General features: G+C 38.5%; 1 protein-coding gene across 1 annotated transcript; it reads right to left on the reverse strand.

Annotated features, from left to right (window-relative positions):
- Nucleotides 1-10,755: 10,755 nt before the first annotated feature.
- Nucleotides 10,756-44,544, reverse strand: LOC122791071 (sonic hedgehog protein-like). The gene is made up of 2 exons (XM_044058847.1): nucleotides 44,243-44,544; nucleotides 10,756-12,076 (listed from the first exon to the last, which is right to left on the reverse strand). Exon 2 carries the CDS (start codon nucleotides 11,890-11,892, stop codon nucleotides 11,212-11,214), a length of 681 nt encoding a protein of 226 aa, XP_043914782.1. The 5' UTR covers nucleotides 11,893-12,076; nucleotides 44,243-44,544; the 3' UTR covers nucleotides 10,756-11,211.
- Nucleotides 44,545-72,089: the final 27,545 nt, after the last annotated feature.

Here is a 72,089-nt window from a genome sequence, read left to right on the forward strand (position 1 = left end):
TGTCTTGCTTTGTATGTAAGTATATCTTAGATTTGTGTTTTCTCTTAGAAATAGCTAGAAACTAGAAAGATTCGACTGTTTTTCTGTGATGTCAGAACTGTACTACTGAATTATACGTATTTTTTCTGTGATCTCTGAACTCTTGACTAGCACTGTGTAGTAAAAATTATTGTCTTGTGTTTTGAATATTTGTTATTAAATATTTTTAAATCCTTTCAACTGTGGCTGTTTTTGTAGAGATAATTTAAGGTCTTTAGAGTACTTGCATGCATTTGGTAAAATTGTACAAAGCCATTCCAATAGCTTTAGCCCTGGGCTATACTACCAATTGGATAATAATATTTCACAGTAATAATTGGACACCCTTTTAAGGGCCTTTGAGTAGCTGATAAATATTAGTGGGTGGTGGCAGCTGGTACTACCGTATAGTCAGAGAAAAAGGGGCACAGCTGGAGAACCTTTGCCAGCCTTTCCCAGGAGTGTCTGTGTAGTTCTCAGCTCTCAGACCCTACATTGCAAGGCCTGAGGCAGGTAGCTAGACACCTGATTCTCAAGGAAAGGGGGAATCTGTATACTGGGGCAAAGGGTTACTATACAGACAGTGGACCCCTGAAGGACGTGAGAGTGAATGTGAGAGAGCACAGCAGTTGGTAGGGCCTAGAGCCTACCATCTGGTGCTTCTAGCCACAGCTCACGATATTCCCTTTGCAGGTCATATGGGCATAAAACATACAAAGAGGCATTTTATGCAGAACTTCAATTGGCCTGGAATTTCCAGAGATGTAACAGGATACCGCAGGACCTGTGAGCAGTGCCAAAAGGTAGGCAAGGCAGGGGTCAAGGTGAGAGTTCCTTTGATGCCTTTGCCTGTGATTGAGGAGCCATTTCAGAGGATATCTATTGATATTGTGGGTCCTCTGAGTACCCCAAGTTCCACAGGGGAAAAAATATATCCTAGTGGTAGTGGATTATGCTACACAATACCCTGAGGCAGTGGCTTTGTCCTCCATTGAGGCAGAGAAGTTGGCAAATGCTTTGTTAGAAATTTTCAGCAGGGTAAGTTTCCCAAAATAAATACTGACTGACAGAGGTGCCAATTTTATGTCAGATCTGCTGGCTTGTCTGTGGATGTCCTGTGAGGTGAAGCACATGAAGACCACCCCTACCATCCCCAGACCAATGGTCTTGTTGAGAGGTTAAACTCTACAATCAAGTTCATGTTATGGGCCTTTGCAGATCAGTTTAAGAGGGAGTGGGACAAATATTTGCCCTATCTGTTGTTTTCATACATTGAAGTTCCCCAGGAATCCACAGGTTTTTCACCCTTTGAGTTGCTGTATGGGCATAGGGTGAGAGGACCTCTAGATTTAATTTGAGATTAGTGGGAAGGTGAGTGTGAGTCTCACAAGGGGTCTGTTGTGGCATACATCCTAAACCTCCGGACAAAGCTCACTGAACTCATGGGCTTGGCCCAGGAGAACCTGGCAGAAGCCCAACAACAGAAAAGGTGTGGTATGACAGGAATGCTCACGCTAGAGAGCATGCTGTGGGGCAGCAGGTAATGGTTCTCATTCCTGTCAGACACAACAAACTGCAAGCAGCTTGGGAGGGACCCTACAAGGTGATAAGAAAGGTAAGTGATGTTAACTACATGGTGGAACTGCTAGGCAGATGGCAGGAGCACAAATTGTAATATGTTAACAAGATGAAACCTAACCCAGATAGGGAGGCCCTTGTGCTGAGCATTTGCAGTGGATTGCAGGAGTCATCTGAGGCAGATCTGGGGACTGATCTCCTCAGTGAGGTTCAGGCTGACACCTCAGTGGAAGGGGTAGCAATGTCCAAGCAGCTATCTCCTACCCAGGTTCAAGAAATCTGAGCAGTGTTGCAGGAATTTGGGGACATGGTTCACTGGGAAACCAGGTTGCACCCACTTGGGGCAGCACCAGGTGGACACAGGACCCCAAAGGCCTATTAGGCAGGCCCCTTATAGAGTGCCCGAGAGAGTCAAACAGACTCTGAGGGAGGAGATACATGAGATGTTGGACCTTGGGGCAATTCAAGAGTCCAACAGTCCCTGGGCCTCCCCAGTGGTGCTGGTGCCAAAGAAAGATGACAACACCAGGTTCTGTGTGGACTGCAGGAAATTAAATAGTCACACAGAGTCGGATGCTTACCCCATGCCTAGGACAGATGATGCCCTAGAGCAGCTGGGTGGGGCTAAGTATCTTACAACCATTGATCTTACCAAGGGTTACTGGCAGGTGCCCTTGACTCCCATTGCTAGAGAGAAGTCAGCCTTTGTGACTCCCTTTGGCTTGTATGAGTTCACAAAAATGCCCTTTGGGATGAAGAATGCCCCAGTGACTTTCCAGAGCCTGGTAGATCATATCCTAGCAGGAACAGGATGGTTTCCCCTTGCTTACCTAGATCATATTGCCATCTACAGTCATTCCTGGCCAGAATACTTTCGGCATGTCAGGGGGGTGCTGGGCAGACTACAGAGGGCAGGGTTGACCATTAAGCTGAGCAAATGTCAGGTGAGTATGGCAGAGGTCTCCTACTTAGGACATAGAGTGGGGAGTGGTAAGCTAAGGCCAGAACCTTCCAAAGTGGAAGCCATTCAGGCATGGCCTGCATCTGTTACTAAAAAGCAGGTGATGGCATTTTTAGGGACAGCAGGGTACTACAGAAAATTTGCCCCCAGTTATAGTACCATAGCTGCTCCCCTCACGGACTTGACAAGGAAGAACAGGCCAGATAAGGTAGTATAGACCCCAGCATGTGAGCAGTCATTCCAGATGCTTAAAGAAGCTATGGAAGGACCCCCCATGTTAGCCAGTCCAGATTACAACAAAGAATAGGTTGTGCAGGTGGATGCTTTGAACCATGGGGTGGGGGCTGTACTTAGCCAGATTTCTTCAGAGGGGGAAGAGCACCCAGTGGTTTATCTCAGTCATAGGCTCTAACCCAGGGAGGAATGCTAGGCAGCTGTAGAAAAGGAATGGCTAGCCATAGTGTGGGCACTGCAGAAACTTCAGCCTTATCTGTATGGAAGGAAATTCACTGTTATGACAGATCACAGCCCCCTAACATGGCTAAACAGAACCAGCCAGCAAAATGCCAAGTTGCTAAGATGGAGCCTGGGGTTGCAAGCATATGATATGTCTGTGCAGCACTGCAGTGGGATTAGCAATGCCAGTGCAGATGGGCTCTCAAGACAGGGACCAGAATAAGGTATACTCAGACGTAACTCCCTCAAGCAGAGTTTCTCAAGGGTCACTTGAAAAACTGACTTGAGTTCTCTGGGGGGGGGGGGTATGTGAAGATTGGGTGAAGATGGGTGAAGGCTGCCAGACTAGTCAGACAGAATTTTAGAGATAATTCTGTCATCTGTAAATATTAATGCAAACCACAGGCTGTTGTCTTAAATGGTAAAAATAGTGTTAGATGTGGAACTGGAAAATAACGTAACAACAGTGCACTCTACTGACCAAGTAAAGCATGTGTGACCCTTTGATGTTAAAACTCAGAGCCAGTAAGTCTAGAGTGAGGCATCCTGCCTATTGTTTTAAGTTAATGGCCAGAATTTGCATGCATAAATGTCCTTTATTGCTCTGGTTTCTGCCCAGACATGAAGAATGTAAATGTAGTTTCTGTTAGCCTGAGAACTCAAGGAAGAATGATGTAATGTGAACCAGGAATGTGATTTTAAAAACAGAGAGAATCAGAGAGCATTAAGCATTTTTGTCTTGACCATCCAGCTCACCAGCACTGTCTTGCTCTATATGTAAGTTTATCTTAGATTTGTGTTTCTCTTAGAAATAGCTAGAAACTAGAAAGATTAGACTGTTTTTCTGTGATGTCAGAACTGTACTACTGAATTATTTTAAGTATTTCTCTGTGATCTCTGAACGCTTGACTAGCACTGTGTAGTAAAAAGTATTGTTTTGTGTTTTGACTATTTGTTATTAAATATTTTTAAACGATTTCAACTGTGGCTGCTTTTGCAGAGATAATTTAAGGTCTTTAGAGTACTTGCATGCCTTTGGTAAAATTGTACAAAGCCATTCCAATAGCTTTAGCCCTGGGCTATACTACCAATTGGATAATAATATTGCACAGTAATAATTGGACACCCTTTTAAGGGCCTTTGAGTAGCTGATAAATATTAGTGGGTGGTGGCAGCTGGTACTACCGTATAGTCAGGGGAAAAGGGGCACAGCTGGAGAACCTTTGCCAGCCTTTCCCAGGAGTGTCTGTGTAGTTGTATAAACTCTTCTCGATGTGTGAGTGTGTGTGTGTGTGTGTGTGTGTGTGTGTGTGTGTGTGTGCGCGCGCGCGTCAGCTATCTAGGCAGGGATACGAAGCACTGGTTGGACAGAGAGTGTGCTGGAGGTTTTATCCTGACCACTAGCCTGAGATCTGGACCCTATAGCTGTGCCAGTGGGGAGTCTTATTGGGGACCTGGAGAGTGAGGGAGTGACCAGCCCCGGACTGACTGTGAACTCTGTGTACTCTTAAGCGAAATTGCACTTTACTGTGTGTATTTGTTATCCTGTCCTCCTATATGAGACGCCCCTCACTGGTGTTAGCGGTTAGGATTGAGGCTCTTTGATTGCTGGGCATGGGCATGGGCGTCACATCTTGTATCTTATCAAACCCATTACTGAATATAACACAAATGATTTGTCTAAATACATCAGGCAACTTGACAGATCTCAGAGATTCCTAACTAAAAAGATCATCAGCATCAAACATATTACTTCTCAGGAGAGAATGGCAGCCCTCTCTCTGTACTTGCTCTCTTATGGACTCCCTTGTACTGTTCTGTGTCTAGTCTTTTGGCCTATGAAAGATCCAACCCTCTTTAACCTCCTGTTCCTTCACAGAACAAATGGTTCCTCAAATACCTGTTTAAAGAAACTAAACCTTTTTCAACAAATAAGGCCCAGTGGAATGGTAGATTTATATTGCAGTGAATCCCCCACCTCTGGAATAGTTCCTCTATATGTCAAGCAGAGTAGCACCCCTGCCCCCTTCAAAGCCTAGAGAGTTGGATAGGCAGTTTTAAATTCTCCCCCATCTAGTATCTTGCGCTTCCCTCCTTGAGACTGGATGGAACTTTTGAATGTGATTTATTGGTTAGACTTGTGTAAAATATAAATGGTCAAAGCATGTGTTCAAAGGAGACTGAGTATGTAAGAACCTGTATGTACTGATTTAAACTATGAACTATTAAGCAAACTGTAAATAGTGAAAAAGTACTGAAAAACAAGAGCCTGTCAGATGGCAAAAAATGTGCCTTATATAAAAGTGTATCCGATTTTCTTTCTCTGCCTAAAAATGTAGGAATGTAAACTGCTTCAAGCCTATGAGTAAACCATTGATTGGTTAATTGTCTTTTGTACAATTGTAATTGGTCTAGTTTATATTGTTGTACTGTCAGCAATATCTCCAGCATATAAGCTTATGTATTCCTTTGTTTGGGGAGTCTCTCTGGTACTTTCCTGTAGGCTCCCACATGTGTGTAATAAATACCACTGAAAGAGAGGAAAAAGTGTCTTGTCTTCATTTAAGGTAAAAATGCAAACACAACACTTGTAATGGTCTATAGACTGATTGCCTTGTACTTACCTATAAACCTGCCCATCTTGCCACATTTGTGATGGTTACCATGACACATTTTAGAAAATGGGGGGATGGACAAACTATGCTTCTTAAAATTTAAATCAGGCAGACCAATGCTGTCAGACTCTTGTTGGGTCATATTATCCTGTGGACTACATTATTATGTAGCCTTAGCTCTGTTTCTGGGTTAATGTAACTCACGGTACTTTTTTGTTACTGCAAATTGAAAGAAACATAAGATTAGCACATTTATCTGAAAGGGGTAATTCTGTAAACAAAAAATAGACTATTTGAAATTCTGTTGCATAAATAAATACTTGTTTTGCTAACTCAAATAATAAATCGACAGAAGTGAGTTTAGCTAATGCAGATTTTCCTAAACTGGGTATGGCATGCAACTGTTTTATTCATCTGTAATCTTAACTGGGGATTACTTGATGTAACTGAGGAACTCCAGATTTGTATGATAGGATCCAGCAACCTAGGAATGCAGCAGCTGTGGTACTCTCCAAAGGTCATATCCAGTGGAGAAGGTAGTGTGCTCACCATAAACATGAAAAAACTTTCAAATGGCCTAAAAGATGTTTTGACAAACCATCACGTGATTTAGGAAGGTAATGCAGGATTTCATGTAGTCTGTCCTCAGCACACGTGCAGAATCCCTGACCTCATCTGGGGAAACATTTGAGAAGTGGAAGAAACACACACAGAACTCGAGTCCAGTGCACCTGGCCCACTTTGGGCAGATGGTACAATAAGAAGAGGGTGGGACTGAATTAAGCATTTCTGCTACACAAGCTTGTGAACACAGCTTAGATTTGGGTGGAAATATTGAATGTGCTGACCATTGTTAAATTTCAAAGAGAACATATCTTTTTGGCGAGGAAGGATGAAATAGTAACTTTGGACTGTTAAAATGGTGTGCTGCTCCTCAGTTTCAAGAAAGGGCAGGAGGATGTGTTCCTATATTAGATAAATAACACTTCTCAGCCTCCCTAAAAATTATATTACAGAGTGCTAGAAAGGAGACTCCATCTAAAAGTTAAGCCTCTGATTCAGTAGGATTAATGCAGACTCCTTCCAGTCTGTGTAATGGTGTATCAATTCTTTGTCATTGTACATCCACTGGTGGGGGGGTCATGTGAGTTTGCCAGCTCTACAACTGCATTTTGGGAAGTGTAACAACATGACAAGGGTCCCAGGTCTGTAGATGCATGCCACTCAGCAAGCATTAGTGGACTGAGAGTTCTATCTGTATTGTCAGCATTAAGCTAAATGTATTCAGTGTGGCTGTAGGACTTTGTTCCTGTTTATACTTTTCATAAAAAGAACAACAAGATGCAGTCAAGGATTGGACAGTATCCATTTTGGAGATGTGAAGGCTGCAGCATTGTTACACACAGATCATGTTCCTTTCTTGAAGATCTGAAGACTGCAGCATTATTACATGCAGATCATGTTCCTTTCTTGGGTCTATGAAGGCTGCAGCATTGTTACATGCAGATCATGTTCCTTTCTTGGAGTTGTGAAGACTGCAGCATTGTTACACGCAGATCATGTTCCTTTCTTGGAGATGTGAAGGCTGCAGCATTGTTACACGCAGATCATGTTCCTTTCTTGAAGATGTGAAGGCTGCAGCATTATTACATACAGATCATGTTCCTTTCTTGGGTCTGTGAAGGCTGCAGCATTGTTACATGCAGACCATGTTCCTTTCTTGGAGATGTGAAGGCTGCACCATTGTTACATGCAGAGCATGTTCCTTTCTTTGCCCCATGTACACTGAAGCATTTCTTGCTTAAAGTAAAAGCACCTAGGATAAAAATCAGCAACAAATTAGAAGTCATTGTTTTTTCCCAGAAAAGAGGACATCATGGGGACAGAAGCTACTTTAGGCTAAGGGATAGCTTTATCTCCCAGCAACTGTCATGTCTTTGGAACAGGCTACCAATTCATGTGAAACAGAGCACCTTTATGACACTATTCAAGAGGAACCTGGACGAGTGCATGAGGCACCATAAATTCTTACCGGGGATAGTGCCCACAACCCCTCCTGGACATGGGCAGTCATTATTAAATGCAATATTGGGTACTGACTAGTACTTCTACGGTATTACATTGGATTGAAATGGCTAGACTTAAAATGACCTGCGGGTCAATAGCCTAATAATCTCCTGCGATCCTATGATCTTGGAACTTTGTTCATGAGCAAACGCAGATAGGGATTAGGAGAATGACCATCACATGGGTGCAGGGATAATTATGTGAATCAGAATGTCTTTAAAGTCACTACATAACTTTCACCAAGTTGCAGAAATCTGAGTTTGTTACATTAACTACATCAGGAAGTTCCCAACTATTTTACGCAAACTACTGTTTCATACTGTATCATTTTTAAAGTACTTATTAATAAGTTAACAATATCACAAGCAGATTATCAGTAAGTATAAGTGAATGTTACCAAAAGGAAGTAAAGGGCAGAAAGAAATGAGAGTTTGAAAAGACTGATAGAGCTAAGAAGAGATTTGTTTGTGTCTTTCGGCTTTTCCCGGTTAGGGGTAGCCACAGCGGAACTCCGGTCTGCTAATGATTGTCAGTAGATTTTTACATGTCGAGTTGCCAGCTCTGATGCACAACCTTCAATGAAGGTACGCCCATTCACACATGTCTCCACACAGAAGACGCTCTAGCTGAGAATCGAACAGGACAATGTCATACTGTGAGGCAACAACACTACTGCAGCACCACCACTGATATTAATTAAAAAAAAAAAAACAAGCTAAGAGAGCACACAATGGCAAAGAACAAGGCATCCGAGACTCTCTATAACTGCATTTGGAACGTTATTCAGCAAGTAGTACAAAAAAGCAAAATCAGGTTATAAGGTAATGGCAGAAAAACAGAGTCAGCAGGCACCATTCAAAAGGCAACCCAGCAACAATCTGCTCATCAGTCTAGATGACATCACGAGCAGATATAAAGGGTACTTCCAGAATATTCTGAATGAGGAGCTGGGAGAAGTGAGGTGAGAAAATGGGAGTGAGAGGCACACTGCTGACCCATTCTGGTGGAGGGAAGCGGCATGGCTCACTGAATGAGAAACACTCACTTGGAGCTCTTGGTGGTATATCTCATAGATTTTAGCCTAGATAGATATAGTGTTGTGATATAGTCATGTAGGTCAAAGGGCAGTCACACAGACAAGATAGTGTGCTCCTCCCTCCAAGGATTGGCAGTGCTAACATCCCTCAGAAGCTGCCAAAGGAATGTTAGGAGTTCCTAGGGGCAGAGGGAGACACTGACGCCTGCCTGGATGATTGCCCGACAATTGGCTTTCTCCTCATAAGGCACTGAATAGGCTCTCACCACTGTGCAGAGTAAATGGGTCAGATAGATTGTGAGGGCTCGTGCTCAGCAGGAAGAGGGGTTTATAAAATATGCATTTTGAATGAAAAACGTACTACTGCATACATGGCCTCAAATAAGATATATATAGTGCACTAAAGAAAATGAAGTCCTGGATAGTGGCAGGCTCAGATGAGGTCACAGCAGATATGATCAAGATGCCAGGTGCATTAAAGTAGAAAGTGCGCCAGGCTACACTCATCATGGCATAGACAGAGCAGCATACCCAGATGGCTGATGAATAAGCATTCTAGTGCCAGGGTACAAAAACAAAGGGGATATTCACAACTACAAGTAATACTGCAATATCAGACTCTCATCACTCTGTTTAAAACTGGAAGGTTACTTTTAAACAAATACACAGAAGATGGGAGATGAGCAGTCTGAATACATAGCAGGATGCAACACAAATGACCCAATGTTTGCAGTAACTGGGCATTCCTATACATGAAGAAAGCACATGATAAGGTCACAAAAAAGATTATTTGGGCAGTTATGTGATGATTCAAAGTTCCACATATATCAAAAGAATCAGTGTAGGCTATGTACAAGGACCCAATGAGTCGCATACAAAGAACATTCAGGCTCACACAGGGTTTCTCAGTTGGAAGAGGTATGCATCAGGGTTCAGCTGTAAGCCCACTGCTGTTCATACTGGTACTGGACTACATTAGCAAACAGGTGATATGGAACAGATCAACAAAGCATCTGTATACAAATGACAGGAGACTGGAAAACAAAAGTAAAGACACATGGGATAAGACTGAATGCAGACAAAATAACGGTAATGTCAGCGAATGAGGAAATCAAAACAAGTTAAAAACTAAGACATAAGGGAAAATAGTAGAATAGGTTCACATCTTCGGGTATGTGGGAGATGAAATTGAGAAGGAAAATATGAATAAGGGAGACCCAATCTAGAATCAGAAGCACTGATGTTAAATGGTACAGTCAGGTGCAGTATGCAGCAAAAATAATAAACGGAAGCTGAAAAGTACAATGCACAAAAACAGCGGTGCGACCAATACTTCTGTATGGCACAGTGAAGACAGAGCACCTGAAGCTTGAAGTGATGGAGATGATGTACCTGTGATGGGTAGCATGATGCACACTGAGTGACAAAAAGAAATGAGGACATCAGAGCTGAAGTCAAAGTATCCCCAGTTGCAGAGAAGATTAAGTGCAGATTATACTGGTTGATCACTTGTGCTGGAAAGGAGAAGAAGATTTGATGATGCTGATTTGAAATAGACAGGAAGACAACATGAAAATAAGGATATCCATTCAAGAAATTGATGGATTGTGTAAAATAAGAGCTGTAAAAAACAGGCATGACTGTCAAAGAAGGTAGGAAAGTAGCACTGAATTGAGAGAGTTTGCAACGATCGCTGCAATGCCACAGCACCTTGTAAAATGAGAAAAGGAGGTGTTGATGATTATGATGATATGAGGACTACTTATAGAGGAATCAGGAATTAAACCATGATGATAATTCAACTCCAGCTTATCTGTAACAAACAAGAAAATATAATCTGTTATATAAAGATGTAATAAACATAGCAACAAGGCATTTCTGTACTACTAACATTAGACATTTAAATTCAGATGCAAATTTAAAACTTTCACAATTTTATCACATTATGTGTTACTGCAAGAGTATATAAAATGCTGTTTACATTAAAATAGAAATCCATCTTCCAAAAGAAAAGTCAGACCATATTATTGTCAATTATCTGTATTATATGCAATTACAACACAAACATGCCATTCAGAATGCACATAATTATGCAAGGATTACAGCCAAAAAATAAGAAATACTCTGTAATAATGTACACTTCCACTTTCTGATGTTCATTTCCTAAATTACCATTTAAATAATAAACATGCAAAATTTAAAATTCAAACAGCCACAAATACAGTATTGACAAGTACTTTGTAAATGTACAGTCCTGTAAATGTGTCACATATATGTGAAAAACAAAACACATTTCAAGTGCTTTCTGTTTTTTGTTTTGTTCTGATGCATGAAGCAAACAATATATATGGATTTATCAACTAGGCATTCATTTTCTGATGTTTTCTGTGTTCCTATCTAAATTAAAATGATTAATGGAATAGCTGTGCTACATTAATTCTTACCACTTTTTGGTAAACTATCCATGATAGTGTAATCCTTTATACAATATAAAGGGCTTTAGCAATTTGATAGAGAATTCTGGGATACCAGGCTATTCCATGTTTAGTATCTTGGCCAAGATTTACTGAAGCAGAAGTGAAACACTCCAGTACTTTGTTCATACTGTTTAACCAGCGGAATGGGGCAAGAGACCAATGCGCTATGCTGGGATTGCTGAAAACTGCATAGCAGGATGCCAGGATGTTATCTACAACAACTGTTCCCTCTTCTGTAAGGGGGGCATAGGCACCATAACCTTGAACCCTGTAAACCTTCTCAACTCTAACAGGCTCTACATCTTTATTGCCAGGTTTTACGACAAACACAAACTGTCCTTCTTTAACCTGCCCAGCAAAAATAGATACTGGATCAAATGACAAAGACTTGTTAGTGTCTGCAACAAACAAAACATGAGCTGGTGTGAGCTGCAAATGTCCACCACCTGCTACAATACCAACAAATTCACCCACATAATCAGAGACCACATCCATTAATAGTATAACTTCGCTGAACAATAGTTTTCCTTGTCTATCTACTGCTAGAATTCTGTCCTTGTTTTTCACATCTTTAATTTGCTTGAACGAGCCATCTTCAAGTTGCACGGTAGAGCTTGCTGGGAAACAACCAGTTGAGGGTGGATCTGTTGGTTGTGGTGGACGCTCTAGTCTCCCAGATGCCATAGTACAGTATTTGAAGAAAAGAGAAGGTATAGATTCTGGTACAGTTGTGCTGTGTAGAGTTATAGAATTAGGCTTGATAGTTATTGTGAATTCAGTTCTTGGTGTAGCTACAGTGCTCAGTTCATAAAAAGGAGGAAATTTAGATGAAATAACTATGTTGCAGTTGTTGTTGTTGTCTTAGATCCTGAAAAATATGAAAATATAATGTTTTAAAATGACATTGCATAAAGAACACAGTACTCTAATAAAACACAGCCTGCTTTTTAATAAATGATACCAGCAGGGAAAGAGATTCTGTGTACATTAATGTCATCACTTACTCATGACAGGATTCATAACAAACACCTATTCTACTAGTTTGCTTTGTCCACATAATAGTTAAGGAAACAGAAGCAATGCAAGCAGAAGAAGGTGTGGTGAAGAAGGCCTTACTAGCAGCACAAAAACAGTTGCAGAGTAAAGCCAAAGGTTCTTTACTAACCAGTTCTTATTAGCACCCGAAGGGCACCTTCTGTTCTAGCAAATAAGATCAGGCTAGGACACCGCTATGATTTACCCCAGTATGGCTGAGATTGGTATTAGAAGACTGCGTGAATAAGTACATACAATCATACAAGTATTTCAAGCACGGGTATTAATGCCCTTCTAGCTTGCCAATATACCAAAACACGTGTTCCCATAATAAGTATCCAGACCGTTTTAAAAATATCTAAACTAGTACTTGCTTTAATGCAATTTGCTAGTCTGTTCCATGCATCAACCACTCTGTCAGAGAACCAATTAGTATACATTTTATTCCTATAGAATCTTCTACATAGGTTATCTGATGATTCTCTAGTACTTTTTGATAACCCCAAACATTCCCAGAGGTAGTTGTCACTAAATGCACTATATACCTGAATAAGATCTCCTCTTAGATATCTGTAAGAGACACTGTACAAGTTCAGATATTTTAGTCTTTCATAACTTAAATGTTCACATCCATGGATACCCTTGGTATATTTCCACTGTACTCTTTCCAGTTTACTCGTAGGGTTTGCATATTGGTATTCCATATTCAAGTTTGGGTCTAATGTAACTAACAAATAATGACTTCATTATTTTTGATTTCCTAGACTTTATAAATCTTTTTATATAACCTATAGATTTAGAACTATCATTAACCAATTGGTTGATATGATTATAAAAACTCATAGCTGAATCTACCCATATACCAGATCCTTAAATGAGTCTACAGTTTCAATCACTGTGTGCTGTATTAAATATCCACCTTTTAGTTTATGTCTCTCAAATCTCATATGCTTATTTTTTTATGTATTTATCAGCATATTATTCTCCTGTGCCCAAATGGTCAATTTAGTCAAGTTATTTTGCAGGCATGCCTTATCTGTAACACGTGTAATCAGTTTACCCAATTTCAGGTCATCTGCATATGGACTGTAGAACACCTCAGATGAAAAAGTTAGGTCTGAAAGATACAATCTAAACAAGTAAGGGCCTAGGACCAAGACCCTGACCCTAACCAAGGATTTTGCTTGTCCAGTTGCTATATGATACTTGCCATGTCCTATTTGTAAGCCATGCAGCTATCGATCTTATCAAGTGTACATCAATACCAAGTTGTACCAATTTATTGATCAGTGTTGTATGTATGACCCTGTCAAATGCTGAAGTTAAATTTATATAAATTACATTACAGCACAATTTTTCATTTATGGCTGTTATTATGAATGGAGGAAGCAGGCTGCCAGTTACTGAAAAAAGACAAAGAAAGTTTAGGAAGTAAAGCATCAGGAAGAAAAGCTAGATAAGGCACAGACAGAATCATTAAAGGAAGTCAAACAAGATGAGCAATGGGTAACAAAGCAGAAGAAAACAGAGGAAGAGTTAAAGGATGAAACAGACAGTGAAGGAGTAGATGTGCAGAGTCACAGAGAGGAAGGGCCACATTAAACAAACAAGCATTAAGCAGAACAGGAAGCCAGAGCATTTAAACAGGAGTTGGGGAAGATGTGACAAAAAAGATTAACAGAAAATGGAGAAAGGAAAGGGAAGAAGCAAACTGTACACAACAGGCTCACAAGTAAAACATGATAGAGACTGTAACAGCAGTACCATGATACAGAATAAAGCCAGACAGGAGTTATGACATAAAAAAGGTCCTGAAGGAAGGGTGACATTGTAGCTGGACTATACATTCAAGGTGCAAGAGAATACTGTGATTTAGGGACTTGTAGGAAGATGGACTTTGTAGTTTCCACAGACAGAGTTACAAACGTGAGGAAGCAACTGTGGGAGCACAAAAAAGGAGTTCAGTAGGACTTGTGAGCATAGGGATACGGGCACAGAACAGGAAGCATAGGGCATGGAAGGGTACGAGACACAGCAGGGAATACAACTATAGAGGTGGTGTAATGGAATGCAGGATAATGGATACTGAATATCCATAGTTGGGATTAAAAGGTGGAAACAACGTGTTTGCAGGTAGGGGTAGTACCAGGAAAGTGCTGATTGTCCCATACTTCTTACAACAAGTGAAACATTTATGTTTTACCAGATGAACAATTGGTGAGGTGGGTGAAGGAAATCTGTCACACATTTACCTGGAGGAGGATGAGAGTTAGGATAAGAAAAGGATGTGAGTTGGGCCATGAATGGGGGCTGAGTGCCCCAGACTTTAGAATTTATGTGGCAGCATTAATGAGGTACAAATGGAAAAGCAAAGGAGTGACATGCAGAAAGCCAATTAAATGGGCTTACAAGTAAGAGGGCTGTTAAGAGAAGGCTATGTGTGGACAACAGAGCAGAAAATGGAGAAGTGTGTGTGAAAAACAGGAGGAAAAATAATTAATGAGAATCCATGTGGAACAATAAGCTGAAAGTGAATGAAAGGATGTTAGAGGGAGAAGTGAGGAAACAAAAAGCTAGAAAATGTGTGGAGTAGAAGGGATAGAAACATGAAAAGGAGTAAGGAGCTGGAGAAGTTAAAAGTTACATTTTAGATGAGCTGTGCATGTTTGTATGGTTAGACTGGCAGGTCTGGCAATATTAAAGCATCTTATGGTGAAAGGTGAGGGAAGGAATAAAATGAGTAGTAATACTGCGGGTGGTACTGCATGGGCAGAGTTGTGTGTGGGGGGGGCAGATAGTTTGTATAGAATGCATACATCTGACTTACAGGGACAGGAATGGCAAATATAGCAGGGCAAGGTTGGACTAAAGTGTGCCCATATCAGGGATATTTACTGATGAGATGACATGACAAGGATGTGCCAAGCCTGGACAGCACTAACATCATTGCATGATCTCTAAGCAAAGCTCATACAGAGGTGATCTAAGGCATCAGCAAAGATGACAAGGGAATGAATTATGTAGCAAGACTGATGATGAAGGGTCAAGAAATTGGTGGGGGTAGAGACATTTATAAGTGCTGTGAGAATATAGGGATTGTAAGACTTTATGGAATGTGATCAGTAGATGAGGCTTTATGGGGAGAGAATGATGAGTGGGAAGTGGTGATTATTTTGGAAGAGTGACAGAAAAAGAAAAATATAGGCAACAAGGATCATGTTAAAATTTATAATCGAGTATGACAGGGTGAATTATAGAAAGAACTGTAATGGGCTAGAAGGATGTGGAGTTGAGATGGGAGAACAGACATGATGAATGAAAATATGAGGTCATTAAGTAAGCTCAGGAACAGAGTAAAAAGTAGATGGCTGATGGAGAAAGTAATCAGTTATTGGGAAAACATGATGGAAGGATGAAGCAAAACATAAGAGTATTAGGCACATTGGCTGGAGCACCTTCTGTGTGGAGTCTGCATGTCCTCCCTTTGGTCGAGTGGCATTCGAAAGACATGCGTGAATGGGCGTGCCTTCGTTGAAGGTTGGGCATTGAGCCGGTACCTCAGCACTGTAAAAATCTACTGCCAATCATTAGCAGACTGGAGTTCCGCTGTGGCAACCTCTAACCAGGAAAAGCCGAAAGAAGAAGAAGAAGAAGAAGTTAAAAAAAGAATAGTAGAAGAAAATGAAGGGTGATTAGAAAGCAGGTAGAAAGGTTAGGGAATTTGGTTAGTCAGGGAATTGAAGAGTGTACAAGGTACTGCATTCAGAGGGACAGGGATATGAGGAAAGCACTGAAAACAAGATGCAAAAATGGATTCCATAACAGATAACTATGTTAAGGTGCAGCAAATTTGCTTTGTATAAAGGTTTCATGTATTCAGGTGTGGTGTGCATTTGGTAAGACTTTGTATGGTGGTTTGTACTCTGTGGATATAGTAAATAATAAAATATCATACAAAAGAGAAACAGCACAACAAGCAATCAGATGGAAAGTCCGGTTGAACCATGTCTGGAGCCTAGCTAATAAAATGGTGGAGCTGTAATTAGTCATAGCAGCAGGAAAGGCTGACATAATAGGATGGCAAGACATCTGGAAAAATAAAAATAAAAAAAGACAGACATAATCATTCTGGGGTTTATGACTTTACACATTTCAGGAAATTGAAGGATATGTTAATATACACAGCAGAAAGAGAACTGCATCAAAGAGACTGGAAAAAGAAAAGAAAAAAAGACAGGAAGGATAAAAAGATTTCTAATCTTAATGGGTTAGTAATCCGGAAAGAAAGGAAGCAGAGGACAACCATCTGGCTGTTATGCTTTACAAACCATGTACAAATCAAAATATCATGGGCACGAAAAGAAAAAAAATGAAAAGTTTTAATATGCCAGAGAGAGACTAGAATATACAGCTTCTATGGTATGGGGAGAAAAGTGATGTAACAGACTAGGACAGATAAGTAAGGACATCACCAAGAACAGCAGGATGCTGGACACTGTAGTGTGCCAATCAGAGGGAATAAAATGTGTGGTCACCATTAGGTGAATGGAGATATTAGTCCTGTATGATGCATGATAAAATGATAAAGAAAAAAATGATAAATTTCAACAATTGGCTAAGCTTCTGGTGTCATTCAAAGGGGATCCAGTGTCTGTCAGCCTGGGATGACATGCTCGACAAGCCGCGTTGCTTCGCAAGAGACAGCTTGCACCTGCCACCCCTTGGCTTTCGAATACTGGCCAAGGCTCTTGCTGCCCCCATAGTGCCTTTTTTAGGCAAGGCTCAAAATTCAAACCCACCTCCGTAAACAGCACAAGTAAAAAATTGAGGTTTATGCTACTCAACGCCAGGAGTTTAAATCTCAAAATGCATGCGCTCGACGCACTCCTAAGTATGGAGAACGTCGACATCTGTGCAGTAACTGAAACCTGGTTCAAGGCTCCAGAGAGCACTCCAACACTACTGGCTTACAACTCATACCACACATTTCAGTCACAGAACATGGACTGAAACACAAAAGGAGGGGGTGTATCCATATTCATCAAGGATACCCACACCTCCAGGTTAGTGGTGCAGCATGATACCTCTGAGATCATCCATGTGCAACTAACATCAGGCAAATCTGCAATGCAAATTGTGGCCTGCTACAGATCACCCTCCGTGACCCAGGACCACCACTCCACCTTTCTGGAGACACTGGAAAACATGAAGGTCCTACCAAACACCCTGATCTTGGGAGATTTCAATTACCCTACCATTAACTGGGAAAACTACTTGAGTACAAACTCCCAGGCTCAGCGCTTCCTGGAATTTATCAACTCAAATGCCCTGGATCAGCTGGTAAACTCCCCTACCAGAGGCCACAACATATTGGACCTGGTCATCACCAACACGGGCGACAGGTGCTCCGTACCGGAGGTCAACCCGTCACTGGTTAGATCAGACCATAAACTAATCACTCTGGATGTCCACACCCCACCACCACCCCCAACCAAGGAAACCACAGTGAAAAACTTTTCTAAAGCAAACTTCACCTTACTTAAGTCAGAGGTGGTAAGTTTCACAGCCCCCACGCTAAAGTATAACACTGCCCAAGATGCAGAATCCTTTACAATTGCACTCTATGAGCACCTACAAGGATGCATGGATCATGCCATCCCTAGCAAAACCAAGATTCACTCCCCTAAGAGAAGGAAACCAGTCTGGTGGACCCCTGCCATAAACAGGTTATACAACAAAAGGAGGAAACTAGTTCAGAAAAAAGCAAATCCCAAGAAGAAAAGATATCCCTGATCAGTATCAGTAAGAAACTAAGGTCCCTCATAAAATCTTCCAAGGCTAACTTCAAAAGAAAAATAGCCAAGGACTCGAAAGATAACCACAAAGCCTTCTTTAGCTATATCAAAAATCTAAGTGGCAACGCGCAGATATGCTCTGAGAAAGTGCAAAATAGCACAAAATATACTGACAGATTCAGTGCAAACTTCACCTCCCTCTCACCTTCAAAAGGGCCCACAACAATACCGTAAAAGTGTAGTGTCCCAGAAATCACAGAAGCACAGGTGAAAACAGCCCTTTCAAAAGCCAAAAACACAGCATCAATGGGGCCAGATGGTGTCCCAGGCTGCGTCTTGCACTAACTACAGAACGAACTAACCCCCCCCACCTAAACACGCTGTTCAACCTCAGCCTCTCCACAGGCTACATGCCCATAGAATGGTGCACAGCAATGGTTATTCCACTCCACAAAAGAGGAGGCACAACTGACCCTGGTAACTATCACCCCATAAGCCTGACTAGCCTGGTCTGCAAGGCTATGGAACGCATCATTATGGAACTCATTAACAAAGACATTGGGAACCTCCAAACACTTGACCCGACCCAGTTTGGCTTTGTTAAGGGCAGATCATGCCTACTAAACCTGGTTGACTTCCTCGAGACAGTTACCAAGGCCATAGATGAGGGAAAGATGGTTCACACAGCCTACCTTGATCTCGCCAAGGAGTTCGACACCATTCCTCACTCAGGTATTATAGAAAAACTCACCAGCCTGAACATAAACCCCTATGTCACAAGATGGGTTGCCAACTGGCTTACAGACAGAACTCACACGGTAAGAATAGCGAGCTCCAGGTCTGACTCTAAACCAGTCACAAGTGGTGTCCCGCAAGGCTGAGTTCTGGGACCCCTACTGTTCGGCATATATTTCTCAGAAAACCACCGGAGAAGGATCAAAGAAGTCCGGTGACAAGCGCACTGCAAACTAACTCACAATGCTGCTGATGTGAGTACTGTTCCGATTGAACCGACCTTCAAAATCAGTTAGACTTGGAACTCCGTATAAAGGCTCTGCAAACAGTTCAAAAACTAAAACTTTTATTCCAACGAACAACAAGAAAGAAACTGATTTAGTCACAAGCGCTTTCGCCTGGTCATACCAGGCTTTTTCAAGTGTAACTAAATTAAAATACAACAAGCTTTTATACTAAAAGCACATTGCCCTTGTTACAATTAAATTGTTTCATCACACCAATTATGCAAAATACCTAATTAATTGTGAATCATGAATTTTATCCCTACAGGGTTCTTTGTGCAAAAAATGCTTGATTAAACAACACATATAGTTGATATTGAATGCTCTTTGGAAACTGTTGAATAAAAATAAAAAATATGTATATATATATTTTTAAAATTCTTCATCATAAATATTATTACTCCTTCAAATGCTATTAAAAATATAAGTTGAAAAATGCTCACAATGACTTTGATTAAATAAAATGACTATGAATGAGCTTGACTGCAATTACATTCCAATATATTGTGAACTGATAAAATATTGGTTAGACTTGGGTAAGCTCAATGGTGTGCTACCTAATGCACCCCTGTATACCAAAAACTGCTCACCCTTCACATTTAATTGTGGTGAGTACCTTAAAAACAATAATACTGCCTTAAAGAATTATTTAAACAAATGACGTGCCTACCAAAATAAAAAGAAACATAAAAAGCAAAAATATAACCAACAATAAAAAACTGCTTTAAACAAAAAAATTGAGACCAAGTTGTGGGGCATTATAATATGCTCCTTTTCTTTTTCAAAACTGGTGCCAAACTTGTAGCCTCATTTAACCCAGGATGTTTGGTAGCATTTAACTGCAACTGCCACGTGAGTTCCCTGATAGCTAGTAGGGTTTCCCAATCCCCCCCCTTAGGTCTTGTTGTATGTTATCAATCACAAAGAACTTAATGCTCATCTGTGGACAAGTTAAGAAGTGTCTGTAAAAGGCATTTGTATCCTTACCCTTGGTGATGTCGTATTGGTGTTCGTATATTCTGCGCCTAAAGACCCTGTCAGTTTTTCCGACATAAAATGCCGGACAGGCCTGGCATAGACCAATATAAACTACCCCTGTGGCATTACATGTAAAATGTCCCTTTGCATGTAAAGTAGTATGCCTTGCCTTAATGTGCACCTTGGTCCCTTTTAAAATGTGTTGACATTGATTACATTTTCCACAGGGAAATATATTTCTCAGAAGTACAAGCAAACACAGGAGGACTATGGCTAACCAAGTTCGCCAATGACTGCAAACTGGGAGCCATAACTGACTCTCCGGCTGACACGGACATCCTCCAAAAAGGCCTTACTGAGACAGACACCTGGTGTCAAAGTCATGGCCTCAAGCTAAATGCCAAAAAATGCACAGTCATCCCATTTGGGAAAAAAAAAAACACCCACGAATTACCACATAGGTGGCAGCCCCCTTAATACAGAAGAGGTAATAAGAGATCTGGGGACCCAGGTAGATAGTAATCTCTCCTTTGACAATCATATTGCCAAAGTAGTTAGGAAATCCTTCTATGTGGCCCATCTAATTACTAAGGGGTTCGCATCTAGAAATAAAGAGGTTATAGTGCCCCTCTACTCATCACTCATTAGACCCATCATAGAGTACAATGCCCCATTTGGGATGTACATCACAAGACACTTCCAACAGCTTGAAAGACCACAAAAGCACCTCACCAAGGGGATTACTGGCCTCAAACATATGTCCTATGCAGCCCGACTGAAAAAACTCCAGCTGTACTCAGTGGCATATCGCTTACTCAGAGGTGATCTCTGCCTGACTTACAAAGCCATGTCCAACTCAGAATTGATGGACATGCTCCACCTAAAGAAATACAAGTCACTGTGAGCCACGCGCTCTAGTGAGCTAAACCTCGCCACAACAATAAATAGAACATGCTGGAGGGATAGATTCCTGTCACAGAGACTCCCTATGCTTTGGAACAAAATTCCTAACTACATTAGGCAGAGCCCCTCACTAACACTCTTCAAGAGAAGCCTTGACGAGTGGATGGGTAACAGAAAGTACACCCCTGGGAACACTTCATTGGCTCTGCTTGACAGAGGCTCAGTTAATTAATCAATGGGGCGGCGAAAGCTGACACACTCTGGCTAGGCTTATAAATGCCCTTGGGCAGATAGCCTAGTACTTACCTATGAACCTATAAAAATGCCAGATGCAATACTAAAACATTTATTTATTTTATCTATCTATCCTATCTATCTCGCTACCTAGCAGGATAGAGCTCTGATCCACATTTTTCAGATTCATGGAGCAATTCCTGGATAAGTCACTTGCTTAGACTCACCCAGTAGGGAAATGGAGACTAAAAGAATCAAACCTTGGATGACACAAATCAGCACAGTAACATCTCATTGCAGTATTCTTCTTTGCTAGCTGCTAGACTATCAGTACTGGTATGGGGCTACAGGAGGTGGATTATATTAAAACTGCAAGAAAATAAGGATTGGAAAGAGAAAGCGGAGCTCACTAAAGAAGTGAAAAAATACAGGGAAGTCATTAAAAGGGACATATACAATGGAATGAAGAATGTCCAGAAGGAAAAAGGGGATCAAAAGTACAACAAAGGCACTTAAAGAAAAGGGTGAATGGAAGGGGTGTAGCACAACCAAATGTACAAAGAAACTGAGAAGAAGGGTAGTCAAAAAGATAAATCAAGGCCAAAATGGAAAAGTACCTTTGCAAAGGAGTAAAAATTAAGAGGATGAGCTTTGACAGGTGTCAGGTGGAAGGAAGCAGAATGGGACAGAAAAAAGTTTGTAAGGAAGGCCATAGATGCATGTGGGAAGGAAAACAGGCAGCAATTCAAAACAAATGGTGTGCTTATATTTACATGATGGAGGGCAGATCGAGACACGTAAGGAAACAGGAGAAATTAGCGGGTTAAGTGGAGGAAGTACGGTCATCATCAAGATGAACTTTTAAATGCATTATCTCATGCATGGGTACCCTCAAATTATCTCTGGTATGATCCCAGTTATCCTTATTAGGAGAAATATAAAATTACTGAACATGGTTTGGGTAAGGCCGCTCTATAACCAAATGGGATAGGATATTTCGAGCACAAAAAAGGGAAAGTGGCTAGGCTAAAAATGGCCTGCAAGGGCAGCTAACCTACTATTTACCTATGAACCCATGCAATGGTCTTTTTTTAACAAGAAACAACTTTATTAATTATTACTTATGACACAAGCAATCATACATTTATATAAATGAATACAACCATATCAACAAAATCCCAGCTGCAAGCATGTTACATCACAAACCATACTGACACAATTTTAGTTGCAAACATTATGCATCACTTATAATCTACTCATTGTCAGCCCAGCCTTCTTTTAAACCTCACTCCTCCCTTGTATGTATTATTCCCACAGTTACCTATTTTTCCTATGTACTTTGCTCCTGCCCTTTTCTAAAGATCCCAATTACAGATGGTTTATCTTTGTTATTATATTCACTGCTTCTAGTGCAATTTACTTAGACTTTGATTTCCATTTTCTAGTAATCATTTTTTTTTGTTTGTTTTTATTTGGCAGCCACCATAATTAGACTCAGCAAGACCTTACTATGTCTAGGCAATTCCGATTCTGTTGTGTAGCTCAGAAAAATCATTTCCCTGGTTAAAACAATTTGTTCACTCAGTATCGCTGATAGAGTCGTCTGCAGGGAATCTTTAAAGTCTGCCAACTCATTACACATCCAGAAAATATGTTCCAAATTACCTCTTTCCTCCCCATCACACCTCCAACATTTGCTGTCTACCTGAGGAAAAATTCTCTAGAGTCTACTTGGGGTATAAAAGTATCTATGTAAACACTTCCAAACAAAAATCCTAAATTTCTAGATTTTGTTGCATATATGGGACACAAACATATATCCTACAATTGTTTCTTTGTGAATCGCTTATCTAATCTCTTCTCCCATTCCTTTCTAACCTCCAGTGATTTATTTATAGTTGTCATGCAATATTTTATATTCCTTTTTAACAACAGCTTTTGTTCTAGATTCTACTAAAAACTCTACCAGTGCTGGACCTTCGTTTATAACCCCCATTTCTTTCTCTTTGCCTACACTCAAACATCAATCCTTGATAGGGAAGGCAATCTCTATCCTGCAGTCCAAATAAATTCTTGGCATCTTCCCATTCTATTACCTTTCCCTCTATAGTTATTTGCTCCCAAAACCTTAGATCCTTTGCCAGTTTTCTCCAATTTCAGCCCCCTCTTGCCTGCTATATGTAACCCTAACTGCAATCATCCCTATCAGCAGAATTTCCTTTCACCAGCCCTGTGCTAGCTTAGTTCATGGAATACTTTCTGCTATTTTATGAATATAATATTCTGTATGATTATTGGTATTCTCCATAAAGGTCTGCATCCAAAATCCCAGTCTCTCCTTGTTTCTTGAGCTTCCCCCCATTTCATCATCATCCCTTTCCACTTTGAATTATAGGTTTCTACGTGTGCTATGTATGGGAGCCTTAAATGTGTAGCCCTGAAATACCCCCTTCAAATCGGGTAATCCTAATCCACCTTGTTCTTTTGGAAGAATCAGCTTATCCCACTTGACTCTTGCCATCTTTCCCTCCCAGATAAAATCCTTCAGCTCTTCATTAATTGCTGTCCACAACTTCTCCTCTGGTTGATACAAATATGCCTGACCTGCGTATGAGACTAAAGGGACTAGAAACATTGTAACTGCTTGTGTCTTGGCATCCATACCCATATAACAGAGCTTTCAAAGTCTCAGTTTTTGCATTATCTTTTGTTTAGTCTCTTTCACATATCCTTAGCTGCCACACTGGAAGCATTTTAATCCATACTCCTAAATACTTAATTTTATCATGTCCCTATAAATATGGATATTGCTGAACCAATCTGTGGGTGGGTAGATAATTTACTGCTATTGCCTTTGTTTTAGCTTCATTAATTTTGCATCCCGAGGAGATACGAAGCTGTCTCAAAATGTTCCATAATACTGTTAATCTCGTTTTCTGGTTTTATCTGATATAAAATAATATCATCCACAAATAGAACCAACTTTTCTTGCCTACCATACCAATTATATCCTTGAATATCTGAGTCCCTTACTTTCTTTGTCAGTGGTTCTAAATATAATGCAAATAGCAAAGGGGAAAGATGACACCCCTACCTGGATCCTATGCAAATAACAAAGGGGAAAGATGACATCCCTACCTGGATCCTCAGTTCATGCAGAAATTATCAGAGAGGAATCCATCCACTTTAATTTTCACCTCCGATCCTTCATATATCCTCCTAATCAACCTTATAATTTCATCAGGGAATGCAAATACTTCCAGTGCCCTGCTCATAAATTCCCAGCTTACCCTGTCCAATGCTTTCTCCGCATCAAGATCCACCAACAACAGTGATATTTTCTTACATTCTGCTTCCCTCTGGATCATTAATGTTCTGTTAATGTTGTCAAATGTTTGCCTCCCCTCCACAAAACCACACTGATCCATATCTATCACTTCTAGCAGTCCTTTTGCTATTCTTGTAACCAATATAGACTTTATAATCATGGTTTAGTATTGAAATGGGCCTGTATGAAGATAGATCTGACAGATCTTTACCCTCTTTAGGTATTACAGCAACCACCACTTTCTTCCAGGGTGCTGGCACTTCTCCTCTTAAAATACTGTTAAACAAAACCTTCCAGATCTTTCTCAGTTTCTTCCCTCCTAGCTTCCAAACTTCCATGGGAATACTGTCTGTTCCTGGGGACTTTCCTGTAGATTGGTTATACATCACCATTTGTATCTAATCTCCTCCTGTCCTGTTTAATTGAGCCTTATCTACCTCTAACCTTGGCATATTTAATTCTTCCATACATATTTCCATCTGCACATTTTTATGACTTCCATATTTCTCTGCTTTATACAGACTCTCATAGAACTTCTGAAATATTTCTAACACTTCTACAGGATCTCTTGCTATATTTCTTGTTACAGGCTCCCTAAGCTTGCTGACAGCCCTTTCTACTTTCTGTTGCCTGAGTCATTGTGCTAAAAGTCTATGTGCTCCAGAATTATTATCAAAAAAGAGTTGCTTAACAGCAATTTTTCTAAACTCATGCATATTATCAAAGTAATCCCTCATTTTCTGTTTAGCATTCGGTAGTTGCTCCTGTTCATGTTCTGTGACATTCCCCTTATTTTGCAATACTGTAATACTTATCAGTCCCCCTAAATAATTCTGGTTACTTATTAACCATATCTCACTTTCTTTTCTTTCCACCTTACTTTTAAACCCCACTTTAATGTTATCCCACTCCCTAGCTATATTTTCAGAAGAAATTTCTATCTTCTCTAATAGCTCCTGAATAATTTCCACTACCCAGTCCTTAAATTCTTCTCTTTTCAAAAGATAGGTTGGAAAGCACCTGTGTCTCATTTTTATTTCATTACCCTGTGGTTTTATTCAAGCTATTATTGGCGCGTGGTCTGAAATAGTTACTGGGTTCATATCAAGACTTTCAATTAAATGCACACATTACTATGAAAAGTAAATTCTCTCTAGCCTAGCCCAGTTTTTGTATCTTGGAGAATAATATGTAAATTCATTCCGAACTCCTAGTCCTGAATTCACATCTTCCATGCCAAATATTGCCATACATTTCTTCAAAATATACCTTCCTTTCCTATATTCTCCCTTCTGGGCTCCCCAGACATATCTTCACTGTTGCAAATCAAATTCCAGTCCCCACCTATAAGTAATATTCTTTGCCAAAAGTTAATTATTACCCCCAGCTCCATTATAGCAGTTTTATGAGGAATATAAATACATACCAGTGTAATCCTCCCCCTTGCCAGTAACCCCTTAGTATTATAAATCTACTATTATCTTTTTCCTCTTCTATCACTGTTAGATTTCCTCTTACAAATAAAATAAGTCCTCTTTTCCTTTGTCCCAGGTATTCCGCTGAATAACCATCCTGAAAACCTTTTCTTTATCAAATTCAAATGTTCAGTTGTTTCCAGATGTGTCTCCTGTAGCATCTGTAGCATGAGTCTATATTATATAATCGAAGTTTTATAACTTTGAATACCATATGATCAACACCATATGGTAAGTTATAAAAGTTTGAATATATAAAAAAAAATAAAATGAGGAAACAAAAAACTATGGGTTGTAAGCGGGGGGCAAGCCCTCCTGCATCCCCCACACCCTCCACTCTTTAAATATACCAACTCCAAGACCATACTATAATGTGGTAAAGGGAAGATTTCCCTTTACTGCACTGTAGCTCGATCTTGGAGTTGGTATATTTAAAGAGCGGGGGGGGGGTGCAGGGTGGCTTATCCCCCTGCGTTAAAGTGTCAGGTAACCTTTTTTTTATATATATTTTTATACATATTCGAAGTTTTATAACTTCGACCATATTGTGTCGATCACATGGTATTCGAAGTTATAAAACTTCGGTTATATAATATAGACCCTGTAGCATAGCTATTTGCACACTACATTTTAATGCACTTTACCACTCTTTCTCTTTTGTATTTATCTGTGAGACCAATCACATTTAAAGACATTACAAAAAGCATTATTGTTCATAGGTTGGTACTAGGCTATTGGCCCTAGGGCCTATACAAGCCTAGCCATAACAACTCCCTGGATATTTTTTCCCACAATATTTACTTCCCTAGACCCCTGTCTAGCTGATGTGATCCCTGTGGTGAATTTCCTATCTCCCATCCAATCGTCAAGGTTCCTTTTGAAGAGGGCCAAGGAGGCACTCTGCTTTACATGTATGGGCAGTCTATTCCAGAGTATGGGGAGTTTCTGGGTCAGGAACCTATCCCTCCAGCATGTTTTGTTCATTGTGATGACAAGGTTTAGATCCCTGGAGTGTGTGGCTCTGAGGGATTGGGATTTCTTTAAATGGAGCATGTCCAACAGCTCAGGGTTTGACATGGCCTTGTATGTTAAGCAGAGATTGCCTCTGAGTAGATGATATGCCAAAGAGTATAGCTGGAGTTTTTTTAGATGGTCAGCATAGGGCATCTGCTTTAGGCCTGTGATTCTTTTAGTGAGGTATTTCTGCATCCTTTCCAGCTGTTGCAGATGTCTTGTGAGGTACATACCAAATGGGGCATTACACTCTATAATAAGTCTAATGAGGGATGAGTACAGTAGGACAATGACCTCCTTTTTTCTGGATGAAAAGCCCTTAGTGATGAGGTGTGACACATAGAAGGATTTCCTGACTGTTGTGGCAATGTGGTTATCGAAGGTGAGACCACTGTCCACCTGTGTCCTTAAAGTCTCTTATCACACTTTCGGTGTTTAGTGTACTGCCACCTATGTGGTAATTCATGGGTATATGTTTTTTCCCAAAGGGGATAACTATACATTTCTTGGCATTAGCCTTGAGCCCATGGCTCTGGCACCAAGCATCTGTTTCTGTAAGGCCCTTTTGTAGAATATCCACATCATCTGGGGATTCAATAGTGGCTTCCAGTTTGCAGTCATCTGCGAACTTTGTTACCCAGAGTCCCTTAGTGCTGGCCTGTACTTCAGAGAAGTAGATGCCAAACGAGAGCAGTCCCAGGACTGAACCCTGAGGTACTCCATTTGTCACTTGTCTGCAGCTGGATTTGGAGTCGGCTACTTTTACAGTCTGGGTTCTGTCAGTAAACCAGTTGGCAACCCGAGTGACATAGGGATTTATGCCCAGCTTAGGAAGTTTATCTATGATTCCAGAGTGGGGGGTGGTGTCGAAGGACTTGGTGAAGTCCAGATAGGCTGTGTGGACCGCCTTACCCTCATCCAGAGCTCTGGAGACTGAGTCAAAGAAGTCAATCAGGTTCAGGAGACAAGATCAGCCCTTTCACGAGCCAAAACTGGGTGGGATCCAGTGATTGAAGGTTGCTAATGTTTTTGTTTATAATTTCCATGATAATGCGTTCCATGCCCTTGCATTTCAGACTCATCAGACTGATGGGATGGTAGTTTCCGGGATTCAAGGTGGACCGCCCCTTGTGGAGTGGGATAACTGCAGCTGTGCACCACTCAGTGGGCATGAAGTCTGAGGTGAGGCTATGATTAAGCATGACACTTAGGTGAGGTGCCAGTTCATATTTTGTATTACACCGCCCAGGATGTCATCTGGTCCCATGGATACTGCATTCTTAGCTTTGGAGAATGCAGTTTCTACCTGTGTGGCCATGATTACTGGAATTTGGCAAACTTTTGGCATTGAGATGGGCCCTTTAGGAGGTGGGGTGGTGAATTTGGCACTAAACTGATCTGCCAGGATATTGGCAATATCCTTGGGATCAGTATATTTAATCCCATTCTGTTGTAGCACAGAGCAGATCTGAGCATTACCATGTAGATTCTTGACATAACTAGAGAATGCCTTGTGGGTGTCTTTGGAATCTTTGGCAATTTTATTTTCGTAACTAGCTTTGGAGGATTTTATGAGGGATCTCAGGTTCTTACTGAGGCTGGTAAGGGAGTTTTTTGCATCCTGGGATTTTCCTCATTTCTGCAACAGTTTCTTCCTTCTGTTATATAGTTTGTTTATGGCAGGGGACCACCAGATTGTCTTCTATTTTTTGGAGGAGAGCATCTTGGTTCTATTTGGGATGGCACGATTCATGCACGAGCGGATGTGCTCGTACAGTGCCTTATGTAGGATTCAGCAGTCAAACGTTCAGCTCCCGTCTGCATGGGTGTCAAGAAGTTTGTCACTTCTGACTTGAGTAACATGAAGTTGGCTTTGGAGAAGTTTTTTACTGAGGTTTTCTTACTGAGGGTGGGATGTGGATTTCAAGGGTGATTAGTTTATGGTGATTAGCGTATGGTCAGACCTGACCAATGAGCGGGTGACCACTGGTATGGAGCATCTATCTCCCATATTGGTAATGACTAGGTCTAGGATACTGGAGCCCCTGGTGGGACAAAGGATTAGTTGATCCAGGGCATTGGAATTTATGAATTCCAAGAACTGTTGGGAAAAGGTGTTGGTACCGGAGTAGTTTTCCCAGTTAATGACAGGGTAGTTGAAATCACCCAGTATTAGGGTGTTTGGTTGTATCTTAATATTTTCCAGTAAGTTTAGAAAGGTGTAGTGAGAATCTTGGGGCATGGTAAGGGATCCTGTAGCAGGCTACAATTTGGATTGCAATCTTACCTAGTGTTAGTTGCACCTGGAGAATTTCAGATGCATTGTGTTGTGCATCTAGCCTAGAGGTGTGAATATCCTTGGTGAATATAGACACTCCTCCACCTTTAGCATTTCGGTCTTGGTTTGGTGGCCGAAAAGTATGGTAAGAGTTGTAGCCTGGTACTACAGGGGTGTTCTCTGGAGCCTTGAACCAGGTCTCAGTTACTGCACAGATATCGATGTTCTCCATTTTTAGGAGTGCCGAGAGAGAGTGCATTTTGAGGTTTACACTTCTAGCATCGAGTAGCATTACCTTCAAATTTTGTATGCTTGTACCTGTTACTGAAAAATTAATTTTGGTTATTGTGCTTCTTACTACGGTGCTGCTTACTGTGCTGTTTACTGTGATGGATCTGAAGTCTTCTCAAGATACTCAAGTCTTGCTGGCTGGATTCATCAAAGTCTGGTTATAGTTGTATTCACAGTTTGTTGCACACTTGGCTTGCAGAATATGCACTGATGAAAGAATATACTTTGCAGCATCAACTCAAAGCAGTAACAAATAACTTTTTATAACAAACCACACGGACTAACGTTGCAGCTTCAGGTACTGTTCTACTTTACTTATCATATAAACCAGATGATATGAGAGATATAACATTTACCTCAGGACAAATGTGTCCCTACCAATACCCCTAACATAACTGGATTTAATACAGACTTTATATCTATTTTTAGTTAAGCACACACCCTCTTGGTTTTGGAAAGATACTGCCTTGATGACGCAAATGCTGACACGTCTGTTCTTGTGCAAATGATGATAAGTGCAGAAAAGCATATTTTTAAGGAAACACCTTGTGGATAAACTTTCTTAGAAAAGCATATTTTTCAAGGAAACACCTTGTGGATAAACACATGTCCTGCTGTCCATTCTTTAAAGAAAGCAGATTAGTTTTTTTCTGATATATCCTGTTTTCTTACAGACTTGGCAAGAATGTAAAAAAACAGGATATATCAGAAAAAAAACTAGTCAGCTTTCTTGATGTGTGTGTAATAAACTCATAAGCAAGTTCCTTATTTTTTTAAGCCACGGTCATTTAGTATGGATGCTAATCACATATTACTAAACTCTGTTTCTACATTTAATCAAGCTTTATCTTATTCTTTATTTATGCTGCATATTTGTAGCAAAGTTACTTTCAACCTTAAAACCTTGTTGAGCATAATCTTACAATTCCCTCTTTTTATTTTAAAACATACTTAAAACACTTTATACTGATATGTATTTTGATCACATTATATAGAAAACACATTAAGAAACAAAACATTTAGTCTTCTTTTGATACCATAAGTCAAAATGCAATTTTACATAGTTAATACAACTATATCAAGTATTACTACCAAAACTGAATGTATTTAACTACTTTCTCTTTTGCAGACCATTCTGTGAAAATATTTTAGCAGTTATGAGCTGTCTGCTTTAATTTTATTTTTTTTAACTTGATTAATTTATTCCTTTGCAATCACATAATTTTATTTATGACTTAAAACTCTTTTATTAACTCTTTGCAACTACTGAATTAACTATTTACGTTTATTAATTATTTTATACCAAAAGATTAGATATAGACTAATATCTATAAGAGACAAAAACTATATGCTACTCCAAGCATTTACACACTGCTGAAAATATACAGTTTTAATGTCATTTTAACCATAACATTGTGGTCATGTCTCTGAACTGCCCATTAACATCTTGGTTGGCAGTAAAGTGAACATAAAGTACTGAACTGGGCTTAGATAATAAATATTTGAATGCAATTATTTCAGTACATTTAATACTTGAGGATTTAAAAAAATATGATTTATACATTAAAGAATGCTATGTACATATCAGTCCATTAGCTGTATGAGTACAATATTTTAATATAATTTTACTAGTACAGATAAAATGATGGTCCAAAAACCAATAATAAGACTCTTAACTTAAAACCAGTGATAATATTACAACTTGGACAAATTACTACTAGACATTAATTTAATTTGTACTGAAATCTATACATAAAGAGACTGTAAAGTACATCTAGTCCAATCTTAAAAATTTAGTAACATTAACATCAAGCAAAATCTTAGAAAATTCTTATGTCTCTTTAGAAGTATCTAGTAGAATTGCCACCAGAGGCAACTATGCTTTTTGTATACCAACATTGTCTTGCCAAAAACATATTAAAAATAGTGACCATTCTTGCTCAGTTTTTACATATCTTTATTCTCTCTCTCTTGTATAGCTTTAATAAAGCAATTTTAAGCCATCTCTTGTATAGCTTTACAGCTTAGCATGTTGTAAATACAATTTATACTAACTAGCATGACAGCTATTAGCAACTTGCAAAATATCTTATCCTGTCAGGTTTAATCTGTTTATCAATATTTCTAATGCACTAATACCAGTTTTTCCCTCCCCCCTGAAAGAGTATTGTCAAGAAGGAATGAGATATTATTTCTTCTTGTAGCTTTATTTTAGACCCTTTTGCAATACTGTTCACACACAGTGTAAAAGTGAGAAAGTACCCCTCCCCCTGTAGTATTGCACTATTGTTTATTTGCTTTATAATGTATGTCAGCCCAACACTTTGGTTATACATTTGCTTTATTAGGTTATTAAACTATGGACCTTTGTCTGATTTGATAATTTTTTGGCTGTTTTCTTTTCTGTTGCCTTTACTGTCTACTTCTAATGGTAGTTATTTGTACCATATGTATACTATATCCCATTTGTTGGCTGTACTTGATGTAACTGGGTTTTTTTTTTACTTTTATCAGTGACATATATGCACAATTGTGATATTTTATTACATTTACCAAATAATGTTGCATGTGAACATTTTAACAATTATGTTTTAATAACAATAAGTTTTTAGAAAAACTCAAACCACTTGTTTTGAAATCAGTCTTTTTTTATCTTATCTGCTCAACATTTCCTGTAACTATTCATCCAGTCTAGGAAGGTCTGAGCTCACATTTCAGTTAACCATTTAAGCATTTTTTCTTTAATCATCTGTTAGTAAAATGCAGTTATAAAACACTTAATATTTATGATTTGCATAACTATGCAAACTAAACATTATTTTACAATTAGCTTACATATTTTTTTACTTTTGATTTCAGTACTTTTTATTTATTTAACTGTTCTGCCATTCATTTTACAAAGACTGTTTGACTAATTCCATCCATGATTTTATTTCTTTTTAAAATTCAGAACTTTAACTGGTGTGATGTTACTATACAATTATAAAAAAATGTAAAAAAAAAATAGATATTAGCTTAACTAACACGTTTATATTTACATTATTTATATTTGCTGTTGTCTGCCTGTTATTCGTTTGCATTGTATAAAAAGAAAATACATGCATGTCAGTCTTGTGACTTTAAATCTTTATACTTATTAACTATTTTTATTTATTTTTTATACACTAGAACTGTTTTGTTTACCTTTTAACTATGCTATGAGAATGGCAGTCATACGTTATACTTTACTGTAGTAATGAAACATATCTTGCTTTAATTGAATGGAAGTTTTAAACATTTGAGAATGATTTGTATTTTACCATCCTACCATGTATGCTTAACCATTTTCAAAATACAAACATTATAAAATATATCTCTTTTGTACAGATCAACTGTAGTTTCCTGCCCTTTCCCAATGTTCTCAAGCTCAGCTGTTATATGGAGGAAATTAGTCTCTGTCAGTTCAGCTAATTTATTTTCTTTATCCTGTAACTGCTGTTCAAGAGTTTCCTGTAATGTTGCATGGTCTTTCTGACATTCTTTAGTAACCTGTTCTGCTAAATTTAAAGCTCCTATGCACTTTTGAAAAAAATGTTTGTAAAACTTGTCTAAACTTCCTGAACTCATTGTGTATGTCTCTTAGACGTTTATTACATTATTTTGTAACAAAATAAACTAGAGATCCTGTCAGTAACTGATTTGACTCCTGTTGTAACTCTGAAATAAACCTTTTACATGTGGTGACAGGATATAACTGTTCAACATTTGAATATAATATAAATACTTTACCCTTAGTTAATTTTTTATCACGAAAAGGTCTTGTTTTCACAGTCTGTTTTTTTGTAATATCGTGCAATACTTTTTATGACACTGCACACAGAATGCAGTTTTTGTTGAATCACACAATAAACATTTGTTATACCCCACATGGTTTTCTTTGAGGCACCAGTCAAATATTGTAATACATTTGCATAATGCCTTACTATCAACCTGCCCTAATAAGGTTTTACATTTACTAATGTGCTGCATATACCAACATTGCAATTTACTACAGCTTGGTTTATTCCTGCACGAATTATGTCTAATAGCATCCATACTAAAAATGTGACACAGAAAAAAGTCTTACTAGTTAGCAAGAAAACAGGTGATCAGGCTGTTGTTGCTGGTGGCTGAAAATTTTTCAAAGTCACTTGAGAACCTGGGGAAACACAACAGGCATTGAACTGCTGTTAAAGTAGATATCCACCTTTTCTTGGAGAATTTATGGCACTGCAACTTTCCTACACTGAGGCTCAATCTGGATTCAGACGTCTGAAAAAACTTTACTGCTGCAAGCTGCATAAACTGGAATACTTCTGTTTAGAAATTACACATACGTACAAATGTTAGTTTCTGCAATTTGACTGAAGTGACCCTCTGCAGGGCTTACCCTTCCCTCTGTATTCGAATGCAGGTAGGCTCACCATTGGAAAATTTATTTTAGTTATTGTGATTCTTACTATGGTGCTGTTTACTGTGCTGTTTACTGCGATGGATCTGAAGACTTCTCAAGATACTCAGTCTTGCTGGCTGGATTCTGCTGAAATCAAAGTCTGGTTATAGTTGCATCCACGGTCTGTTGCACACAGAAGCTTGCAGAATATGCACTGATGAAAGAAGATACTTTGCAGCATCAACTCACAGCAGTAACAAATAACTTTTTATAACAAACCACACGGACTAAAGTTGCAGCTTCAGGTACTGTTCTACTTTACTTATCATATAGTACAGATGATGTGAGAGATATAACATTTACCTCGGGACAAATGTGTCCCTACCAATACCCCTAACATAACTGGATTTAATACAGACTTTATATATATTTTTAGATAAGCACACACCCTCTTGGTTTTGGAAAGATACTGGCTTGATGACGCAAATGCTGACACATCTGTTCTTGTGCAAATGCTGATAAGTGCAGAAAAGTATATTTTTAAGGAAACACCTTGTGGATAAACTTTCTTAGAGAAGCATATTTTTAAACTTTCTTAGAAAAGCATATTTTTCAAGGAAACACCTTCTGGATAAACACATGTCCTGCTGTCCATTCTTTAAAGAAAGCAGATTAGTTTTTTTCTGATATATCCTGTTTTTTTACATTCGTGCCAAGTCTGTAAGAAGTCAGCTTTCTTGATGTGTGTGTAATACACTCATAAGCAAGTTCCTTATTTTTTAAGCCACAGTTATTTAGTATGGAGGATAATCACATATTACTAAACTCTGTTTCTACATTTAAGCAAGCTTTATCTTATTCTTTATTTATGTTGTATATTTGTAGCAAAGTTACTTTCAACCTTAAAACCTTGTTGAGCATAATCTTACAGTTACGGTGGTGGTTTTGTCCTTTGAACCATGCCTAAAAAAGGCACTATATGGGTGGCAAGAGCTTTAGCCACTGACCTGAATCCCAGGGGCGACAGGTGCAGACCATCTCTGGCAAAGCATTGTGGTTTGTCAATCATGTTATCCCAGGAACACAGATACTGGATCCCCTTTGAATTACACCAGAAGCTTAGCCAATTATTGAAGTCAATCATTTTGTCCTTATACTGTGGTATCATTCTGGGTGAAGGCAGGATGCTACTCAGGACTAGGGTCATACCTGCCTGGGCCACATGATCAGAGAGCTCTTCCATGTCTTTTTTCATGTAGTCTGGGGAGGTACATCTCAAGTCATTCATTCCAACATGGACAATGACAGAGTCATATTTGTACCTGTTGTGGAGTGACTTGAGTGCATGTGTTATGTGGTGGATCCTGGCACCTGACAGGCAGCTGACTGTAATTTTCTCCTTGTTCAGCCTGGTGAGTGGGACATCAGTGTGCCTGACTATAGAGTTCCCTATGACTAAAGTGTTGGGTATGTTGTCTTGCTTTAGGGGCTGTCATTGGGTGGCACACTGGTGTTGTGAGCTATGTGTCACTTTGGTTGTGACTGGTGTTTGTTTGTGTTTCAGCTTTGGAGATCCTTGTTGCTTGGGCAGGTTAATGTTAAAGGCCTCCGCATATGTGGGTTTAGTGTTGCTATGTGTGGGTGTTGAAGGGCTGTGTGTTAATTGAGGTGTAGTGCAGGTGTTAACCTTCTCCTCTTGACTGTCTAGCAGAATCTTGGCTGGAGAGAGCTTTGCTTCCAGTTTGGCTATGTAAGTGCATCTCTCGCAGGTTGTAGTGTTGGGTGGTAGGAGGATAGGGTTGTCTGTGTACATGTGGCAGTTGCTACATTGCCCCAGTATGCCCAGATTCACTAGGTGGACAGGAGAAATCACCGGAAGCTGACCCTTGGACATGCCTGTTTAGGTGCTTTTTTTGTAAAGTACAAGAGCTGTTTTCCCTTACCTTTCCAAGGTACATTGCAATTATAGGCTGTTTAGTGCCTACGATTAATTTCTCTTTATTAACAAGGAGAGTTGAGTGCTTGTATCAGTTTAAGGCTTCCTAGTGCTTTCCAGCAGGTTCTAGAGCAAGTGCTAGTCACAGGGGTTCAGATTTTAGTGCTACTACTGAAAAAACAGCTAGTTCTAAGGGAAAATTTGAAGAGCAGACTTTCTGGCACCTAGAATAGTTTAACTGTAGGCCCGCAGTGCTACACGATGCGAAAAATGCGCAAACGCACTAGTTTTTAAGCCAGACAGTTGCCAGGAAATCACTAAATCTCTCTCACTCTGTGTGTTTGTGGGTTTACCTTCAAAACGTCACAGCCCAGATTGTTGAATCTGAAAATGGTGAGACGAAAACGGCATAACTGCAGAAGCATGAACTCCCAGCACATCATCTTTCCTCTCTGGGAAAGTAATCACTTGGCCACCATGGTGTGCATTGCCCTTTTTCCGCTGTAGTGTGATCTCAGAGTTGGTATATTTAAGTAGGGAGTGTGGGGGCAAAGTCCCCACTTCAATGGGTATAATTTCATGCCCATTGTGTTTTTTCCATTGGTGGTCAAGTGGTTACTTTCCCAGAGAGGAAAGATGATGTTCCTGGAGTTTGTGCTTCTGCAGTTACATTTTCATCTCACCGTTTTCAGATTCAATGATCTGGGCCGTGACGCTTTGAAGGTAAACCATGTATGCGAGTGTGTGTGTGTGTGTGTGTGTGTGTGTGTGTGTGTGTGTGTGTGTGGTTGAAAAGCTAAAGTAGAGTACAGAAATCTGTGTGTGTGTGTGTGTGTGTGTGTGTGGTTGAAAAGCTAAAGTAGAGTACAGAAATCAAACCCCACCCTTAATGGGTGGAGTTTGAGTTCCGTACTTCTGTTTCATTTCTCCATTTCACTCCAAGTGCTCCTAGCATCCCATAAGAAGTTTCGCTTCAAAACAGGAGCATCTGTTTACATTAGTATCTCCATTACACTTAAAAATAATGGAGACAACTCTACTTTATAGCATGCAAAGAAAAACATGCACTTTAAAAATATTACCATTACGAAAAAAATGTTTTTTTTATTTACAGTTAACTTTCTCCCTCCTCTTCCACTCTCTTAAGTAGTTTTCTGAATCTCCCTGCTCCTCTCCTCTCCTAAGTACTTTTCTGAACATTAATGGCATGAGGTAGGGCATATGCTTTACAGTACCCTGCAAGTTTAACAAAGTCCAAAAAAGTCCAATATTTCCAGATTTTCTTGTCTGTCAAGTTTCACAAATGTAATTCTTGCTTTGTAATACCACATTTCTCAATTTCCAAGTTACTGGTTTTATTCCTGCTCATCCCCCTCTCCAAAATCCTGTGTCTGCTTTATTTCCAATGCACTTCAATTCTTCTAGTCGACTTTTTTCCTTCTCTCAAGCATTTTACATTGAAACACTGGAAAAGGTTTCACTGGCACAGTCCATTTGTGGTCTTTATTACCAGAAGAAGACGAAGCAGAATCTCTTTGTTTCACAGCTCACTTTTTGTTGGACAAACTTTTAGATTTCCTTCTTAGCATGTACTGCATCAAAAATTATTTTGTCCCTCCAGGAAAGACTGTTTTGAAGGCAGATGGGTACAGCAGTTTGAATCTCATACCTGCTTCTCAACATTCCCTGAGCAGTGGTATATATTTACTCCTCTTCTGCCTGGGGTACAATGGTTAATCACTCTCCACAAACACTCTGCTGTCTCCCACTTTTAGTACTTTGTCCTGCTGCCACAGTTTTGTCAGAATCCGCTCCTGCTTGTAGGATTGCATCTTTACTATTAAAAGTTTAGGTTGCTTTCTCATAGCCAGGCTTGGAGAATACACATGATATGCTCTTTCAATTAGCAACTCCTGCTGTGGAATACCAGTCCAGTTGCTTATTTGTATTTTCATAAAATTAATAGTCTGTTCCTTCCAGCTTCTCTGGTACAGAGAAAATAACAGGTTTTCCCTACATGCTCTGTCCTCTAATTCTATTATTTTTTTAAACATCTCTTCTTGTGCAGTCTCATATTCAGCCAGCCTTTTCTTCATTTCGACCTCTGATATCTGCAGTTTATCACCTCATCAAAATATCTGTTTAAAGCTGCTTCCATTTTTCCAGCCTTCTGTTGTTTGAGTTGATATACTCCATCAATTTTCTGTTTATTTGAATCAGATCTGTGTACAACTGTCTTACACTTTCCTCCAGGTTACTTGAAGTCATGTCTGGAGCTTGCACTGTTTTTTTGCTGAACAGCTGCAATACTTTTCCCAGTCATTGTTTTTTCTACAACTTTTGAACCTGATTTTCCTTCAGGTCCTCTGTATTTCTTTTTTCCTGGCATCCAGGGAGTGCACTTACTAGCCAGTTACTGAAATTTACCCAAAAGTATTTATCCACTGGCTTTCTCTGCTAAGTTTCTGTTTTCTGACTGGGAGAGCTAGAATTAAGCTGTTATTCAATGTGCAGCCATCTTGGAAGACCACCCTATGGAATGGTCTTGATTTCAAGGTAGACAAAGCTCAAAGTTCAGAAAGGTTATCCATAAGCATCCCTAAAAAATGTGCACAGTACTGACATTCCTCGTTTGGAACTGTTTATCATGACCCACACTGAGGGAGTGATACCCCAGTACTTTTAATACACAATGGAGTAATAACTCTGAGAATTACAGGCTCAAAAGTCTGACATCAATGATAAGGAAAATTACTGACAGAGTAAACACTGGCCATTTGTTTTGATAAAGACCATCTCCAGGATGTGACAAAAGGAGGTACTGCTAGCCCAGCTAGCTGGAATTTTGTAAACAATTACATGTCATTTGTGAATATCAACATGATTTATATAAGATGCTTGTATTACAAATGTTTTGTAACTGTATGTCATGTGTATATCAAACTGATTTGAACAGACGTGTGTGTTGAAAAGGTATTTGTAAAAGGCGCTCGAGTCTGGACTGTGTCCACAGTGTGCCAACTGCAGAGAACAAAAATGCACACACACTATTGTAACTGTTTAAATGCATATGTTTTAACAGAGGAAACTGGAGGGTTAACTTCAGTCCAGAAAACTATCTGAAATGAAATCACTATATAGGCTAGACCATAAAGATGCTATCTCACAGATTTCAAGGCAGCCAGAGAGACAAAGTCTTTATTAGGAAGCATTCTGTATTGTCTTTTGGGGTGAACTAATTGTCACTCAACAGTGGAAGTGTTTAGTTGTTTTACAACCTCCAGAAGCTCAACAGATCTGGGCAAAAGCCTTTCTGTGTGTATTTTTATGAGTAGGTGCTAAATACTGTCAGCTGCCAGCAGTAGGGTTTTGCATGGGCACTAGAAGTCAGATGACCAGAAATTATGTAATTTTGCAAGCTATTCCAGCAGTAATATTTTAGATATTATTTTGAGAAGTCTATTAATGAGACAGAGCATTTTGCATTTTGTCTTGGACCTGACAACAAGAACCATTCACCACATCACCAGCCTTGTTGTATTAGTACGTTATTAGGGTATATTAATTCTCTTAGATACAGTCAGGAATATAGTGAAGCTTAGTTTAGATATTGTTTTTCTTTATTTATCTGAGCCTCTCCTGCAATGTTATTTTAAATATTTCCTGTGTTTTGAACTCTGATGTTACTGTGAATATATACTTACTATTTTTGTTCTTTTACTATTTATTATTAAACATATTTAAACCTTTCACTGCAGCTGATCTTTGTAGTGATACTTAAGTTTTGAGTACGTGCATATTTATTTGGTGACACTGTGTGGGCCACTCCTAACAGCCATGCTCTTGGTCAAACTACCATTTGTATTGATATTAATATTACACAGTAAAATTGGACAGTCTTTGTTTAGGGGCTTAAGGCAGCTAGTAGGAGTGACAGGTGGTAGTGGTAACTACCTTACAGTTTTGGCAGAAGGGGTATAGCTAGTAAACCTGTGCAGCCTTTCCCAGGTGTGTGTGTGTGTGTGTGTGTGTGTGTGTGTGTGTGTGTGTGTGTAGATCAAACCTCAAAAAGAGTGTGTACGTCAGCTACTTGGGCAGGGACATGAAGCACTGGTTGGACACAAGAGGGTGCTGGAGGTCTTGGCCTGGTCACTCAGCTGAGATCTCAACTCTATAGCTATGCAGTCCTATTAAGGATCTGGAGGAAAAGGGAGAAACAAGCTCCAGACTGGCTGTGGTCTCTGTGTGCTCTTAAGGGAAGTTGCACTTGATGCAGAGAGCTGCATCTGGAAATCGTGTGTGTGTATCTGTTATGCTCCCAGTGAACGTCCCCCACAGGTGCCAGTGGAGAGGATTGCGGCTCCATGATTACTGGCCCAGAGGTGGGATATCCATGTCACATAATCGTTGGCAGTGGTGGGTCGTCACACAAGTCATCAACCAATATGGGTTCACAGCTTGAAGATCCTACCAAATAAAATATTCTGTTTTATGACTGGCAAATGTGGAAATTAAGGGAATCCAGTGAGTGTCATATACCTATACATAAATCAAGACCTCAGCTCTACCTCACATATGCGTGAGGAAAGTGAGAGGGGTAAGATAGGAAATAAAAGGCCTTTTAAATGTTTCATGGTAGGTGCTGCCTATGCTGTGTGTTGATGAGGTTGTTGAGGGTACTTGTTTCTTAGGTTACATGTAGGCCACCTTTGTGGTTTATGTACATTACCTTTAAGAACCTCAGTATATGCAGGAATGTATCTGGTCTGACTTGTGTGCCATAGGTATAGTGTGTTGGGTGGTACTGACAACCTGCATGTTATTTGACGTGGCTTCGTGTAACAGCTATGCCTACATCTCTCACACACTGTGTCAATTTAAGTAGTAGCTGCTTAGTACTGCTTTTCAGCAAGCCTGTTAATTCACTGTCCCAGAGGAATGGAGGACTACAACAGTTGCCCCTCTGCAAAAGGGATGGGGGGGGGGTCCATCAACTGACTCATGGAACTACAGACTCATAAACTTAACCAGCCTTATCTGCAGCCATGGAGAGAATTACGGTGGACCTGATCAATAACAACATAGGAACTTTCCAAACACTGGGCCAGACCCAATTTGGCTTTGTCAAAGGGAGGTCTTGCCTGCTCAATCTGTTGGGACTTCTTCGAGAAAGTCAGCAGGGTCATGGATGAGGGTAAAATGGTATTGCTTATCTAAACCTGGCCAAACCTTTTGACACAAGCCCCCACTCAGAGATCAAAGATAAACTTATTGAGTTAGGCATAAATCCCTGCATTGTTAGATGGATAACTAACTGGATCACTGATAGGAGACATGCTGTCCAGAGAGGTGAATCCACTTCCAATAAGAAACCTGTTACTAGTGGTGTCTCACAAGTCTCATTGTTGGGACCTCTCCTGTTTGGCATGCACTTCTTTGAAGTGAAGGACAATGTTGGGGCTCTCTGTGTCACCAATTTCATTGATGAGTGTAAGCTGGGAGCAATCACTGAAGCCCCAAATAATGTTGACATCTTACAAACAAGACTAAAAATGATAAACGACTGGTGCCAAAACTATGGTCTGAGACTAAATGCTAAAAAATGCGCAATCATACCCTTCAGTAAATCAGATATTCCTGTAAATTATAATATTTTTAGATCACCCCTAAAAGTAGACTCTGTTGTAAGGGACTTATGAACACAGACAATAACCTAAACTTTTGACCACCAGGTAGCTACGGTAGTGAGGAAATCCTTAAGTGTGGCTCAACTTATTAGTAAAGGCATGGCATCAAGATCAAAGGACGTCATAATGCCATTGCACTCAGCCCTTATCGGGCCGATAATGGAGTACAATGCTCCCTTCTGCATGTACTTAACCAGGCACTTACACCAACTAAGTTTTCTCACTAAAAAATACAAAGTGCATGTCACATGTCTCATACAGACCATCTAAAGTCCCTATCTCTTTACTCCATATCATGTCTTTTATTGACAGGGGACCTATGTCTGACTTACAAGAGATTCTCTGATCCAGCCCTGATGAAAATGTTACATGTTAACAAGAATAATTATACAAGGGTTACAGGTTCCTTGGACCTGAACCTTACTTGTGAATAACAGAATTTGCTGGAGAAACAGATTCGTATCCCAAAGGCTACCTCATCTATAGAATATACTTCCCATCTTTGTAAAACAAAGCTAATCCCTCACCCTCTTCAAACAGGATTTTAAAAAACATATGGGGAACCATAAATTCACGCCCAGGTACGTACTGCCAGTGTACTTTATGGAAGTCTGTAAAATGTCTCAGGACTCCAACACCCAAAGACCCACTACCCTGATACTACCCATCCCGTATCTGGGGAATCAAAACATATTATACCATGACCCCCCCCCCAAAACGTGCACGCTGATTGGCCAGCGTGCCCGTTGTAAATCGAGTTATACTAATGGAAAAAGGTCCGGTCGCCCGGACTTTTTTCCATTAGTATGACTCGTTTTTTTTAAAACACTGTCTCGCTATGTTAAATGGGTTTAACATAGCGAGACAGCTTTAAAATAAGCAACGGAGATCTCCGTTGCTTATTTTAAAGCTGTCTCGCTATGTTAAACCCATTTAACATAGCGAGACAGTGTTTAAAAAGAGAAAGCAAGATCTCAGTTGCTTTTTTTAGTGTCTCGCTATGTTAAACTCATTTAACATAGCGAGACATTAAAAAAAAGCAACGGAGATCTTGCTTTCTCCGCTTTTGCTCAACTCTGATGTACTGCGCAGGCGCAGTACATCAGAACTGCCGGATGCCAGACATCTGCGGAAGGGCAGTAAACAGGCATTATACTATGCCATTATTTAAGAAAAGTAACAGTTTCTTTTCTTAAATAATGTCATGGTATAATAGCAATAACCCACTTCTGGTGGGTAATGCTAAATTTACCCACGGTTGGCTTTGTTTACCGGGCTTGCCGGGACCAAACCATGCCAACCGTGGGTAAATTTAGCATTACCCACACCCAGGCGTGGGTTATTGCTATAATATTGTCATATCCTGGGTATTACTGACTAGGCTTGTAAAGGCTCTTGTGTCATTAGCCTAGTAATTATCTATGAATAATCACATCTTCTTTAACTAACCTTAAATTTATTACATCTCCAAAATATTTAAAACATTAGGGGTCACTAATCAGCATAATGACACTCCCAAGGTTATAAAAAGCACAAAAACTTTTTTGTTTGTTTGTTTGATTTGCATGGGAGTTGAAACCCCAACAGCTCCAAATTGGTTTTCCTTTTCATTTACATAACTGCATACAATTTTTACTCATTTACAGCTTGATTCACTATAACAGGACGAGAAATGCGGACTCATTCTGTATATTTTGAGCACATGTATGTTTTACAACAGTTTCTTTTACTCGTTGTTTGACACACCACAAAATGTAAATCCATTCCTTGCACAAGTAAAGTTAACACATTAATAAATTAAAAGTAGACATATAAACAAAATCCCATCTATGCCTACTAAAGGTAACCAACCACGCGTCTGCCTTTGCACAAGATAGTCCCTATTTGGGCAGGTGTGCCCCGAAAAAAAAAAAGAGAGAGTGACAGAAAAATAGCAAATGTCCTGAGATTTTAGGGCCAAAACATTTTCCCGAGTGGGCATTGTATTAGAACAGCACCCGATGTCACACGCCCTTACAATGCCAATCACATTCGGCACGCACATTGCACAGAAATGCCAGTGGGAAGTCACACGCCCTTCCCATGTCAATCACTTTCGCCACGCCAACTTCGCAAAAATGCAGGGGGGTTAGAAAGCCCGATCAACTCAAAAAAGTTTTTTATTTTAGCAAATGACGTTCCGCCCTGGCTGTGGATATGGTTCGTCCTGCAAACTCTCTGTTACTGTAAAAACAACAAAGTACCACTTTGGGCATTTGAAAAGGTGGCAACCCTATGCCTAATACACACATTAATGAGCAAGCCGGAAAACGAAACTGCAATGATAAATAACCGAATCTGAAACGAATTATACAGCCTGTATATACAGACAATTATAATTTCTTCTATACACCTGACTGCGTTACTTCCGAAACGTTCATAAGTCATAACAAAACTATGCTCATTTGGCTAAAAGTAAAATTGCCAAAAGCAGCGCTGTTGCTCAAAAAATGTAAATATACTTGTACTAATAACCCCGCGCTAGAGGGTTCTTTAAATAACCGTGTCCGGAATATATTTTACATAATAAATATTTGGAAATCGTCTTTACAGAAGAGTGTATCCCACCACACACACAAACATGCGCTTAAAATAATTTAACTTTACTTACTTTTGACAAGTACACCTCACTTGTTACAGCAGCTCCAGGATCTCAAGTGACTGACTGTGAGTCCCCAGCATAAGGGTAGTTGATGCTACGAAGATAGAAGGGACGATACTAAGGGGTGGAGGGGGGTTATTTATTGCTTTCTCTCCGTGGCTTGTTTTCCGGAGCTGAAAGGTGACTATCCCTCTCTTCACAGTCAGAAAAAAAAAACGTTGTTTAATTTAGCAATAGCACTATTTGCCTCTTACTGTCCATGTTTCGTTAGGAAAGTGTCAAGTAAGTAATTGGTATTAGCACATATGCTTTCGAGAGTTTCACTTTCCAGTAACCAACATGTGCTTCAGTTTCCTATTCTCGGAAACTCGACTTTCTCTAATTGGGTTGAATACTTTCGTTTTATCAGAAGTTTGGGGGAATTACAGGAAGATCTGTCTGTTGTGTGGCACTTCAGAAAGTGCATTGTAATGCAAAAGCTGTCATTCTAGCAACTTGCTATGTTAATACTAGAAACATATTGGAAACATTTCCTTGATTGTATATCTTTGTGAAAAAAGAGTAATACTGAATTACCGTGAGTCAATAATAAATTGCAGCATTTTACCTATAAGATTAGACGTACTTTAAAACGATAACATGGTTTAGGCTTTGTCCAGGTTTCTTGTAGTACGATGTTGAGAGGTATGTGTATGTTGAGAGGCATTATAGATAAGCTCACCAGCTTAAATATAAACCCCTATAACACTAGATGGATTGCAAACTGGCTCAAGGACAGAACCCACATGGTTAGAATTGCTGGAGCCATGTCAGACTCCAAACCAGTTACAAGTGGTGTCCCACAAGGCTCAGTCCTGGGACCTCTCTTGTTCGGTATATATTTCTCGGAGGTACAGGCCAACACGGAAGGACTGTGGCTGACCAAGTTTGCAGATGACTGCAAACTGGGCGCCATAATAGACTCTCCAGCCGACACAAGCATCCTCCAAAAGGGCCTCATAGAAACAGACAACTGGTGCCAGAGCCATGGCCTCAAGTTAAATGCCAAAAAGTGTATAGTCATCCCCTTTGGCAAAAACGAAGTGCCCACAAATTATAGGGTGGTAATCCATTAAGTACAGAAGAAGTAATTAGGGACCTGGGGACCCAAGTTGATAGCAATCTCTCATTTGACAACCACGTGGCCAAAGTGGTTAGAAAAACATTTTATATAGCCCACCTAATCATGAAGGGATTCACATCTAGATCAGGGGAGGTCATCGTGCATTTTTACTCATCCCTCATCAGGCCCATAATTGAGTACAATGCCCCTTTTGGGATGTACCTTACCAGACACCTGCAGCAACTGGAAAGACCCCAAAAGTACCTCACCAAGAGGATCACAGGGCTCAAACAGATGCCATATGCTGCCCGGTTAAAGAAACTCCAGCTCTACTCAGTGGCATACCACCTGTTCAGAGGCGATCTGTGCCAGACGTATAAAGCCATGTCCAACCCGGAATTAATGGACATGCTGCACCTCAGAAAATCCAAATCCCATCGAGCTACGTGCTCGAGAGACTTGAACCTCAGCACTGAAATAAATAGGACATGCTGGAGGGACAGATTCATAACCCAGAGGCTCCCTTCACTCTGGAATAAAATCCCAGTCCAGGTTAGGCAGAGTCCCTCATTGACTCTCTTCAAGAGGAATCTTGATGAGTGGATGGGAGATCGTAGGTTTACCCCGGGTATCACTTCTGTGTCACTGTTAGACAGAGGCACAGTATACTAACCTCGAAAATGGGCATAGCAAAATAAATTTAAAATGGGTGGCGAAAGCCAAACACATTCTGGCTAGGCTTATAAATGCCCTAGGCAGATAGGCTAGTATGAACCTATGAACCTATGTGATCTAAAAGGTATAACTGCTAATGTCTAGTTTTATTTTGATAGGTGTACTGAACATATTAGCGCAATCACAATGTAAATGGGCTGTCAAATGGAAAAGAACAGAAAGAGAAGAACCAAAGACCGTATTGATCTCCACTGCACATAACTGCTGCTTTTCTTCCTACTGGCCCCGATTGCTCCACTGGTACATACTTACCACTTCTGACCCACTGCTGGCATTGCACCTATGCCATACTTTGTTGAATGTCACTAATGTCTCACAGAACAGCTAGACTACTGTCCTTTTCCCACGCTACCATTTCCACATGCAATTAGAAAGGTTTAAAAAGGGGACAGAAACATATCAAGAGAAGTAAGACACTACAGGAAATGTATTTATTCATTTATTGACATGTGATTACTGGGAAGGTTGGACTGAGTAGAAGCCAATTTTCAGCAGAGGCCCGTGAGAGAAAAAAGCTTCAAATTATTGTAAAACATTTTAAAAACAATAATTTTATGATCTTCAATCTTCTTTTTCTTCTTTCAGCTTTTCCCGTTTAGGGGTCGCCACAGCGGATCACCTTGTCCGCTCATGATTGGCAGTGGAGTTTTACGGTATCGAGTTGCCAGCCCGGCACCCAACCTTCCACAGAAGGCGCACACACGCACACACTCACACCAAGGGCCAATTTTAGAGTGTCCAATCCACCTGCAGTATGTCTTTGGGATGTGTGAGGAAACCGGAGCACCAATTTTATGATCTTCAATAATAAAACAAAATAAAACCTGCAGTTTAAATAATTATAACAAATCAGACATGATCTAAAAACTTTGGTTAAGAATCCATGCAACTTATATGACAATCATTTAATATTTGAATACATTTTAGTTTATAGAGATCAACAAGTGGGTGCAGGTATATTGAAGATTTATCCATTGTTAAATAAAGCCAACCATAGCTAAATCTTTGATATACCCACACCCACTAGTCAGTTATTGCTGTTATACAACAACATTATTTAAGAAAGAAATTACTTTTCATAAATGTCTTTGTATAATGGCACCATGGTGTACCTCCCCATTGTTTTTACATTTTCTGCGTTTGTAGATGTACTGCGCATGAGTATGGGACTTACAAGTACATCAGTGCTGTGGAAAGCAAGTAATGGAAGGAAGATCTCCATTGCTTTTTTTTTCTTTTAAATGATGAAATCTGGACAGTTATGAGGTACGAGAGAGAGAGAGAGAGAGGGCAGAAGTGCAAGGAAAATCAGGTATGTTTCTTTAGTTTTGCTGAAATGTGAACAAAGCCATAAATAAGGGGGGGGGGGGGGGCAAAGGCTCCAAAAGTGGATAGCATTGCCACCTATCCATTTTTTTCCAGACTATCAGGAAATCAAACTGATTGTCTGGTAGTCTGGGAAAACACCGCACAAACTCTTGTATTCAGTTTCAGAAAAAGAAACAGACTATTGAAGTTTGTTAAATCTGTGGATTTACTATGTTTTTTTACAAAAAGCATATTAAACCTGCAGAAAAAAGGCATCACAAATGGAAAAAGAGGGCATTCCCCTCACTTGAAATGATGATGACTTCACAAAATGGGTGGAAAGTGGGTGAGATATGGGTGGGATTATATGAGGTAGAAGGGGGCGTGGCTTAAGTCTGGTTTGCAATACAACAAAAGGTTGCCCCCTAAAAGGGGACCAGTTGTAAATGTTGCTCTTATAAACGTAGAAAGCTGCAAGAATAATAAGATTTGCATTCTTGTGCATTGTCTTAAGGAAAGAAAGTCTGAAATTCAAATGTGTATCATTATTTAATGACTTTGTTCCTCACTGATTTGTCAGAATACCACAAATTTTATGAGAAACAACTAAAAAATATGAGGTAAAAATCCAGATAGTTGAGATGTATGCCTCTGTACCATAAACCAATAGAAAATACTCTGGCCACTCAATGGTACTTCAGAAACCAGACTTTTTTCTATTGGCATATGCTCAGTTTACAATGAGCACGGTGGTTGGACTGACCAATCAGTATGCACATTTTTGAATACTAATGAGCTATCATTGTATAATTAGAGAGAAAGGTGGGGAAGAGAATTTGCTAGCATTAAGGAAGTAAGTGAAGAAGGGAGACTAAGGAGGTATAAGGAATGAAAAGGTACTTGTTCGCATTTAGGGATAGAGTTTATCCTGGTTTTGAGCAAAAGCAGAGCCAGCTTTTAGCTAGGAAGTCTTTCAGAATGGTTTTGAAAGAGGGGACGGAAGTAAAGACTTGATGGTTACAGCTGAAGAGTTCCAGGCCTTAGCAAGCCTGTATGAGTACAGACAATGCCAACAGATTTGCTAGGTTTGTAGACAGACAGACAGATGTTTTTGGTCACTGGATCACAATGACTGACTGGGAACATAGTTGCCTAGAATGGTTTTTGGTGCTGGATAGGTGGATGGATGCTGAATAATGCTATAGGTGGTAAGAAGCTGTGTACATGTTAGTTGATGAGGCAGTTCTAACTAATTTAGGCTTTTTAGTGCTATACACTGGTGGGTTCTGAAAGGTGTATTTGCTTCAAATTTACCAGCTTTGCTATAGCATTGTTCAAGTTTTAATTTTTGTGAAGCCTGGAGGTTAGTAAGGATTGGAGCACCATAAAGAAGAGTGGGGAGAAGATACGTAGTGGCAAAAAGTAGGTGCAAATATACAGGACAAAGGTTGGTCAGATTTTTGCAGACTGTCCTGAATTTTCCCTCATATCTTTGGTCTGTTCCTCATAAAATGTATAGTTTCCTGAAAATCATCCAGGATTGAAGTCCATAAATAATATACATTTGAGTGTCAGATTTCATATAGGTTCATAGGTTGCTACTAGGCTATCAGCCCTAGGGCCTATACAAGCCTAGACATAACAATTCCCTGGCTATTTCTTCCCACACTGTTTACTTCCTTGGGTCCCTGTCTAGCAGGGCGACTGACATAATCCCCAGGGTGAATTTCCTTTCTCCCATCCAATCGTCAATGTTCCTCTTGAAGAGGGCCAAAGAGGCAGTCTGCTTCACATGTATGGGCAGTCTATTCCAGAGTCTGGGGAGTCTCTGGGTCAGGAACCTATCCCTCCAGCATGTTTTGTTTACTGTTATAACAAGGTTTAGATCTCTGGAGCATGTAGCTCTAAAGGATTGGGATTTCTTTAAGTGTAGCATGTCCAACAGCTCTGAGTTTGACATGGCCTTGTATGTTAAGCAAAGATCGCCTCTGAGTAGACGATATGCGACAAAGTATAGCTGGAGTTTTTTAAGGCAGTCAGCATAAGACATCTGCTTTAGGCCTGTGATTCTTTTAGTGAGGTATTTCTGCGGCCTTTTCAGTTGTTGCAGGTGTCTTGAGAGGTACATACCAAATGGGGTGTTGCATTCTATAATGGGTCTAATGAGGGATGAGTACAGTGGGACAATGACCTTCTTTTTTCTGGATGAAAAGCCCTTAGTGATGAGGTGTGCCACATAGAAGGATTTCCTGATTGTTGTGGTGATGTGGTTATCGAAGGTGAGACCACTGTCCACCTGTGTCCCTAAGTCTCTTATCACACTTTCCGTGTTTAGTGTACTGCCACCTATGTGGTTATTCACGGGTACATGTTTTTTCCCAAAGGGGATAACTATACATTTTTTGGCATTGAGCTTGAGCTTTCAGAAATGAATGAAAATGTAAAACCTGTTGTTCTAACAGCTTCCTGAGTTTATTATGAGCAATATTTAAATATGTCCCTGATTCTGGGCCTTTGTACTCCCATTAATTTTGGCTTTGTCCAAACATCTTGTGCTTAGAAGCTGAGAGCTACAAGTGGGGGTGGAAACAGATCTGGGCTTACAGAAGAAGTGGTATGGTTGCCACCTGTTTGTGAAGGACAGTCCCTTCCCATGAAATTGGAATTTGTCTGATTTTTTTTTTTGGGGGGGGATTTCCTACATTTCCTTTAATGGTTCCATTTGCAGTTATTTTGTGTTTGATATATGAAACAGCATAATGTAAATTCTGCAAGAATGAACTTTTATTTTTGGCAAAAAAGTGAAGTCTAATCTTTTACTCTAGCTTTGTCTTATGATTTGCCCTGCAAAATCTTAATGTTTCTGTGAAAAATGCCCCATTTTTTGGAGGTGTTTGAAGAGGAGATCCAGGGATGGAAACACTGAGGGAGGAAGAAGAGAGCTGTACATTCTAAGAAACATTTGAGGTTGGTCAGGTAAGTTAATCACGGATTGAAACAGTAGGGGTGTAGGGAGTAGTGTATGCTGGGGGTCAGAGATTGAAGTGGACAATATGTAAACAAGGTGCTCAAGGATGAAGCAGAGGTTAACTTAAGGATATCTGCAGTAAGATATGGTGTGGAAAGTATAGGAAAATATGAGACATTCATGGAAAAATATGGAAGCTGCAGAAGATAGATGGTCATCTAGTCAGATAGACTGGAAGTGGACTGGAAAGGCATGGACAGCAAGTGAGCAAGATAAAGGGCAAAGTAACAAGGTGCAGGAAGAGGCAACATGAAGGACAGTGGTGTATGGGCAAAAATAGGCAGATGAGTTAACAGACAAAAGGACTGTTGCAGGAAATAGTAGGGTAGGTGAACAGAAGTCTGTAAGTAACTAGAAGGTTGTGAGGACACTTAAGTGGTTAGCAGTGTCAGTGACACAACGCTCTTGGTGCAGAAGGCTGTGGGTTCTATTTCCACCCCAGCTAGATTGATTGCTGATGCTGCAGTACTGCATAAGAGAGTGCTGAACTCATGAATGTGCTGCTGATTGGATGAGATATTAAATTGGAAATCCATCTACTTGAGGTGCTAGAAGCTCAGATGGATGCAAAAGATCCCAAAGTACCTACTGAAAAGAGTAAGAATCCTTTACATACATACAAAAACAATCCTTACTTAGAAAATGTTTATAAATATTTGCATATGTACAAATATATATACAGATCTGTTTACACATATTCAGAATTTCCTTTACAATCATACTAAATTTTCATCTCTATTAGACCCCCACTCCTTTTTCCATAACCACCATCTGATTTTACTTAACATTGTTGCTAAAATCCATTTACCATTAAACATAATTTCACTTATTCTTTCATTCCATATAACCCATATATCATAAAATAACATTTTATCTATTTTTTAACATATTCTTTACTGATATTCTTATAATATCCATACTTAATATATCCTTTTATTTTATTCACTTCTTTTGTAATTTGAGAAAATATTCTTTACATAGTTTTCCCAATAACTTTTTTCCTCTTTTACAGTTCAAAAACATGTGTTCCATAGTTTCTTCTTCTTCACAATGTAAACATATTCTATCACTTGTATATGGCATATTTCCTTTTACTGGCGAGTTATCTATTACCAGTTTCTACAAAAAAAAAAAAAAACTTGACAGTCTACTTTCTGATTACATCATTTGCTTATTTTTATAACTTTATTTTTTTTTCATCTGTTAAATTTACCCATGGTTTTAGATAGTAATGTTTTATCATCACATTCATATACCCTATTTTTCTATATTTTTTCTATATCATCCGTTTTTATTTTCCACAAAAGTATTTTTTTCTTGGTAACATTTTATTTCTTTATTTATACACTGTTTCTCTTTTACTCTTTTTTACCATACCTTAAATTTTATGATACTTATATTTATACAGTTTGACTACTTATCTCTCATCTTTTTCATTTAACCACTTTAACGCTTTGTATAAATTTAATGCAGCACTAGAATAATTAAACCTAAACTTCCTTCTTTGTTATTTACTTGCAAAACTCCTCATTAACTGGGTTTAATCTAGCACCCCATACAAATGAAAGAAACATATCTATAATAATTCCTTTTCAAATACTGATGGCAGTATAGGTACACTTGCTAAGTATGCTATTTTCCCATCAGTACTGGATTTATCAAATAAGCTTTTTTTCTGAATGATAATTTATATGTTCTCCACAAAAGACATGTTTGTTTTGTTTCTAATATTGTTTTGTCAATTCAATTCTACTTACATCTTTATTCCCAAATGTTATACCTAACACAGAAATTTCATTCATTGTAAAATATATACGCCCAATTTTTCCTGCATCACCTAAACCTCTACTTTTTTATTTATTTAACTCATCCCCACCAGTGGAGCTTTGGAAGTTTGCACTGTAACTTCCAGTGGCAGAGCCTAAGCTTTCTGATGTCAAGTTATGTCCTCACATTTCAAACAAATGTTCATATCACTAGAACCCTAGGGGTTACTAAAGAAGTGTAAATAGCAAACTCTTCAGTACAAACTATTTTATAGTGATAGTATTCTTTAGGATCTAGGTCTTGAACTGGATTTTATAAGTCATAGTAAACACAATAAATATTAAGTTTGTAATATTTTGTAAGCAACTTAAAATATCTCAGTAACCACTCAAGTTATGGTCTGTCAGCAGCATTTTGTTTACTCAATAAAGAACTTTTATATGAGGTTAATCAATTCTGCCTGTGCTACTTGGTTGTTTATGTCATTTATGACAATATAAATAAATATTATATGAACAATAATTAACATCTCTTTACCTAGACTAGACAGAGTTCAAATATCAACACAATTGTGTTTCTCATCATTTAAGCTTTAAGATGAAATCTTTTAATACTTTGTATGTAGCCTAGTATTGGAATTATTAATGCAAATATGCAGAAGCAATGTTTGATGCCTAGAGGCATTAGTAGGATGTAACTGCAAACACTTGGAGGCATTACTTAGCTGTAATGAGTTAAAGTCATCCCTATTATATCTAGACACTCATCTGTGCAAATTATTACTTCTTTTAGTCAATTATTTTTTTTACAATTATTATAATGTCATCTGCATATGTTAACAGATCTGGAATTCTTAACCCTTCAGGTGTTATATACTCTGCCTCCTTCATTTTGTAATTTATTTCACATACTATCACATTCATAACTAATGCAAAGAGTATACAGCTAATTGGACATCCCTGTCTTATATCACTCTTCATATGTACCTCTTGGCTTATCCCACCATTTGCAAATATTTTTACTTTATTATTACTATTCACTCCCATATATGATTGTCTAACTTTCTCACTTATATTCTTTCATAGGTTTATAGGTTCATAGGTGTGCACTAGCCTAATGGCCCTGGAGCCTTTACAAGCCTAGCCCATAGGATTACCCTGGCATAGTACCACCCAACCTTAGTTCCCAGTGCCTCTGTCGAGTAGAGCCACTGAAGTGATCCCCGGGGTGAATTTTCTATTTCCTATCCACTCATCAAGATTTCTGTTGAAGAGGGCCAGCGAGGTGCTCTGCTTGACGTGTATGGGAAGTGTATTCCATAGCATGGGCAGTGTCTGGGTTATGAACCTGTCCCTCCAGCATGTTCTGTTGATTGTGGTAATGAGGTTGAGGTCTATGGAGTGTGTGGTGCGGAGGGATTGGGATTTCTTTAGATGTAGCATTTCTAACAGAGCTGGGTCAGACATGGCTTTGTAAATCAAGCAGAGATTGCCTCTAAGTAGGAGATGTAAAACAGAGAATAGTTGGAGTTGTTTGAGTCTGTCGATATATCACAAGTGTTTAAGCCCTAGGATCCTCTTTGTGAGGTACTTTTACGGCCTCTGCAGTTGTTGCAGGTGTCTAGTGAGGTACATGCCAAATGGGGCATTGTACTCGATGATTGGCCTAATGAGAGAAGAGTAGAGGGAGACAATGACCTCTTTCTTCCTGGATGCAAAACTCTTAGTAATGAGATGTGCCCATAGAAGGACTTTCTGACCACAGTGGCAATGTGGTGGTCAAAAGAGAGGTTGCTGTCAACCTGTGTTCCCAGATCTCTTATAACGCCTTCTGCGTTCAGTGGACTACCATTGATGTGGTAATTCATGGGAACCGGGTTTTTCCCAAAGGGGATGACAACACATTTTTTGGCATTGAGCTTAAGGCCATGGTTCTGACACCAGTCTTTGGTCTCAGTGCGGCCTTTCTGTAGGATGTCAACATCACTTGGGGAGTTAATAATGGCTCCCAACTTCCAATCATCTGTGAACATTGTCAGCCAGAGTCCCTTCATGTTGGACTGGACTTCTGAGAAGTAGATACCAAACAGGAGATGACCCAGGACCGATCCCTTTGGGACTTCACTCGTGACTAGTCAGCAGTCTGACTTGGAGTCAGCTGCTTTCTATCTGTGAGCCAGTTTGCAACCCATCTAGTGATATAGGGGTTGATGACTAGCTTAGTGAGTTTTTCTATGATTCCTGAGTGGGGAATGGTATCAAAGGCCTTGGCCAGATCAAGGTAGGCTATATGAACCACTTTCCCTTCATCTACATCTCTGGTGACTGAGTCAAAGAAGTCGACTAAGTTGAGCAGGCATGAGCTACCTTTCAAAAAATCAAACTGTGTGGCATCCAGAGTTTGGAGATTCCCTATATCCTTGTTTATTAGGTCCATGATGATGTGTTCCATAGCTTTGCATATCAAACTCATCAGGCTAATGGGGCAATAGTTCTCAGGGTCTGTAGTCGCTCCTCCTTTGTGGAGAGGGATGACTGTAGCAGTGTGCCATTCAGTAGGGACAAAGCCTGAGGTGAGGCTGTGATTGAACAGGGCACACAGGTGAGATGGCAGTTCACTCTGTAGTTCATGTGGAACACAGCCAGGGATATTGTCAGGTACCATAGAAGCTGTATTCTTGGCCTTGGACAGTGCTGTTTTAACCTGTGGAGCAGTAATACTGGGTGCCTGGCAATCTACTGGTATTGTGATTGGTCCTCTGGGGGGAGAGGGGTAAAGTTGGCACTGAATATGTTGGCCAGTATATTGGCAATATCTGTTGGCTCAGTATAAGAGGTAAAAAAAGAAGAAATGCCACCAGCCACGAACAAACTCCTTCCAAAAAAATAAAAGACCAGATAATCCACAACGGAACCAAAAGTTTGGTGAAAACTTTTGGTTCTGTTGTGGATTATCTGGTCTTTTATTTTTTTGGAAGGAGTTTGTTCGTGGCTGGTGGCATTTCTTCTTTTTTTACTGGTTTTGAGAACTGCCTGCTTTTTTGAATTTATCAGTATAAGAGGTACCATTGTGCAGTAGCTCAGAGTAAATCTGGGTATTGCAGTGGAGATTTTTTACGTAACTATAGAAGGCCTTGTGGTTGTCTTTACTATCTGCTGCAATTCTGTTTTCATAGCTAGCTTTACGGGATTTGATGAGGGATCTCAACTTTTTGTTGAGGCTGATAAGGGAGTTTTTCCAGTCGTGGAACTTCACCTTATTCTGCATCAGTTTCCTCCTTCAGTTGCAGAGTTTGTTTATGGCAGGGGACCACCAGCTTGGCTTCCTTTTTTGGAGGAGAGCGTCTTGGTTCTATTGGGTATGGCAACATCCATGCATTTGTGTACGTGTTTGTACAGTGCATTGGTGTATGATTCAGTGGTCATGCAACTATTCTCCATTTGCTTGGGTGCTGTGAAGTTAGCCACCTCTATTTTTGGGAGCCCAAAGTTAGCTTTGGAGAAGTTTTTCATGGTGGTTACCTTTGCAGGGGGGTGGATTTCCAAGGTGATTAGTTTGTGGTTGGATCTAACCAGGGAGGAGTTGACTATTGGTGTAGAGCAATGGTCACCCGTGTTAGTAACGACCTGGTCAAGGATGTTGCTACCTCTAGTGGGGGTAAGAACGAGTTGGTCCAAGGCACTGGAATTAATAAATTCCAGGAAACGTTGAGCAAGTCTATCGGTACATGAGTAGTTTTCCCAGTTAATGGAGGGGTAGTTGAAGTTGCCCAATATGAGAGTGTTAGGTTGGGCCTTAATATTCTCCAGGGTGCTTAGGAATGTGGAGTGTGAGTCTTGGGACATGGTTGGGGACCTATAGCAGGCTACAACCCGAATTTCTGTCTTACCCAATGTTAGCTGCACCTGAAGTATCTCTGATATGTTATGTTGGGCTACCAGTCGGGAAGTGTATGCATCCTTTATGAATAGGGAAACACCACTTCCTTTGGAGCTTCAGTCCAAGTTCTGGGGCCGAAAAGTGTGGAATGAGTTATAGTCTGGTAGTGCAGGGGTGCTTTCTGCTGTCTTGAACCAGGTCTCTGTTACAGCACAAATGTTGATGCTCTCCATTTTAAGGAGTGCTTCGAGTGAGTGTATTTTGAGATTTAGACTTCTAGCGTTGAGCAGCATGATCCTTAGATTGCATTTGTTTGTAGCTGTTATGGTGGTAATTTGGTCTTTGAAACACCACCTAAAAAGGCACTATAGGGGTGGCAAGAGCCTTGACCAGTATCTGGAAGCCCAGGGGTGACAGATGCAGGCCATCTCTGGCAAAGCATCGAGGTCTGCCAATCATGTCATCCCAGGCAGACAGATACTGGATCCCCTTAGAATGACACCAGAAACTTAGCCAATTGTTGAAAACATTCATTTTCTGCTTGTACTGTGGTATCATTCTGGGTGATGACAGGATGCTGCTCAGGGCTAGGGTCATTCCCGCCTGGGCTACATAATCAGAGAGTTCCTCCATGTCTCTTTTCATGTAGCTCAGGGAGGTACGTCTCAGGTCATTCACACCCACATGTTCAATGACAGAATCATATTTGTGCCTGTTGTTGAGGGACCTGAGTGCGTGCGTTATGTGGTGGATCCCGGCACCTGACAGGCAGCTGACTATTACTTTTTCCTTATTCAACCTAGTGAGTGGGACATCAGTGTGCCTCACTACTGAGTCACTTATGACTAGTGTGTTGGGCATGCTGTTTTGCCTTAGGGGCTTTGGTTCAGTGGCACACTGTTTAGGAGAGTTATGTGTCTCGTGATTAGTGTTGTGTTGTGGTGGTGGAGTGCATTTTTGCCTTGGAGGTCTCTGCTGCTTGGGTAGATTTTTATTGAGAGTCTCCATGAAGGTGGGTGTGTGGTTTGTGTTTTGATGTGAAAGCAGTGCTGGTGTGTGTTCTGGAGGGCTATGTGTTCCATGTAGTGTGGTGCAAGTGTTGACCTACTCCTCTTGACCAGCTATTCCGGTCTTGGCTGGAGAGTGTGTGGCTTCCAGTTTGGATATATAAGTGCATCTTTCCCAAGTCTGAGTGTTGGGAGGTAAGAGGAGAGGGTTGTCGGTGTACATGAGGCAGTTGCTACATTGCCTCAGGATGCCCAAGTTCACCAGGTTAATAAGAGAAAGCACAGTGTTCATAGTATAAAGATATAGGAGAAAGCACAGGAAACTGACCTTTAGACATTCCTGGAGAGCTGGGCAATAATAATAAGTACTGGAGCTGTTTCCTTGTAGAATGTTTAGTGCTGGTAGCACTTTTGTGTGCTACAATAATTGCTACAAGAAGTCTGGTAAAGTGCTAGACTAATAAGCTGGTAAAAGTGCAGGTGAGGAGAGAACTAGCAGATCTAAGGAAAAAACTGAAGAGCAGACTTTGTCACTGCTCAGAAGCTTACAAACAGTCCTGGACACAGCAAGTCTGTATCTGGACTACACTAGTTACAGGAAAGGCACTATTCATAGCATTTGTTTAACATTTACAAATACATTTATAAGTTTAGTTATAAAAAATATATTAAGTCTTTCACTGAAAATTTAGTAAAACAGTAAAACTAACCATTTAGATTCCTTATGAACCATATGCTAGCTTATAATATAAATACATACTTCCATATGTTGTGAAGCTCAAAGTCCAATACAAACATTTACTTAAAGGGTAAATCTGTTGTTTTATAAAACAAAAGTCCTGTAATCAGACAATAAAAGTCACTTGTTTTGAGCTTTTTAATTTTAGAAACAGTTTTCTAGGAATTCAGTTCACTCTGTCTCTCGAGAGATATACTTTTCCAGTCCATTCTTCAATATTATTAAGGATTTTATTTTTGTTAACAAATGTGGATGCTTCCTGCAGTGTGTCAAATATTTTAGTTCCTTCAGAAAGAAACAGTTTGATCTTTGCAGGAAACACCAAAAGGGCCTTAATATTGTTCTTTTTAAGTCTGTTAATCAGTGGTAAGCAGGACTTTATTTTACTCAATACTTTACTGGAATAATCATTGTCAAATCTGTCTACGTGTTCACTTATTTTAACAGATGGGCTGGACCATGCTCTTTTTAATATTTGATCTTTTTCTAAGCTGGGCATAAACTTAACTATAACTGAATGTGGTGGTGTGTTTTCCTTCTTCAAAAGTGCTGTCAGGGATTTATGTGCCATTTCTATTCTAAAACATCCACTTTCAGGTGGATTTAATGTTTTATGTAGTCAGGTTGTTAAGAAGCATATTATATTCTCTCCCTCATACTTTTCAGGTATACCATAAATCCTAATGTTGTTTCATCTCAGTCTATTTTCTAAATCATTAACTTTATCTATGAACCAGTTATTTTGTTTTAAAAGAAATTCAGTCTGAGACTCACTTTCAGTTATTCTCCCGTCGTGATCATTTAAAGCTTATATACCGCTGATTTGTGCACTTTGTTGTTTCATAAGAATTTCTAAATGTTACATCTTCTTTCTTTCTCTTCTTTGAAACTTCCTAATTTGGTATCCAGTTTGTCCATTTTAAGTAATACATCTTGCATACTAGATATTAGTGACTGCATGTCTTTTTTAACACAAGAGTCCTTAGTACCATTTCTTGAGTGTCTCATCTTGAAGTCTTGTCTCAAGCAGTTGAAATTCTGACAGGAAAATTACAGCTTTTGAAGAACTTGAAGCTATAACTCTTTTCCCTGACTATTAGTGAATAAAATTAGCTGTTCGTCCAACAATGGCCTGAAACAAGTCCCAGATAAGGAAAGAAATTTGGTCTTATTCTTCACTTCGACCCTTCCTGAATCCTTTCAACAAGCCCTAACTGACCAGGACTGCATTTTAAGAATTGCAGGGAAAATAAGTGAATTAAGCTAGGAGACTGAGAGCTATTAGGCCCCCAGAAGTCATGAGATTATGGTTCTAGATGCTCTGAGGTGCATTTCAGAGGTGTTTAAACAACACTTGATAATTCAGTGATGGTCTGAACAATAATCCTGATTAAGGAAAGAAATTCAGTATTTCTCTTTCCTGCATCTTTTCAACACACTCTAACTGACCAGGACATCACTGCACTAACAGTGGAGGAAATAACTGAATTAAGCTACGTGTCTGGGGGCTGCTAGGTGCCCAAAAGTCATGGAGATTCTAGATGCTGGAGGTATATTTTAGAACTTTTTACAATCTTTTGATTCTAGGATAGTCAGGCCAAAAATCCTAAATATGGAAAGAATGTAAGTGTTTTCATCAACTTTACTTTTTTTGTATCTTGTCAACATACCCTAATTACCCAAGACTGCACTATAATGACTCTGAAGGAAATAATTGCCTTAAGCTGGGTTTGGGGGGCTGCTGGGCTACCAGCTGCCATGAGAATTCTGGTTGCTGTGGGGTGCATTTTAGATTTTTTTTACCTCAACTATGTGAGCCAATAGTGACCTGAACAAACATTGTAAAGGAAATAAATTTTGTTTATTTGTTGTTTTAAAAAAAAAAACATACATCCAATGTAGCGAAAACCAGTTCACTTTATTCCAAAACAATTAAAATATAGACTTTAAAATAAACACTGTCATCTTTGTAACAATTAAAGACTTCATCAGATTAAAAACAGCATTGAAGTGCTAGTTTAAATAAGATTGCTCCTTCACATGATACTCCATAGACAGGAAGTTAGGATTTTAAAGTGATAAACCAGAGGCGTAGGTATTCTCATACAAATACATTATGCTGAACCTAAATCTGTGCATATGATTGTAAAAATATTAATGGTAAATGTAATAAATATATTAAATATATTAAAAATATTAAAACCGTGTAAATTTTAAAACTATCCTGTAATTAAGATAGCTTAAAAATATATGTACATACATGTATGTTACTATCTCGATAGTGCTTTCATCTTCAAAATGCTACTAACTGATGAATGCTTATTGAGCCCTGGGCAATTACAGGCATTCAAAAGTAGCTTCCAATGTCACTCCCTCTTTTCAAGGTGCAAAAACCATGGACCACCCCTAATATTTTGATCTACCTTCTCAGCTGTAACAAATTTGAACGTGTGCCTTAGAAACATGTGAATATGTTTAAACAACACATTTGATGATTTGCTTTTTCTAATATAGTATTCATGCTCATAAATGTGCTCATGTAATTCTCTCTCTGTTTTTCCCATGTAAAAACTAGTATATATTTGGTACAGGGGCTACGTAAACTATCGGAGCTGTCTCACAATCAAATCTCCCTTGGACTTTATACATTTTATCCTGGATGGTATGGGATGCCCCAGTTTTTATATATTTGTTGTATTTACAATGGCCACATTTCCTCATAATGGTATTGGGGGTTCTTTCAAACTTATTCTGATTCTCAAAATTGCTTTTAAAATTAATGCCTTTCCTGTGCACTATAATCAATTTATTTCCCACCTTCTCCTTAATTTGTAGATCTTCACACATAATATACCAATTTTCATTTAATATCCATCAAAGCTTGGCACTATCAAGATTATAAGTGGCTATGAAGCTGTTTGTAATGTTTTGGTGTACGTTGCCCTCCCTGATTTGTGTATTCACTAAGAAGGTATTGTGATCCTGTATGGCCATGTGTAAAATAGGAGTAAAATGACCTGTTTCCCTTTTGTGTTGGACCTCCATTATTAAATCATTCAAGAGCCCCAGAGGGTATTCCCCATTTGGTAAACATATCTTTTAATTTAAAACATTCCTTCCAAAAACTTGTGCAGTGAAGAAAAGCTATGGAGTGTGTAAATTTCCTGAAAATTCAGGAGGTATACCTACCCTACATTCTTCTATATTCTTCTCAATCCAAGTATGAAATACTTTTCTCTCCCCTTTCATGAGTGAATTTTAAAACTTCTGCTGTTCCATTAATGTAATCCAAGTAGGTATCTATGTTCTTTTTTTCATCCTTCTATATAATAAATATATCATCCAGATAGTGGACATACAATCTGAATGAATCCTTGAATTGTTGCTTAAACAAATACTCGTGCTCTCATTGGACCATTACAATATTTGCAAAAAAGGATCCCAATGGAGAAACCATTGCCACCCACTTTTTGTAAATAATACTAGCCATTAAATAACAAATAGTTATTTTTTAATATAATTTTCAAAATGTCCTCATAAAGATTAACTGCTTCCTGTGGAATCTTCCTAGAACATAAATATTCAGTAAACAGATGTATGCCTTCATCTTGAGGAATTACATTATATAAATCCTTAGCATCTATAGTAATGAAAATGTCATTAACATTGTATTCAAAATCATTAATTTTCCTTAGGAAGCCCCAAGAGTCCTTAACTATATGTCCTTCCCCTTCCAATAGTGGTTTAAGCTTGTTATCTAGAAATTTTGTGCAAACACTTGTAATTGAACCTCTTCCATCAATTATAGGATGCATAGGCAGATTACTGATGTTTTTATGAATCTTTGGGACTCCAAAGTAGAAACCATAGGAGAAACCATATTTAAAAAGTTATATTCATCCATGTTGATGTGGTTATCAATAAACATGTCCCTCAATTGTATGGCTATTTTGTTGTAAGCCCCACATAGTTCATTCCTAGAAGCCAACTCATAGGTCTCCCCTTTGAAAATGTCCAAAATTCTGTTATTGTAATCATGTATGCCCATAACCTCTAACCCCCCCCCCCACACACACACACACACACCTTATCTGTTTGCATGATTCTGTTTTTTTTTTTTGTTTCCTAATGAACTACAACTGATTTATTCCTTGCTCATTGTTATTATTACTGTTGTTCTTATTGCTAAGAGCGATAAAATTTCTAATGTCTATCTCACACATTTTCTCATAGAACTGTAAGACTAGATGGAGGGGAGGGTTAAATGTACTGGACAATCTAAGACTATTCTTGTGCATACCCACTCCCTCAAAAATGATTTTCAAATTCAGTTTCCTAATACAAACTTTAAGATGCAGCAGGACAGTAGCAATCTTACTCCTACTTGTGGGGATGAAAGTTGATACTTTAGAAAATATCTTGACCATGCTTGCATAAATGGCAGTACTTAAAAAAATAAAGAACTTAAAGTCCTTTTCATAATTACTTACAGTATCACAAGTGAAATCATTGTTAACACTGTCACTGTCCTGTGCTGCAATATGTGTAAGGGATTCATCCAGATTTCTTATTATCTCCCCGTTCCTCTCTGAGGGCAAAATGATTGGTTATGCTGGGTGGTGGGTTCCTGATGTCCACTTGCCATTGGTCCAAATGGGGGAGGCTGGGGGGTGTTGGTGTTCCCATTGATTCATCTGGTTCCTCTCCCTGATGCAGTCAGAACATTTCAAAGGGGCGTATCCTAAAGGGTCATTTACGGGTATAAGTGGGTTATTCTGTCCATTAATAATGCTATTATTAGACACTCTCAAATTATTAGACTGGGTTGATTTTGGATGTTGTTATAATGAAAAGAGGATTTACTAATACAATGAGTCTTAGAGCTATACAAGAGTTAAAACTGAAAAACACAGTGAACTTTATTCACTATTCATTTAGATTTGGCACCCAAACTAATACAGATAAAGTTTTTACATCCAAATGATTATAGTCAAAAATAGAAGAAGTATTATTAGCATCTTGATCTTTGACCATAATGCAATTACTTTTAAATTTAATCTAAAGACTAATGAGTTAGTGTTTTGGCAAAGAATACCAACATATGTAGTTAAAATTAAAGGATTTAGAGAATTTTTTAAATGAACTGAAACTATTTATGGATGTTAACAAGAATGGTGAAGTTTCTGATACTATCCTGTGGGACACATTAAAGGCTTATATTTATGGTAGAATGAAGAGCTGGCATTTGTCAAAAAGGAATGAATGAGATGATGAATTAAATATGCTTCAAACAAAAATTGATAATTTAAAATTAAAATTAAAACCCTCTGATAAAGATATAAACTCAGACTTAAAGGCATTGAATCAAACATACATAGAAATACTAAACCACAAAGTTTCAATAACCATTGAAAAACTTAAATTACAAACCTATACTTTAAATCCTAAAAAATACATATTTTAGTAATTAGAGCAAAAACATTAAGTAACATAAATCACATTAAAGAAATTATGTATCAAGTAGATAAATTAAAAAAACAATAATAAATTTAAAAATAGACGTAAAGGATATTTTAGAAGCTTTTAGGAGATACTGTGAAGAAATAAATAACAGAAATGTAATACTAGTTAATAGTAATATTACAGAGAATTTTTAAAAGAGAATATAAAATGAAAAGTAACAAAAGAATAAAATAAAAAAAATTAGATAAACCTGTGATTCTTAGAGAACTAAAAGAACAAATAAAAAGTTAAAAAAGTAATAAGCCACCTGGACTAGATGGCTTGAGTCCAGAAATATATAAAATATTTCCAGATAATATTTTAAAATTATTAATAAATACATTTAATGAAGTTAGAAGTTCATTACATATTCCACCTTTTTGGAAATTGTCATTGATATCTCCTATGTTGAAGTAAGACAAAGATCCTGGAGTATGTCTCCCTAGGACTCCGCTGAAAATAGGCTATGTCCTAGTTTTACTTTCCTGGCTAACAAATGTTAAATAAATTAATAAATAAATTATAAACTATGTACTTCTTATCATCCTATTTCCTTATTAAATGTGGATTATAAAATTTTAATGGCTATTCTGGCAAAAATATTAAATAATATAATATCAAACATAATTAATGAAGATCAAACCAGCTTTATTAGGAAGAAAAGTGAGAGACAACATCATTAGACTTTTCTCTTTAAAACCTACTGCTAATAAAAGTAAAAAAGAACTGTCAATACTGAGCCTAGACAATGATAAAGCATTTGACTCAATAAACTGGACATATCTTCAAAAAGTACTTAAAGAATATAATTTTTCTTCAAAATGTATAGAGATAATAATGAAGTTATATAATAATACCTTTTCTTTGGTCAAAATTGGATCATTTATCTCTAGCTCTTTTAAAATTCTAAAGGGAACAAACCAAGGATGTTGGTTATCTCCATTGTTGTTCGCCTTATCAATAGAACCCTAATAGAATAGAAGGTTTTTTCTGTTGGTGGCAATTATAATTCCAAAGTTCAGCTATTTGCAGATGATATTTTAACTGCTAGTAATATTGAATCTTCATTAGAACTCATTACTAATTCAATAAAATACTTTGAGAAAATTTCTTGTATAAATTTTAAACATAATAAAACAGAAACATTATTAATAAATAAAACAGCAACTCCCATTTTAACAAATTTCACAGAATTTAATAAGGAAAACAAACAACTTAAATATTTAGGAATATATATAAAATACTAATGGAAGGAGACAGTACTATTAAATTTATTTATTTATTTTACATTTGTTGACCGGGATAGTCCGACTGGATGCATGTCCATTTTCAGAGGAGGCCCGGGGAGAAAAGCTCCAAGGGTAAGCAGATAGAGCATTACATAATACCACCATTACATATTACAGACTATTTACAGTGATTACATAAGTAAGTAAGTAAGTTAAACAAGTTCCACAGGTTAGAGTTAATCCTGAGCATAAGTCAGGATTAAATTAAATTACACAGTAAACTGTTTAACAGATTTTTGCACATTCTAGAGAGAGTTAGCCAGGCTTGATACATTGACATAGCCAGTTAAGTGCCAAATGTTGTTTGAGTCTAGTTTTAAATTGACCTAAGGTAGAAAGTAAGGTAATATCAGCTGGAAGAGAGTTCCAGGGTCTATTTACAGAGTTTGCAAAGAGAGAGTCACCGGCTGTGTTATTAATTTTGCTAGTCTGAATTAGTAGTTTGTTAGAAGATCGAAGCGGTCTAGGATTGTTATAGGGGGTGATAATATTTTTAAGTGCAGGAGTATTGTCCGGATTATAGAGGATTTTATAGGCCATAATCAGTTGGTTATACTGGATTAGGCTGGGTAGTTCAAGCCACCCAAGCTGATTTAGATTGATGCAATGATGTGTCCTAAAAGGCAGCCCAGTGGCAAATGTGGTTGTAGAAAATTGAGAGTTTATTAAGGACAGCCTTGTTTAAATTCGAGAGTAAAGGGGATGCATACAGAAGGGTAGAAAGACGGTGAGAGCAAGCTATGGCAATTTTAGCTGGAGGGGTTTAGGAAGGCTTTTATTCTGTAAAGTGACCCTAGTTTTTTATTGATTGTTTTGATAGTTTGGTTAACATGTAGGTCGGATTTTAGATTATTATCTATGATGACACCTAATAGTTTTCTAGAGGGGTCAGGGGAGATTATTGTGCCATCATTTGAATTTATGGTAAAGGTGAAAGCGGTAGACCTATGTGTTGGTGAAAATAACAGCATTTTAGTTTTTTTGGGATTTAGGATCAGACGACGTTCAGAAAGCCAGTTTTCTATTGTATTAAAGGTGGTCTGGGTAGCTGACCATAACTCTATTGGAGATGTGGCCAAGCAAATCAGAGTAGAGTCATCAGTACTAAATTATCACTAAATTATAACAATTTAGTTAATGCCACAGTAAAGTTAGTTCAGAGTTGGAATAAAACATATTTCTTAATGGAAAGCAGACATATTAATAAAAATGATAATTTTGCCAAAATGTTATATCTTGCTCAGTCTTTACTCTTATTACCCTGTAAAAATCATTAAAAGGTTAAATTCAATATTATTAACATTTTTGTGGCATCGCAAAAAAAAAACAAGAATAAGTTATGATTGACATATAAAGAGTTTGGAGGATAATTGTATTGGACTCCCTAGCATTGATCTTTACATTAAATCAGCTGTTTTAAACATTGTAAGTCTTTGGCTAAACTTACCATATAGCTCAAACTGGAAACTCTTACATGAAGTAATTTTAGCCTCAGGTATTTCACCTGAAATAAGCTTTAATGTTTCAGCAGATGTTAGTATAATATATTGGGTTCTAAAAGATTATTGTATAAATAATAGAAATACCAATGCATACACTTTTGGTCATCATCTTCTTTCGGCTGTTCCCGTTAGGGGTCACCACAGCAGATCATCTGTTTCCATGTCTTCCAGTCCTCTGCGTCTTGCTCTGTCACAACAGCCATCTGCATGTCCTCTCTCACCACATCCATAAACCTTATCTTAGGCCTTCCTATTTTCCTGTTATCTGGTGGCTTCATCCTTAGCATCTTTTTCCCAATATACTCCTCATCCCTCCTCAGCACATGTCCAAACCAATGTAATCTTGCCTCTCTGGCTTTGTCTCCAAACCTTCTAACCTGGGCTGACCCTCTAATATACTTATTCCTAATCCTGTCTACCCTCATCATATCCAGTGCGAATCTTAACATCTTTAACTCTGCCACATCCAGCTCTAACTCCTGCCTTTTTGTCAATGCCACTGTCTCCAACCCATATAACATAGCTGGTCTCACTACCCTCTTGTAGACCTTCCCTTTCACTCTTACCGGTACTCGTCTGTCACAAATTACTCCTGACACTCTTCTCCACCCACTCCATCCTGGCTGTACTCTCTTCTTCACCTCTCTTCCACATTCACCATTACTCTGAACTATTGATCCCAAGTATTTAAACTATTCCACCTTCATCACCTCTTCTCCTTGCATCCTCACCATTCCTCTATCCTCCCTCTCATTCACACACATATATTCTGTCTTAGTCCTGCTGACCTTCATTCCTCTTCTTTCTAGAGCATATCTCCATCTCTCCAGGGTCTCCTCCATCTGTTCCCTACTCTCACTACAGATCACAATGTCATCTGCAAACATCATAGTCCACTAGGACTCTTGTCTGATCTTGTCTGTCAACCTGTCCATCACCATTGCAAATAAGAAAGGGCTCAGAGCTGATCCTTGATGTAATCCCACGTCCACCTTAAACACATCTGTCACTCCCACTGCAGACCTCACTGCTGTCACACTACCCTCATACATATCCTGTACCACTCTTACATACTTCTCTGACACTCCCGACTTCCTCATACAATACCACAACTCCTCTCTAGGCACCCTGTCATATGCTTTCTCTAAGTCTACAAAAACACAATGCAACTCCTTTTGACCTTCTGTACTTCTCCATCAACACTCTCAGAGCAAACATTACATCTGTAGTGCTCTTTCCCGGCATGAAACCATACTGCTAATCACTAATCATCACATCCCTTCTTAACCTAGCTTCCACTACTCTTTCCCATAACTTCATGATACACTTTTGGTATTAATAATATATTAAATGTTTTCAAAACATTAATGGATAGCAATAATTTGGTTAAACACCTACTATTCTTGATGTTTCCTATAGCATATACTATTGACTGTTTAGAATCTTTTAATATAAATATAACAGAAAATAATCTAAAATTCTGGTTTCAGTTCTTAGATGGAAACAAAGTAAATACTACAAAAAGACTTCTAGGTAAGTATAATAAATATACAGACTTTCTGGGAATTCATAAACAATAAAATGCAAATCCCATTAGTTATGAACAAGAAACTCATACCTAAGATATTAGAATTGTTTGAGATTAATGGTGATATATATATTGATATATATATATATATATATATATATATATATATATATATATATATATATATTCAGACTTCTTTTAGGCATAGTAATTAATACTGAGCTAGTAGAAAGGAAATAAAAACTCAGACACTGAATAGATGATTAAGCTTTCGCTCTTATTCAGGTGGAAGAGCTTCATCAGAATAACCTATAGTCAACAATACTTACATTATATGTAACTAGAGTCACATGTAAACAAAAAACAATGAACTACTTATAACTTATTAGTACAGTAATCAATAGTACAAACAGACAATATTTAAACTGTGCCAATCATCTAAACACAATAACCATGAACATACATATGAATGACAGGGGCATGAATATTAAATAAACACTCCCTTGTGTTAGCTAATCATTGAACAAATGTACAGTGTGCACACTAAATATGCATGTAGGAGAAATGAATATTCATATAACTGTACAAGTGGTGACTAACAAGTGTGTCAAAGGTCATGGATGGATGCAAACACATTTTGTAGAAAGAAAGCAACTGTCAAAATAGAACAACTGTCAAAATAGAATTAAATCTTCCATTTTAAAGGGCATTTAATATTAACACTTTCATTCAGACCAGGGTATGTTTTGGAATTAAGCAGTAATTGCCATTTAAGTTCTCTTAGTTCTAAATATAATTCCCAATCTCCAAAAAAACAGTTAACTTGTTCTAATACTATGAAGTAAAATTTACTAAAAGAAGTACAAAAAATGTAAGTATTGTTGACTATAGGTTATTCTGATGAAGCTCTTCCACCTGAATAAGAGCGAAAGCTTAATCATCTATTCAGTGTCTGAGTTTTTATTTCCTTTCTACTAGCTCAGTATTAATTACTATGCCTAAAAGAAGTCTGAATTTATATAATTAAGATTCTTCTAGTGCACAGTGTTTATTTTATATATATATATATATATATATATATATATATATATATATATATATATATATCATACTTATCAGTCATTTATAAAATTTTATGATCTGAATTTATAGACTTTGATGTGTCTCATTGGGAATATTCTATAAAAATAAAGAAACATTCTCAGAAGTTAATAAAAAGCTATATTTCAAATCTGCAAGTAACTCCACGACATCCATTTACTGAAATTTTTTTACTTGGAAGTTTTTGCATAGGAGTTTTCTAACACCAAATAAAATAGCTCCATGTTATAAAAAAGAAAATTTAAGATGTTGGAGATGTAATAGTTATTTGGAGGCAGATTGGAAACATATGATCCTGGAATGTCAAATGGTTGTTTCATTTCGGAAGGAATTTGGAAATTTTATTAAAGCCTTATGGTCAGACAAATGTAACATACTGATTCTTTGATTTTGTTTAATGTTCTTATTCCAGATCCTTTTCCAAGAAATCAAGTGCTTCTGCTGTGGTCTATCCTGGCTATTGCCAGAAAGGGTATTACAATTAACTGGAAAACTAAAAGTATCCTCTCTTTTTCTGAGTTTATTAATCTAGCAAAAAAATGTATGCAATAAAGAAATACAAACTACATATAATAGAACTATGAATGTTACCCCTAAGACGTTAGCTTGGCAAAAACATAACGATTTGTTAGAAAAGTGTTAATGCTATTGTCTCATAATGATATTTGTCATGAACTTTGTATATAGTTTTATGTGTTTTCATTTGATGGTTGGATTTTGTATTTATTTATTCATGTTCATTAAAATACAATAAAAATGTTTTAAAAGAAATGTTATGGCCCTTAGCAGTAAGAATAACAGCAATGATAACATGAATGAGCAAGAAATAAATCAGTTGGATTTCATTAGGAAACAAAAATTAGAAAAATGCAATCAGACAAGGGGGTTAGTGATTATGGACATACATGATTCCAATAAAAGAATTTTGGACATTTTAAAAGGGGACACCTATGAGTTGGTTTCCAGGAATGAACTCTGTGGGGCTTACAACAAAATGGCCATACAACTGAGGGACATGTTTATTGATAACCTCATCAACATGGATGAATATAACTTTTTAAATATGGTTTCTCCTATAGTTCTTACTATGTTTGGAGTCACTAAGATTCATAAAAAACATCAGTAATCCACCTATGTGTCCTATAATTGAAGGAAGAGGGTCAATTATACGTGCTAGCACAACATTTCTAGATACGCTTAAACAATATTGAGGGGGGAAAGACATATAGTTAAGGACTCTTGGGACTTTCTAAGGAAAATTAATGATGTAGAATACAATGTTAATGACATTTTCATTACTATAGATATTAAGGATTCATACACTGTAATTCCTCAGGATGAAGACATAGATCTATTTACTGAATATTTATGTTTTAGGAAGATCCCACAGGAAGCAGTTAATCTTTATGAGGAACATTTGGAAATTGTATTAAAAAAACGATTTGATATTTCCAAGTGAGGGGGCAATAGGTTCCCCTGGTGGGATCTCATTTTGCAAATACTGTAATGGCTCAATGAGAGCACAAGTATTTGTTTAAACAACAATTCAAAGGACTCATTCAGATTGCATGTCCGCTATCTGGATGAAATATTTATTATACAGAAGGGTGAAAGACAGAACATAGATACATTCTTGGATTATATTAATGGAACAATGGAATTTTTAAAATTCACTCACAAGAGGAGAAGAAACATATTTCATACTTGGATGTTCTAATTGAGAATAATATAGAAGAAAGTAGGCGTACCTCCTGAATTTTTATTTTTATTTTATTTTTATTTTACATTTGTTGACCGGGATAGTCCGACTGGCTGCATGTCCATTTTCAGCAGAGGCCCGGGGAGAAAAGCTCCAAGGGTAAGCAGATACAGCATTACATAATACCAGCATTACATATTACAAACAGATTATTTACAGAGATTACATAAGTAAGCAAGTTAAACAAGTTCCACAGGTTAAAGTTAGTCCTGAGCACAAGTCAGGATTAAATTAAATTACACAGTAAACTGGTTAACAGATTTTTACACATTCGAGTTAGCCAGGCTTGATACATTGACATAGCCAGTTAAGTGACAAATGTTGTTTGAGTCTAGTTTTAAATTGACCTAAGGTGGAAAGTAAGGTAATATCAGCTGGAAGTGAGTTCCAGGATCTACTTACAGAGTTTGCAAAGAGAGAATCACCGACTGTGTTATTAATTTTGCTAGTCTGAATTAGTAGTTTGTTAGAGGATCGAAGCGGTCTAGGATTGTTATGGGGGTGATAATATTTTTAAGTGCAGGAGTATTGTCCGGATTATAGAGGATTTTATAGGCCATAATCAGTTGGTTATACTGGATTAAGCTAGGTAGTTCAAGCCAACCAAGCTGATTTAGATTGATGCAATGATGTGTCCTAAAAGGCAGCCCAGTGGCAAACCTGGCAATGTGGTTGTAGCAAATTGAGAGTTTGTTAAGGACAGTCTTGTTCAAATTCGAGAGTAGAGGGGATGCATACAGAAGGGTTGAAAGAAGGTGAGAGCAAGCTATGGCAATTTTAGCTGGAGGGGTTAGGAAGGCTTTTATTCTGTAAAGTGACCCTAGTTATTTATTGATGGTTTTGATAGTTTGGTTAACATGTAGGTCAAATTTGAGATTATTGTCTATGATGGCACCTAATAGTTTTGTAGATGGGTCAGAGGAGATTATTGTGCCATCATTTGATTTTATGGTAAAGGTGAAAGCGGTAGACCTACGTGTTGGTGAAAATAACAGCATTTTAGTTTTTTTGGGATTTAGGATCAGATGATGTTCAGAAAGCCAGTTTTCTATTGTATTAAAGGTGGTCTGGGTAGCTGACCATAACTCTACTGGAGATCTGGCTGAGCAAATCAGAGTAGAGTCATCAGCATATTGGATACAGCTGACTTTTGGGATGACAGTATAAAGGTCGTTAATGAAGATGGAGAACAGCAAGGGCCCTAGTATAGAGCCTTGTGGTACTCCGAGGGTGTTAGGTAGAAGGTTAGAGAGTTTGTTCTGCCAGAGATCAGTCTGCTGTCGACCATTCAGGTAGGATTGAAACCATTGGAGGGCTCCAGTATCTAGACAGAATGTTTGCAGGGTGTGGATTAAAAGTTGGTGATCAACCATATCGAATGCCTTGGAAAGATCCAAAAAGAGGGCTGAGGATATATAATTATTGTTGCGATTATGGTTTATGGTGTTAGTAAAGGCTAGGAGGGCTGAAGTAGTGCTGTGATGAGGACGGAAGCCATGCTGAGTGTCTGCCATTTTCAGGAAATCTACGAACTCCAGTGATTTTCTTCACTACACAATTGCATACCCACCTCATCAAAAAGAGCAATAGTGAAAGGTCAGCTTGTGAGG

This window comes from Protopterus annectens, chromosome 16.part0 (genome assembly GCF_019279795.1).
Source record: "Protopterus annectens isolate FY-2018-M chromosome 16.part0, PAN1.0, whole genome shotgun sequence".
NCBI lineage: Eukaryota > Metazoa > Chordata > Ceratodontiformes > Protopteridae > Protopterus > Protopterus annectens.

What these genes read in the sequence shown, in the direction of transcription:
- LOC122791071 (XM_044058847.1), bottom strand. Translation starts at nt 11,892, where the DNA reads ATGGCATCTGGGAGACTAGAGCGTCCACCACAACCAACAGATCCACCC.